At 37.5% G+C, this 72,089-nt stretch overlaps 2 protein-coding genes across 2 annotated transcripts; both read left to right on the plus strand.

Annotated features, from left to right (window-relative positions):
* Positions 1 to 17,856: 17,856 nt before the first annotated feature.
* On the plus strand, positions 17,857 to 49,374 carry LOC132276367 (pentatricopeptide repeat-containing protein At2g13600-like). The gene is made up of 2 exons (XM_059777769.1): positions 17,857 to 20,629; positions 48,936 to 49,374. The coding sequence occupies exons 1-2, from the start codon at positions 18,045 to 18,047 to the stop codon at positions 49,114 to 49,116; spliced, it is 2,766 nt and encodes a 921-aa protein (XP_059633752.1). The 5' UTR covers positions 17,857 to 18,044; the 3' UTR covers positions 49,117 to 49,374.
* A 2,637-nt stretch (positions 49,375 to 52,011) lies between these two features.
* On the plus strand, positions 52,012 to 56,480 carry LOC132276368 (glyceraldehyde-3-phosphate dehydrogenase B, chloroplastic). Its single transcript, XM_059777770.1, has 9 exons — positions 52,012 to 52,184; positions 52,291 to 52,404; positions 53,169 to 53,330; positions 53,445 to 53,612; positions 54,044 to 54,204; positions 54,350 to 54,411; positions 54,723 to 54,772; positions 55,010 to 55,416; positions 56,180 to 56,480. The coding sequence occupies exons 1-9, from the start codon at positions 52,095 to 52,097 to the stop codon at positions 56,313 to 56,315; spliced, it is 1,350 nt and encodes a 449-aa protein (XP_059633753.1). The 5' UTR covers positions 52,012 to 52,094; the 3' UTR covers positions 56,316 to 56,480.
* The last annotated feature ends 15,609 nt before the right edge of the window (positions 56,481 to 72,089 follow it).

The following is a 72,089-nucleotide window of genomic DNA, read 5'->3' on the forward strand; positions in this document are numbered from 1 at the left end:
CTAAGATTGTTAAACCAATACTTTACCTTGTCTTTTAAGGTGAATGGAAAAAGTTTGAGTCTTAAAACCTCTTCCGGCATGTCCGTATATTTTATGGTAGAACATACCTCAAGAAACTCATCCAAATGCTTGTAAGGTTCTTCACTTGGAAGTCCATGATAGTTAGGAAGCATTTGAATGGTTTATGGCTTAATTTCATAATGATGTGCTCTAAATGGAGGCAATTGGATGCATGTAGGTGCATTATACTCATTAGGCACATAATGGTCTCTTAAAGCAAGAGGTGGATTAGCTACTTGAGGTGCAACATGAACACCTTGGTTTTGAATTCCTTGATTGTTGATGGGAGGTTGTGGAGTATACATTGGCCTTGGCATTCCATATGGAACTTGGCCTTGTTGTTGTGGTGGTTGGTGAATGAATGGCCTAGGCATTCCATATGGTACTTGTATGTTCTCATTGTGCACATTGGGATGAAGGATACCTTGTTGGTCTATGTGACCAATGTCCTTAACATGATTATCATTATGGTCATCCATTGAAAGATTGGCTCTATTTGAACATCCTCTTCCCCTAGGATTTCTAACGATAGATTCAAGATGCAAATCAAGAGGGACAAGAGTTGGTCTCAATGAACGACGTCCATGCATGCACAATGCAAAACACAAAGAATGGCAAACACTATGCCTTCACAACAATGCAATTAAACTTCTTCCACAAATATTTAATTCATACTCCCATACTTTAACAACAATGATGCAAGACAATTGAAAATAAGCCTCCACATGGGCCGACGATTTAACTAAGGGATTAAGTAAAGAAATTCTCACAAAGGTCCATTAGCACTTCAACTCCAAATTTTAAAGCTTAGCTTAGCAATTTTAGAATTTTTAGCGTTTTGCTTTCTTTGCTTGCTTGAATTGAAAGCTCAATGGCTCCTTTGCTTGCTTCCTCTCCAACAATGCACCTAGTTAAATAAGAACAACACAATAAGTAACCAAAAAGAAAAATAAAAATAAAGTAAAGACACGATCAAAAGAGTGCTAATCCTAATCAATTCTACAAATCCAACGTTGCCTAATCTAATCAATCAATCCCCGGCAACGGCGCCAAAATTTGACGCGGCCACTTGATATACGCCAAAATGATGAAGTGAATGTGCGGTTCAAGAAAAGCCTTTTGGGTCAAGTTTAAATTTATAAAAACCACTACCAACACTACTACTAAAGTAGCAAGAGTGAGTAGGGATCGTCCCAAGGGACTGTGAGGATCGAGCAATGTCGTGGAATTGTTATTAGGGCTAGTAGGTTGAGTGATCAAACAATTGGTTGGTTGGTTGATTAAAAAGCAACTAAATTAAACTAAGTGATAGCAAAAGAATGCAATTAAGAGTAAGAGAGAGAGATCTTGGGGTTTAGAGATCACCACCAAGCAATGCATTTCTATATCATTGACAAGTGATTAATGAGGGCAAATGGTGTGTTGCAATATTAGTGTGTGTGTGTTTGGTTGATTTAACAAGTAAGGATGACTAGTTAAGCATGTATTGTCTAAACATCATGTGAAAGGCATAATATATCTAAGCAATGAAGCATATATTTTCTAAACAACATATGAAAGACACAATAAATCAAAACAAGTCATTAATCCTTTCATTAAGCTCACAATCCAAATACAACACAAGGATAGAGACATATGCTAGTTGCATTCAAAAGCTTGGATCATCAAACAACAAGCATAGATTGTCCTCCCATTTAACACTACACTACAACTACACTACATCTACTCTACTAGCATGAAAATAAACTAGGGAGAGGCACAATCCATCAAGAGATAAGCATGAACCATCAAGAAAATCACAAAAGCGCTCCTTTAAGCACTATGTTTTGACAATCTCCAAATCTATAGCATCAATGCACATTGCCTGTGTTCTGTGCATCCTTAGACTGTCTCTAGGGTTTTAATTGATCATTAATTAAAGTTTACATACTTTTTATATGTTAAATCAGATATCTGTATGCGTGGAATTGTTCTGTTATAATTCTTGTATCTCTGTGTTCTAGTCTGCGTTAGAAACATGTTAAATCGGTAACGATTTTAACACTGTACTTGATTTTGTGAACAAGTCATGGGGATGATATTGGGTGTAAATACGACTCTTAAACTCAGTATTAAAGATGAACCAAAGGTTGGGAATGGCCGAAGACGAAGCCAATAGTCGAGACGGAGCAACAGAGCAAAAAAATGGACGGAGAAGGCTCTCAGAGAGGGAGAGCCGGCATATGGATTGAACGACAGCCAATTAATAAGGTGTTAATCAATAATGGGTTGGTTATAAATGTCATTCCTGCAACTACTTTGAATAAATTAGGCAAAACCATGGATGACGTAGTTCCAACCAACATGGCCATAAGTGGTTTTAATGGGGGATCTAGTAATACTAAAGGTATTCTGCCTTTGGAAATTACCATTGGTGGGAAAACCTCATTCACGACCTTCTTTATCATTGATTCAACTACGGCCTATAATCTCCTTTTAGGCCAAGATTGGATTCACCCCAGTCCCATCAACACTACATTAAATGTTGATTTTTTGGGATGAAAACATGGTAAAAATTGTAAAGGCCGATAATAAACCCTTTATAGCTAGGGTGTATTGGGCCAAAGCTGCACTTTATGATGAAACATGTGCACCTATAAAGTTTAGAGGGGTTAAAAAAATGGGACGTCCAGCAGCTGCAATAATGAAGAACAATTTGGTTAGCACTTCGGCCGAAAGTTGATATTTTCAGGTTGGCTATTAAAGAAATTGAAAATGGACCACACCAATAAAGATGAAAAAAAGTGGCAAGCTTTTAGGGCCGCTTGTATAAAACTGAAAGCATATCTAGCTGAAAAGCGATTGGCAAGAGAAGAACAACTATATTCAAAGTTATCAGCCAACATGGCTGATATAATTAAAGAAAGGTATGAAAAGTTAGATGCAATCCAACTTGAGGATCTGGAGTCGGCTCCCTTTAGGATTGATGATAGTAAAGCAGAGGTACAAGACCCTTTATTTGAAATCAATGTAGGTACCGAAATGGATCATCGGCCATTATTTGTTAACGCTCTACTTGAGCCTAACTTCCACGCCAATTTGATTAAGTTACTAAAGGAATACAAGGACTGTTTTGCTTAGAGCTATAAAGAAATGTCTGGCTTAGCACGGGAATTGGTAGAGCACAAATTGCCTATAAAAAAAGATTTCCAACCATATAAGCAACTAGCAAGGAGAATGTCATGCTTAAAATCAAAGAAGAAATTGAGAGACTTCTCAAAGTAGGATTTATCCGAATGGCCAGGTATGTAGAATGGTTATCTAATGTAGTTCCAGTAATAAAGAAAAATGAAAAACTCAGGATTTATGTAGACTTTTGCAACCTAAATTCCGCAACTCTAAAAGACGAATATCCATTGTCGATTAACTTATTGATATAGCTGTTAAACATGAGATCATGTCTTTTATGGACTATCATTCAGGTTATAATCAAATCTATATAGCCAAATAAGATATTCCCAAGACGGATTTTAGATCTCCTATGTCAATACGTCAATTAGTACTTTTGAATGGGTTGTGATGCCATTCGGCCAGAAAAATGCTGGAGCAACCTACCAAAGGACAATGAATTCAATTTTCCATGATATGATTGGCCGATTCATGGAGGTCTATATAAACTATGAAGACCGTGTCTTCTTTTTTCTTTTCTGATTTTTAGTCATTCATTTTTTTAATTTATTATTTGATTTATTCTTTTTCCGCATCGCCTTAGGGTTTTGTTCGACCCGAGGTAGGCTTCGGTGTTCAGAACTGATTTTCGGCACCACATGCATTACATTATATTATCTTTTACTATCTGTATATGTCTTAATTTTATTGTAAAGCATACTCGTTTATTTTTAATTTCCAAGGGTATGGATGCATAGTTTATTCAGAAATATTTTTGTTTTTCAAGGTGTTTTACGTAATTATGTTTTTGAGATATTTTGCCTTAGGGACTTTTGTGCAAATATTCTTTAAGATATTTTATGGAGGGACTAAGTTGCAATTTGGGAAAAGAGTGACAAGTGACACTCTCCTATTGGCCCCATAGAGGAAGAGTACGCGAGCTAGCGCGCTACGGTTTACGTAGTTGATCAGAGCAAATAGCCCTTCGAGCACTTGGAAGCCTAGATTGGTGACAAATGTAAGGCTAGGTTGTATTAAGCCTAGTAAGGGGGCCTAAATTGGTGACAAGTGGAGGGTGGATATGTGTGTGTGTGAGAGAGGTAATGTTGGTGTGTATGTGTGTTTGGCTAACAAAGCCTTTGAGTTAGTGGGAAAAGATATGATTACATCTTCCTCACTTGGCCACCATTGTTGGAGCTTGAAAACCCTAACCTCCATTCTTTCTTTTCAAGCCCTTTCCTTGGGGATTTTGGTCTTCCACCTTTAAGACAAAAGTTCCATCGCTTCCTCATCTACAACACCTTTGTCCGGTTTCCCCTTTGAGTTCATTTGCCTCAGATTCTAGAGGAACAATCCTCTAGTGAGGTATGGGTTATATTATGCTTATGCTCTTAGTGTTTTAATTGCTTTTGAGATTTAGTATATATTGTATACATGCTTGATGAATTGTAGGATGCATACAGATGGAAATTATATATATTTGAATTAGGATTTTATTGATTCAAAGCATGTGTAGTATTTATCTTGTTGCAAGTAATTGTTTCATTTTATAGGATACTAAATTCCAAAAATTTCATATTGTTGTGGTATGGAATTCTTGTTGATTATTACTAATGTTTCCTTTGCAAACTTATTACTAAGTTGTTATGGATTTAATATTTAAAACTTACTATGGTGGTATGATTTAGTTGGATAAGTTGATATCATTGTATTGTGTAATGAATTACATATTGAGAACTTGCCATTATATATGCCATTGTAAACTTGAAACCCTAGGACATGGATTGTGTGGTTTCAACCCTACTTGTGCATGGAAGGTGGTTTCATGCATTGCTTACTTATGTATAAATTATGAACTTATTGTAGATTTTGGAAACACTTGGGACATTATTCAATTGATATGGCTAGAGTCCGGCCCTAGTGCGGGAGATACGAGTTCTCCCCAATACAGTGCACACTTGGGTAGTTCCCGGTGGGTTAATAGCCTGGAAATAGTTACTATATCTTGGTTCTATTATGGGATTTGATGTCCAAGACTTTCCACTACTTGATTTTGCATTCAATTCCAAGTTGACAACCAATGCTTAATTGTAACTTGTGGTTTTGGTATTTAAAGTTCTAAAGTTGTTTAGTACATTCTTACATTGTGGATTTCACTTATATAGTTTCAAGTTAGCTTAGGATGATCCCTTAGTGCACCTTGAAATTAGACGTTAGGTTGCATGACCCTAATGTATTTATCTATATTAGACTTAAAAGGATATTTAAATTTTAGGGTATACGTATGCTCATCTTCCTACGGAGTAAATTCGTTTACTCACCCTAGTTGATTTGGGTCTTTTCAGATAAGGAGACATTGTTCTTGGATACTCAACATCCATAGCTTGACTTGGCTATCTTGGACATTTTTGTATAGTTTTGTCATGCACGTGTTAGCATGTTTTAACTAGTTTTGTTGTTATAATTGTATAACTTGTTTAGAAGCATAGCTAGCTTCCTTTTGGGCATGTAATGTAAACTTAAATGTCTTATTTTGATTCTACTTTGACATATGTGTAATGCAGCCAAGGGCCAATTTCTTTTGATGTATTGAATGCATGTGTAATTTCAGCCAGTTTTTGTTTCTAAGACCTATTTAATCTCAGGGGCATTTTGGGCATTTTAGGTTGCATATATATATATATTTTTTGGACCATGGTTGGTTAGAAAACTCATTTTGGGGGGGGGGGGGGGGGGGGGGGAGTTTCTTCACAAAATTTTTCTAAAAGAATTTGTTTTTGCTTCAAAAAATAAACATTTTCAAAAACTTCGCGGTCGCAACCAACCCAATCACGATCAATCGCAAAGTTCTGCGAGCGAGCTGATGGTTGCAATCGATCGTGGGGCACCTTTTTGGCTTCTTTTCATCGTTCATAAACTTTGCAATCAATCTCAAAGGTTGCGATCGATCGCACTGGGCATAATTTTTTTTTGAAAAATTGATTCTGGCTACTGCCCATCGTTCGTGGATTATGCGATCGATCGCACCTGTGCTTGTTTTTATCATTTTTTTTCAAAACTTCAGAAATTCTTAACTTATTCGTTTTAACTCCAAATCAAGTTATTTTTTAGTATAAATTTTTTCGCTGTCTTTCCAATGGTATGCATAGCAACATCCATTTCAGTTTGAAAAGATTACTTCTCTTGGTCCATTTAGTCCGTTTTTAAAATATAGCTTCCGCTTTTGTTTTCTTTTGAGTCTCGTAGCTTCAAGGGAAGTCACTTTGGCGTCTTAGAGATGATGTTCATCTCTAGAGACTGCTTCTCTTTTATTTCGCTTCTACATTTGGGATCCCTTATTGGGTTAGTTTCGGGTCACTCACTGACGCACCGGGTTTTGTAAAACTTGGACCGCCACATAGATGATGTGGTTGTGAAATCATCAGCCAAAAAACAGCACTTAGAACACTTAAAGAAGGCCTTTGAAAGAATGAGAATCCACAAGTTAAAGATGAACCCTTTGAAGTGTTCTTTCGGGGTTGCAGCCTGGAATTTCCTAGGATTTTTGGTACATCAACGGGGCATAGAAGTTGATTAGAGCAAGGCCAGGGGCTATCATGAACGTCATGGCCCCAACCAGCAAAAAACAGGTGCAAAGGTTTCTTAGCCAAGTAGGTTTTCTCAGGAGATTTATTGCTAACCATGCTGGCCGAGTGCATGCTTTTTCTCATTTATTAAAATTGAAATCACATGAAGAATTCCATTGGGATGAGTCTCATCAGAAGGCTTTTGATAAAATAAAATAGTACTTGGCAAACCCCCCAGTAGTAATGCCTCTAAGAAAGAAGTGGCCATTAAAACTTTATTTATCGGCCATAGAAGAATCAATTGGAAGCATCTTGGCTTAGAATAATAAACTTGGGAAGGAACAGGATGTTTATTAGTTAAGCAGAGTATTAACAGATGTTGAATGCAAATATACATCAATTGAAAAACTTTGTTTATCTTTGTATTATTCATCCTTGAAATTGAGAATTTATATGTTGTCGGTTGATGTTTACATTATATGTCAAACTAATGTGATTAAATATATGTTCTCAAGGCCATTAATCACTGGCCGAATTGGTAAGTGGGCACTGGCCTTAATGGAATTCAATTTTATCTTTGTTCCACAAAAATCGGTTAAAAGAAAAGCTCTGGCCAATATCTTGGCCAATTATCCTTCAACCGATATTAATCCACAGGTCGATGATGAACTAGAATCATCACCCATATTCATAACTCCTTAGATACTGATGTTCGATGGGTCAAGCACAGCTGATGGGGCAGGAGCAGGTATAGTTATCATCTTACCAGCTGGAAGGAAGGTTTCATTCTCATTTTTCTTACACTTTAAATGCTTAAATAACAGGCCGAATATAAAGCTCTCATAATCGGTTTGGAGATTTTATTAGAAATGGCCGTCAAAGATGTGAACATTTTGAGAGATTCAAATTTGGTACTTAGCCAAATCACTGAAGATTTTAAGTGTTTAAGTTGGCAGCTAAGGCTGTCCATTCTTTGGCCACTTCATTGATTAATTAATTTGGTAATATTCAACTTAAGTTCTAGCTAAGAGGATAAAACAAGGAGGCTAATAACATGGCACAAGCAACCTCTTGAACCAGAGCACCAACTGGAATGGAAGATCAATTGATAAAAATAACACGAAGGTCATTACCATCAACCAAAAAGAGAAATACTACTTTAGTTGACTCTTTAGTAATTAATATAAATGATTTGGCCGATGATGATCGGAGGATACCATTTATAATGTTTCTCCAAAATCTAAGCATCACAGCTGACAGAAATATCAAAAGAAAAGCAGTGAGTTTTTTACTCCTTGATGGGGATCTATACAGAAAAGGTCTTGAGGATGGACTTTTACTTCAATGCATAATTAAGGAAGAGTCACTCAAGATTATGACCGAAGTGCATGAAATTAGTTATAGAGCTCATTAAGCAGGGATAAAAATGAGATGGCTGATTCGAATGTATAGATACTATTGGTCAAGAATGAGAAAGGATTGCATACATTATACAAGAGGCTATCGAGCCTGTCAAAAACATGGGCCAATTTAGATTGTTCCAACAAAAGAATTACAACCAATAGTCAAATTATGGCCATTTAGAGGATGGGGCCTTGACCCTATTAGTAAAATTAATCCACCATCAAGTAAAGACCATCATTGGGTGATTGTTACCACTGATTATTTTACTAAATGGGTTGAGGCCAGAGCTTATAAATCAGTTGATCAACAAACAATGATTGATTTCTTAGAAAAGCACATTGTCCACATATTTGGAATTCTAGAAACACTTGTTTCAGACAATTGGATAGTTTTTAAAGCAAATGATGTACTTCAGTTAGGCCATAACATGAACATCCATATGTTAGCCTCTACGATATATTATACACAAACAAATAGTCAGGCTGAGTCATCCAACAAAATTTTGATTGAGATCATTGAGAAAATAATAAAAAATAGACCTAGAAAATGGTATGAAACCTTATCTAAGGCCCTGCGGGCCAGCCTATAGAAATTTAAGAAGAACAAGCACGGGAGTCATGCTATACATGTTAACCTATGGGCATGATGTTGTTCTGCCAATGGAAATGAAAATCAAGTCTGCCAGAGTTGCATTTTAGAATAATTTGACTCCGGCTGATTACACTCAAGCTATGCTAACTGAGTTGGAAAACTTGGATGAAGTTAGGCTGGATGCTTTGGATTATATCATGGCTCGTAAGAAAAAGGTAATAAAGGTCTACAACAAAAGGGTAAGGCCCAAATCTTTTGCAGAAGAAGACTTAGTGTGGAAAGTTATTTTGCCAGTAGGTAAAGTTGATTGAAAATATAGGAAATGGTCTCATAAATAGGAAGGGCCATACTTAGTCCATCAAGTTTTAAACGGAGGGGCCTACAGATTGAAGTATCTAAGTGGTCGATTGCATGATTACCACATTAATGGTAAGTACCTTAAGAGGTATGTGCCAACAATCTTTGAAAGGGAAAATTAGAGTTAACCAGTACCTTTGGCTAACCATGTGTACCTTTATGTTGATAAATTAAAAAAATAAAAAATAAAAAATAAAAAAAAATTGGCTTCTTAGTTTAGGCCGATTTAAATAAAACAACCAAGTTTAGTAGTTGTTTTGATTTCAATAAAAGAAAATTCTTGATAAGTATTTGTTGGTATTTGTTTAAGTGAAAAACAAAACAAGCCATTTATTTATTGAAGTATAGAAAGGTTACAACATTGATTACATACACTTAAATGGCTTTGGACAACCATAAAGGTTCCATGAGAAACAAAAGTTCATATGTTTGCAAACTTTGATTTAAAATGGGCCCAAATCAACAAGGACCGATTAAAGGCAACCATGGCATGTCTCTTTGATTCTTTCAATCTAGGTAAGTCTTCACGAAGGATTGCATGCTCGGAAGCAAGGTGTTAAGCCTCAAACTACAATGTGGTAGCTTCGGCAGACAAGATGGCCTTTCTAGCCTACAATTGGTCGATCTCCTTTTGGAGAACTCTTTCTCTTTCTTCTAGGCTGACAAATTCTTTGTTCACACGATCGAAGGAGGAAACCTGAGCCAATAGCTGATTACCATCAACATCTGTAATGACCCGGTCATTTTCTTCATTTCCTTTTTCCTCAAATTTTATGGATAAATTTTTTTCCGTTGTCTTTTCTATTGTGTTTGGTTTCTTGTCACTTAGTGTCATCTCGAGTGCTTGGAAATGGTTTCTGAGACTCTTTCCCCTGGGTTGACAACTTCCTTTGAGGACCGAGTCATTTCCATATTTTTCATTTTTCGACACTATTCACTTTTCGTCCTTTTCCCTATTTTGTCTTTTCCCCGTTTGTCACTTTTTGGCACAACTTCACTTTCCGTGCTCAGAGTTAGTTTTTGACTTCACGTATTTTCATTCTAAGTGGTTTCCACGAAATACGTATCTTTACTTTTGTAGTAAAATACTCTGGTTGTTTCCGGTGTCCATAGGGATATAGATGCATAGTTTTTTAGAATCTTTTTCTTTTCTTGGGGTGTTTTTCATAAATATATTTTGAAGATATTTTATTTTAGGGGTTTTTAAGAAAATATTTTTGGAAGATATTTTCATTCTGGGTCATTAGTGCAGTTTTCACTTTTTGGAGGGGTCGTTGTGCAATTAATGAAAGTTATTACAAAAATGCCTCATTTTGAGTCTGGATCCTCGTACGGGATTCATTTTCACATTTTGTCAAGTTGTGTGCTTTTAAAATTTCCTTTTGGTCATTCTGTTCCAGTTTTAGAGTTTTTGGCCCCGGTTGCCACCGAACTTATTCGGGGTATATCTCTCTGCTCAGAACTCAATTTTTGATGCCATTTCTTTTGTTGTTCATATTTTCTCATTTTGGTTCTTTTTCATTCACGGAGTTTTATCGTTTGAGTGCGTCTGCTCAAATTTCATTTTTTCGGACCCGGCGGGGCCCTTTTGGGGCACTTTTTGAGATTTCTATAAATAGGTTGCCCTAAATTTTAAAATCAGATTTTTCAGACTTTCTTCCTCCTCTTGGCTAGTAGCCATGGGAGCCCAAGGGCCTGCCTTCACTCTTTCTTCTCCTTCCCTTGATTTCCTCGGTAGAAAGTCTTCGGCCTTAACATTTATCGTAAGCCTCGTTGTGCTCTACCTTTCCCCCTTATTAGAACCTGTTTTTGGTCAAATTTTGAGTTTGGGTTTGAAGTCAAGTTGTGATTTTGATGGGGCTTCCTTGGAATTCTTGTTTATCGTGTTACCCCCTACAAAATCCCGAAGTATCGTCGAATTCGGAGCACTTTTCTTTCGGTGGGGATTTGAGATTTTTATCTCAAATTGAGGTAGGGGGTGTCTTAAGTTTATATTAATGTTGTATTGATGATTTTAGAAGGTATACAACTTGTATGCAAGTTTTAGTTCAAGTTCTAGAATTTAATTTAATTATTTTATGTGTTTAAGATTTAATTCACATGATGTTATACAACTTAGAATTAAATTGTGGCATGCTAGAAAATTAAGTATTGATATGATTATTCACATATATTAAATTGGAATTATTTGAATGAGAATTGCAACTTTTAATTAATATTTTTCTTTGGTGAAAGTTTAATTTACATAGATGTAACTTGTATGAAATAAGCTTGTAATGTGATATTACAATAGGCCTTGGCATATTCCCTAACATATGTTAAATTGAGAACATTTGGATGAATTTAAAAATCTAGAGATTTTAATTAAAAGAATTAATTAAAATCTATTTAATGGCTCCATTGGCCTAATTAAGTTTTTAACTTGATATTTATGATGACTAGGACTTGTATACTAGCATATATTAATTTGGAACCATTTGATGTTGTTTTAGAATTTAGGGAATTGATTATTAAGATTTAATTAAATTTCATTTTTTATTGTTCCAATGGCCTAGTTCAGTTTTTGAATTGATATATGTAACGATCAAGTTATATGGTATAACATGTATTAATTATGGATCATTTGGTTGAGAATTGAAACCTAGGGAAATTAATTAGTTTGTTTAATTAATTTCCGTTTCTTTTGTATTAAGGATTTAATCATGTATTTAACGTTGGTTGTATGTTTAAATTATGATTTTGGATTTGCATTAAATTCATGAGTTTATGTTTTCAATATTGAATGATATTGCCATAGTGTGTAATGAATCGCACACTGAAGATTCGACATTTGTCATACCTTAGTAGTTATGGACTTAGAGCATGTATTGTATGTACGTGTTTCCAAATTTGGTTATGCATGGTAGATAGTTGATTATCTTGTATATACATATTGATATATACGTTGTTGCACAACTTGTTGATTTTGGAAACTTGGGAATGTCGTTGTTTAATTACGGCTACGACATGGTTCTAGTACGAGGGATTGTCCATCTACAGTCTAGTACGCACAGAGGGAGGTTTACCATGGGCTAGTAACCTAAAGTACCTACGGTGTCGGTCTGATCTGGCGTGACGTCCAAGTATCCCCTTTGTTTGATTTCGCATTTCATTTCAAGTTGATAACTAGATGATATCGTAACTTGTTATTCCTTAGTTGATTTCCCATTTTAAGTTTCAAGATATTAACTTTGAGAAATCATGCTTATGCATTGTATTGGAAGTTCCAATGTTGATTAAATTACATCAATATTGTGACTTGTGTTTTAACGTTCAAATATAACTTAGGAATGATCCTATAAATTCATTAGAACATAGACGTTAGGTGGCATGACCCACTTTAGTTGTTTTCGTATTTTAAGTTGCAAATTGATACTTTTGAGAACCTATATCTTGTTGCCTTGTATAACATGCTTCTATATTGTTTAAATTGCATGGATGATGTGATTTATGCTAGAAATGATCTAAGGTAGCTTAGGATGCTCCCTGGGTCTCATCTTGACATAAACGTTAGGTGGCATGAGCCCCTTTAACATGTTTCACCTTAAGGTGATATAATTGTAAAATGCTAGGTCGATGCATGCTCATCTCCTACGAGTAGCTTTATGTTACTCACCCACATTGTGGGGACATTTTTCAAGTACAGGGACCTTGATTTGGGATGCATACTAAGCTACGGAAGTTTCGTAGACTTGAAGTTTCATTTTCATGAAAATGTTGGCATGAAATCCCTTTTGTAGCTTTATGTATCAAAACTTGTACCTTTGATTCCATTTATGTAATGTGTACATAAGTACACTCTTTTCAATGTATTTGACATGTATGAGATGAGGCCGGAGGCCAATGACATGTATTTTGTATTCTATGCACTTTCGTTGATAAGGTTCATTATGAAAATATTGAAAATTCACGAGTTATTGCTTCATAACTTTTGTATCGGGTGTAGGAATTCCATTATTTTTCTTTCATAGGGTCTCCATGATCATGCATGAGGTGTGGCCAAAGGCCAAACCATATTTGAAATTCATGTATATTCATAAATGTTGAAAATAACCTTAATGGGAATATTATGAAAACTATGCGATTTAATATGTCATTTATGCACCGGAGTGTGCATTGGATATGAAATTCATTATCTAGCATTCATTTAATATGTATGAGGCGTGGCCAAGGGTCAAATGCCATTTTGTTTTCATTTTTGCACTTTAGTTTCATATTTTACATTTTGAGCTAAAATACTAAAATCTGAGCCTTTAAGGGTTTATTTCAAAATCGGATGATGCAAAGTGTGCATGAGCACATTTATTAGGACCTTATTAATATGCATGAAGTGTTTCCAAGGGTCAAACGGTAATTTAAAATCATTTGTTAATTTTAGTTTTCAAATTTCCCATTTCTAGTTTATTTTTGCCTTTTTGGTCGTACGGGGGTCGAATTTTGTATCGGTGATATTTTTAAGACGTGGACCATTGTAGCACGTCCTAATGGGTAAGTTACGTTTGCATGCATGATCGTTTTCAAGAAAAACCTCATCCTTGGTGATTTGAGCCTTCTATGGACTCATTTTGCATTTTTATTGCACAATCTGATTTTAGGGCATTTTGGGGTCTTCCTTCACGAAATAAATTTTGGTCTTTACATGGCCACTTAGAAAACGTGGTTTTAGGAGGGGTTTCTTCTTCGTGTTTTTCCATAAAATGTCATCTTGGTGCCGGAAATCCCTCGCAAAATTCAGTTTTCAGTTTGTATTTTTGCAGCTTTTTAACCCCCATGACCTGATTTAATGGAGGGGCATTTTGGAAATTTTACAATGAGTTTTTTTCATTTTCTCTCACATTACTGGGTAGAAAATTTGATTTCGGGAGGGGTTTCTTTTTTGTGTTTTTCCATAAAAATTCGTTTGGTAACCCGTTTCTGCTCTTAAATCAGGACAGTCACTGTAGCAACTTATGTCCTCTTGTCCAATTCTGATCTAGGGGTATTTTGGGAATTTTTCAATGTGCGTTTTTTGTTTCCTTTTGCTTGGTTAGTCGGGTAGAAAACTCAATTTTAAGTGAGGTTTCTTCTTTGTGTTTTTCCAGAAAATGTCATTTCAGACCCGAAAGCGTCAAATCTGGTTTCCTATGCGCATCTGCACTATTTGAACAAGTCTATTATAAGGGCATTTTGGGGATTTCACGTCAAAAATAAAATTTTCTTACAACATGGTCAACTTGAAAAAATTATTTTGAGGGGGTTTCTTCTTCGTGTTTTTCCAGAAAAAGTCGTTTAATGCTTCAAAATGGCACACGAATTTCAGCATTTTGCCTAGGTTACTATTCACGGCCGTGGTGACGTCAAAACTTTGTTTTGACTTTTCTCTTTCATCCGGATTCCGAATCAAGTGATTCTTGACTCCAACTTGATTAATTTTTTACTGTCTCCAGTGGTGTACTCGGTAGCACCCGACTTTATATTTTCAGAAATGATCATTTTGCCCTTGGGGCTATTTTTGTTCGGTTTTCTTGTAATTCACTTCCGCTACTTTCTTTTGAGTTTCGTAACCTAACAGGAAGTCATAGATATGTCTCGGGAATAATATACATTCTAGGGACGTCATTTTCATGTAAAATGACCATTTTGCCCCTTGGGGCTTATTTGTCATATTTTCGATCTTTTGCTTCCGCATCAGTTCTCATTGAGTTCTATGACCTCATGGAAGGTCACTTTGACTTCTTAGAGTCTTGTTTTCTGTTTTCGCTTTCGCATTTCGGATCCGTTATTGGATCATCCTTTCAGTTCATCACTGACGCACTGGCCTAAAAACTAGAGCTGTCACAACATCTCTCCTATTTTTACTTTTTTCAAATTGGCTAATCAGTTCATTGGATTGAAAAATATCATCAGCCAGAGTTGACAGTTGACTTTGAAATTTAAGGGGCATTTGTTGGCACTAAAACTTAGCAGCCATCTCAGCGATGACGTGGACCAATGAAAAAGTGACAAGTACTTCGACATGACGTCATAAAAATCAGCCAATTGGAACTATCAGGAGCGAGCAAAGGGGTAACACATGGAAATATGTTTGGCTGCCTAGTTGATACGGCAATTCCTGAAATATAGCACCTATGTATGACTATTTTCAAAATGTGTTGTTAGCATGAAAAGGAAAGACTAGAGTTTAAATAAAATTATACAACTAAATAGGAATTTAGGTTGGAAAAAGAAGGACAACTTTGAAGGATGGCAGCTGTGTAAGTAACAACTTGGACGAGTAAAAAACAACAAGTGGCCTTGATACAATGTCAAAGGTAAGGCCATTTGGGATAATAAGAGACTGTTGCCAGACTTATAGAAGATAGTTGTTAAATTATAGCAACTAATACCTGAGTATTTCAAAATGGGTTACTAGCATAAAAGAGGAGAGCTTGATTGAAAGGCAAACAACGGCATTCCTATTTTATAGGAAGTATAGTTGAGACATAAAAGGGAAGCTCCCATTTGACACGCGGAAGTTCAAGTACACCAAGTATTAACTCAGTTTAAATTGAAAAGGGAAAAAAATTAAGAAATAGATGAATTTGCCGCAAATAATTAGGATAATAAGTTGAGGAAATAATTATATAAATAGAAGAGTTGTAGTTCTTTCCAAATGGTATAGCACCACCCATAAAACATGAATATCAAATTCAATTGACTCTACGTCATTTATTAATCTTTAAGTCTTTTGTCTAATGGCAATTTCCATTTAAAGAATCTAAGTTCCAGCAACTTACTTTTCTCTTGCAATGTTTAATTATGCTATTTCTATTCGAAATACTTGTTTTATTTAATTGAATTCAATGACAATCTTTGATCAAATTTTAGTCATCTAAATTCAGCCAGGGTATTTCATTACACTCTTTACTTTCCATGCAATCTAAATTCAGCCATTTTCCTTTAAGGCTCAATTTGGTAGAGTAGGTTTGAAGGGAAAGGGAAGGGAAGGTGATGGAGGGTTATAAAAAAATTGTGTTTGGGTACGGTGAGTGGAGGGAAAGGGAAGAAGAGGGAAGGGTTTGGAGGGGTTCTTCATAACAATGTACAGTAATTTCTTTAACCTTCAAAAAATGGGAGGATAAGGAAGGAAAGAGAAGGCAATGGCTCATATAATATTTGTCATGCCACTTTTACCCTCAAAATTGCACTTGATATTGGGCATGTATTCAGCGCGGGAAGCTTGCGAACGGCGGACGGCGAACCCGAACTGGAATAGCAATGGAAACTGAAAGATGTGGGTTTTGATTTTTTGAGGCGGACGGGGAACCCGAACTGGAACAGCGATGGAAACTGAAAGATGTGGGTTTTGATTTTTTGAGGCGGATGGCGACGACAAACCCGAACTGGAACAGCGATGGAAACTGAAAGGAAAAAAAAAACACACACACTTGATCTTCATTCCTGTAGCTAAAATTGGTTCCCAGAACAATTTTTCTTGAAAGGAGCTGCCTCCCATTTTTGGGAGCCCGCTCTACTCATATTGGAGCCTCCTCTACTTAAAGTAGGGCCTGCTCCATTCATATTGGAGCCTTCTCCACTTTTACTTGAGCCGGCTCATCTTGGGGCAAAAATGTTGTTGCATATTTAAATCCCAAAATTCATCTTTTAAAATATAAAAGGGCGTAATAGTAAATTTATTATTATCCTTCCCTTTCCTTTCTTTTCCCAAACATGATTATTATCCTTCCCTTTCTTTTCCTTCATTAATCAACCAAACACGATTGAGGATTAAACTTATCCTTCCCTTCCCTTCCCTTTCCCTCATAACTAATGTTATCCTCCCCCTTCAAACCCACCCTACCAAACATAGCCTAAAAGTCTATTTCAATTCAGCCACTTCATTTAAATTTCTTTATTTATTGCATTCCTTTTCTTTTTTAAATACAACTATAAAAAGTCCTGGCATCAAGATAGAAAAAGAATCCAGCCGAGAGTTCTTCCTATTCTCTCTTGCACAATCACCTGAAGGCTGCCACCAAAAGAGATAGTTTAGTGTTCAAATTATTTTTTGAGTATTTACATACTCTGGCACGCCCGTAAAATCCATCGGCCTTGTTAGTCCCAACATAGATCGATTTAATGAGATATCATATTTTGTGCCAAAATATTTTCATTCTTTTATAAACTCACCATTTAAAAAATAAATAAAAATGAATATTCGGTCTCTATTGGGGCTAATTTTTTTTATATGTTATGCTCCATATAAAAATGAATAATTTTGAAATTTTTTTTTGTAATAACCCGAGTATTTTATAAAAAATAAAATAAAATAAGATTATCGTAGTAGATTTTTAGATTGTATATTTCTCTCTAGTTATTAAGTTTTGTTAAACAAATCTTATATTTCTGGAGTTCTTGTTTTATAAGCTTTCCATGTATATATTATTTGCAATATTTTCGGTTTGTGATATATGAATTTTTGAAATTTGAAAAAAATTAAAATTTAAATAAAAGAATATTTTTGTCTAAATATCAACTCTTTTAACAGTTGAAGGGATTCTTTGGTAAAAACAATTCGAAGAGAATTTATTGAAAAGGATAACAAGTCCTGGGTCTTTGGTAAAAAATTAAACTAAGGTTTACCAAAAAGGTTACAAGCTAAGGGCGATTTTCTGTGCTTTGCCTTATTATTATTATTATTATTATTATTATTATATTTTGAGATTCACAAACAGGGTTGGTCGGCTCAATGGCAAGTCTACCGTTTGCAATGCGAACCGGCGGCTTAGGGTTGCAGCTCCTAGGTCTTGGTTTATTTCTAAACAGCCCGCCATTGTTTTGAAGTCAGTCTTCACAATACAAGAGCAGTTGAGTAACGAACCAAATGAGTGATTTCACAACGACAGAGTTATTCTCTCTCTCATGGTCTTCAACCTCACATGGCGTCCTCGGAACCATCTTCCCTCCCTTCTCTCTGCCTTTCTCTTTCGTTTCATCTCCAACCAAAAAAGCCTCTCCAGAAAACTCGTGCGATTCCACAACCCCATTTTGCAGCATCAATCTTATTCCATGGACTTATCTCAGAGGTTTCTCCAAGGCATGAAAGCTTGTTCAACTCTCAGGTCAATACCCATTGCCAGAGAACTCCATGCCCAACTCATTTCCACGGGGTTGGTCTCTTCTGTCTTCCTCCAAAACCACCTCGTGAACATGTATTCCAATTGCGGATCAATTGATGACGCTTACCAAGTTTTTCTTGAAATTGATTTCCGTAATGTTTTCAGTTGGAACACGATGATTAATGGGTTTGCGGATTTGGGGCGGATGGGAAAAGCAGAGCAGTTGTTCGACGAAATGCCTGAGAGAGACTCTGTTTCATGGAATTCCATAATGTCCGGTTATTTCCATAATGGGCAACCGGAGGATGCTATCAAAGTTTTTGTTTTGATGATTCGGGATTGTAATTGTTTCCCAGATTCGTTATCTCTCTCTTGTGTGATGAAGGCTTGTGCCAGTCTTGGGCATTTAAATTTGGCTGTTCAATTGCATGCCCTTGCTGAGAAATTTGGTTTTGGCAGAGATTTCTTTCTGGAATCGTCAATTATTGATATGTATATCAAGTGTGGTGCACTGAATTTTGCTGAACGAGTGTTTTCAAGAACATCAAATCCTAGTTTGTTTTGTTGGAACAGTATGATTTATGGTTATTCAAAATTATGTGGCGTAGGAAGTTCTCTTGATTTGTTCAGTCGAATGCCTGAACACGATGCTGTTTCTTGGAACACAATTATTTCCATCTTGTCTCAACATGGCTATGGTGCCCAATCTCTTGATATGTTCATACAGATGTGGATACAGGGTTTCAGACCCAATTCCATGACGTATGCTAGCGCTCTAAGTGCATGCACAGGTATTTATGATCTGAGATGGGGTCTTCATCTGCATGCTCGTATTATTCGAATGGAATCTAGTCTTGACGTGTATGTGGGCAGTGGTTTGATCGATATGTACGCAAAATGTGGATGCTTGGAATCTGCAAGGAGGGTGTTTGATATGCTACCAGAACACAATGCAGTCTCGTGGACTTCTTTAATTGGAGGATTAGCGCACTTTGGGCATGAAAAAGAAGCTTTGGCATTATTCAAACAAATGAGGGAGGTGCCTGTGGCCTCAGATCAATTTACTCTCGCTACTATTCTTGGAGTTTGTTCTAATTTAAAGGATAGTTCTCTTGGAGGACAGCTTCATGCATATGCAATAAATGTCGGATTAGATTTCTATGTTCCCGTAGGAAATGCTATTGTCACAATGTATTCTAGGTGTGGAAATGTTCAGAGTGCAAGCTATACATTTGAGTTGATGCCAATAAGAGATATTGTCTCATGGACAGCAATGATAACTGCATTTTCTCAGGCTGGAAATGTTGAATATGCTCGCAAATATTTTGATAAAATGCCAGAGAGGAATATTGTATCATGGAATTCAATGTTAGCCACATATATACAACACGGGCTTTGGGAAGATGGTCTCAGATTATATATTCTGATGTTCAGGGAGGAGGTTAAGACAGATTGGATTACTTTTACAACTTCAATCAGTGCCTGTGCTGATTCAGCTGTTTTGGTACTTGGTAAACAAATCATAGCTCAAGCTGAAAAGTTGGGATTTTGTTGTAATGTTTCAGTTGTAAATAGTATTGTCGCCATGTATTCGAAGTGCGGACAAATTAGAGATGCAGAGAAAGTTTTTGATTCTACAGTTATGAAGGATTTGATTTCTTGGAACACAATGATGGCTGGATATTCTCAGAGCGGTCAAGGTAGGAAAGTGATAGAAACTTTCCAGGATATGTTAAAATTGGGCTTTACACCTGACCATATAAGCTATGTATCTGTGCTATCAGGTTGTAGCCATTCAGGTCTTTTACATGAAGGGCAACATTACTTCAGTGTGATGACGAAGGATCATGGTATCTCTCCTACTTGTGAACATTTTGCATGCATGGTAGATCTACTTGGCCGTGCTGGATTGCTAGAACAGGCCAAAGATTTGATCAATGAAATGCCCCTTGAACCGAATGCTGCTGTTTGGGGAGCTCTACTTGGTGCCTGTCGGATTCATGGAGAAAGAAAACTAGCAGAAATTGCATTGAAGAATCTAATTAAGTTGGATGAGGTAGACTCTGGAAGTTATGTCCTTTTAGCCAATATATATTCAGATTCTGGAAAGTTAGAAGGTGTTTCAGATATGCGAAAACTAATGAAAGAGAAAGGAATCCGAAAGAATCCAGGTTGCAGCTGGATCGAGGTCGATAACAGGGTGCACGTGTTCAACGTAGATGACACTAATCACCCACAGATTAAGGATGTTCGTAAAATGTTGGAGGAGATCGCTAAGAAGATAGAAGGTTTGGAAAACGATGTTAATGAGACTGTTTCTGTTCAGCATAGGAGCTACCACAGTAAAAAAACTAGCAGTGGCTTCTGGGATGTAGGACGCCTATCCAGGCAAATGGAAAATCTTTGAATTTGTCATGATTTATGGTTGGTGATAAAGTTGGATTCTTTTGCAACCTCAAGGGAAGTTGTAGTGTAGGACGTGGGCTGCAAACTGTTTCCTTCATTTCAAGGATGAATCTTCTTGTTGCTGCGATTTAATCCGCGGTTTTTGTACTCACCTCACTTCATTTGTTGTACATACGGGTAAGGCACACTATTCGTATTAAGCAATGAATGGGCAAACTGAATTCTCCATTTTTAGACATTGAAATAAATACCTACAACTGCATCAAATCACATATTTAGGAACCTTTATTAAAATATTTAGGATAAAAATGATGGTCCTCTTTTAACGTTGAAGTGAAGAATCATCCGTTTCCCTCATAATGCAATTTTCGATTCTACTCTCTCGTACATGTTTCTCAGTCTAGGCCGTAGATTTATATGCTGCAATTATTGTACTTCAGAATTATGTAGAAGTACCAGGTACAAAGGCTGTCCTTGCTTGGTGAATTTGACGTCTGCATTACTCATTTGTTTGAGCCACATGTCGGCCATACCCATGAGGAAATGCTCCGCAATGGATCTTGGCCCTTTGAGCACGTGCTTTTGTTTTTTCTTCTTGCATCCATAAGCCAAAAGCCATTGCATTGCAATTAAACATTCCACTTTGAGCATGCTATAGAGAGTACAAGGTATATCCCTTTATGGACAATAGTTAGAAATTAAAGCTTTCTTTCCTTATTGCAAAAGATGTATCATTGTAATGAATGATCTTCTCCAGTGGGTTGTAGAATAAATCTCTCTCAACATGAGTGATGTATAACAATAAGCTCAATTCTAGCAAAGATCTCAAGAATGTGCAATAGAGATGTAGGAGATTTTAGGCTACCAAAGAATCTCCCAAGTGAGGTAGGCTTGTGAGATGTGAGCAAAGCAACAATTCCATTTGTAAAGCATTTAGTATTGTAGTTAATAAAAAATTAACTCAACTAAATACTTAATGATCAATTAGATTCGCTGATGTACATTTAAGTGCAAAATCTAAATGCAACAAAATGAAAATTATGTTGAATAGATATTTTCTCAAACACTTGGTGTGCAATAAAATTTGGCTAGTGAATAATCAAATAAATATTCAATTGCTTCAAGCAACAGCCACAACACAATCCCCTTAATCCTAGCATACAATAGAAATATAAAAAGAAGAGAAAGGAGAGAATTGCGTAAAGGCTTGAATGATATGAATTACTCATTCACAGTTCTAGTATTTATAGATAAAATGAGCACATGCTCATATTACAAGAAAGGAAACTAAATCAAATCACAACTTATTCTAAAGCATATTCTATGACATATTCTATAGCATAGTCAAATCTCTGCTATTATGGTAAGTCATTCCATAAATAGTGACTATCATATATGCTAACATATGCAGAGTTAACTCTTTGCTCTTATGGTAAGTCATACCATAAATCGTGTTATCATATATGCTAACACATACATCCCGTCCTCCTTGTAAATGTAAATAAAAATTAGCAATCTCACAGTATTCATAAATAAAGCATTGAGAGTTTAAGGTTAGAGAAATTGCAAACTAAACAACACCACGATATACATGGTTCGGCATCACCTTGGGCTTACATCCATGCCTTGAGAGAACCTCCTAAGGATTCCACTATGACTATGAGGCTTTCCTTGCAGGTGGAAAGCAAATATTTACATGCTCTTGCTTGCGGGTGAAGAACAAGCCTATATAAGAAGCTAACTAGCTTCTCCTTCCTTCTTGCTAATCCACCTTCTCTCAGACTTCATTTTGGGTCACACCAACCCTTAGAATAAATTTATAGGAAGAATTAGTATAATGAATACATCTCTCAAAGATAGATAGCTCAAATCAAAGCTCACATACCTAGAGTTACACCAAAATGATAGCCCTTCTCTAGGATTTTTCCACTATGAATGATATTCAAGGGTTTGGCTCAATAGATGACAAAATGTTTAGGGTGGGATGTACACGTCATTATGTGTGATTTCACCCCACTAGGGGCGATTTGTGAGGCGATCTGTGTTTTGGTTGTTTGGAATGAAATCTTTTCTGGATATCGCAAGGTTACCAAGAATTTCGCTCGGGGGAGATGTGAAGTCGGCGGTTCCTCATCGCGGTCCGTCGTTGTATATCGACGGGGAATCCGTCGGAGGAAGGATATCTGTTCTCTCCTCTTGTTTGGTCGGAAAATTTGACAAGGAAGTGGGGAGTTGTGATCGCGTGAAAGAATGGGCAGCGAGGGCTTGGAATACGACTTGTGGAGTGGGGGTTTCACCGTTATCCGATTCAATGCTTCTTTTCCGGTTTCTTTCTCAGGCAGAGGCCAAACGTGTGTTGAAAGAAGGGCGAAGACAATGGGGTTCTGCAACTTTGAGGATCGACGTGTGGTCCTTTCGTGTTGGTTGCTGTGGCGTTCTCAGTGATCAAGGTCTCAAGCAGATCCGGTTGTTTGGACTTCCATTACATTTATGGTGCCGTGCTCTGTTCGTCGAAGTGGGAGAACTTTGTGGTGGTTATGTCAGATCTGACGCGGATGAGACCAGGGATGCTGAAAGCGTTCGGATAATAGTACGAGTTGGTCGTGATTGTCCGAAGTTTGTGTATATCAACAACGACACTTTCTGCTACAAGGTCGCGATTTGGGAAGAAATTTCGCCGGAGCTTGTTCCTTCAACGGAAAGTCTTGAAGGCAGTGACGGATCTCATCTTATGTCGGAAGAAAAATGGAACAAGCTTCTTAGCAAAGGTGAAGAAGGGATTCTTGAAATTCAACAGTGGCTAAAGGATCGTGAAATTTAGCAAAAGGTGAAGTTTATTGGAGGTAGACGACGAGGTGAGATTCACACGCTGAGCAAACGCGTCGTTGATGAGCAACACCGGTGTACACGTGGTGAACGATGGGCTACCCCTTCAGATTCAGCTTTATCCTTATTTCTTGAAGATAAGGTAGGGAAGGATTATTTTCGGGCTGATAAAGGTTTTACTTTGGGCCATAAGTTATCAAGACAGGTCAGGAAATTTGGGCCTGATAATCATGGGCTCATTCAATCTCAGCCTTATAGAGCGTATTTGGGTTCTGGGCCTGTTAGAAGAAGACTACAGAAAGGGCCACTTAGATTTAGTCAAATTGGGCAACTCCAAACTGGGCCTCTCAAGTCTGGGCCTATTAGAAAGGTACGAAAAGGGCCTAACTCATTATCTATCTCCCTTACAAACATCAAACCTGGTCCTAATGAATCACAAGCCCATACCAAAACTTCTAATATTTTGATGAAATCCGAGAGGAGATTGACGAACGTCGGACGCCATGGATCTCGGTGGATTCGGAATGAAAAGCAGAAATGGGTCGCACGTTCTCGCACTTCTTCTCCAGGTTTGAGTCCTAATCTTTCTCTCAACACTCTTTCTACTTCTTCTCCTTCTTCTTCGGGTGAAGTGGCTAGCGACAGGAATGTTGCTAAAAATGTTTCGGGTCAACAGAGAAGTGTCATTGGGATTTCGACTTCAAAATCAGAGTTGGACGTCTCAAAGGTTACTACCGAGAGTACGGTTTTTCTCAATGGAGTGACAGTTTGTGTTGGAAAAGATTTGCATTTCAAATTGAATAATGATTCAGTCGTAGCTTTGCTTAAAGAGCTTCGGCTATTTACTTCAGTTAAAGGTTTGAGCAATTTTTCATCTGAGCATGAGGAGTTTTCAGTAATCCCATCCAAAGAAGTTAATGCTTCGGAAATAGAGGGGATTTTACAGGAAGGAGTGGTTGATGTTGCTTTTCAGCAGCACCCTTTTAACGCATCTTTTTCCGGGACAGATCCTGTTCACGATGAAGTGGACTTTATGGAACCTTTGGCTGTTGTGCGGCCTGATTGTTTGAAGACTACCACTGATCTGGGCATGGAATGGGTCATTAAGAATATTGGAGCAGTTAGTGAAGCTTTGGGTGTCTCTGCAGAAGGTTATGAGGAACAAACCCTGTGTATTCTCTACGAAATTATTGCAGGAAATGGTAGCAGTGAACCAATTCGTGACACAAAAGAAGTCAAAGTCAGAAATTCACATCGGAAAGGCGAACAGGAAGTGAAGAATTTGATTTCTTGTGTTAACTACGATGGAAAGAATGGGTCAACCAAAGAAAGGGGGAGAACCAGGAGTGGTAAAAGGGGAGGAGGTGAATTGATTGTTTTTGGTTCTTCATGAAGCTACGACTTATAATATGGAATGTTCGTGGTCTTAATGACCCGAAAAGAAGAAGAGTTATCAAGGTCGCTTTGAGGAAGTGGAGTGCTCATGTTGTCTGCTTACAAGAAACTAAATTGGCTGATATTACTGTTGAGATTGTCAGGAGTCGTTGGGGAGGTAGGTTTGTAGACTTTGAAGTTTTAAATGCAACAGGCACTTCAGGTGGTATTCTCCTCATGTGGGATCGTAGATGGTTGTCAAGTTTGAACTGTTGGAAGGGTATTTTCTCGGTGTCATGCATGTTTCAGATGGAAGAAGACAATTTCAAATGGACGTTTTCAGGTGTGTATGGGCCTGTTACTGATAGTGATAAACCAGTCCTGTGGGAAGAGCTTTGCTTTGTTAAGGACTTATGGTCATTGCCTTGGTGCTTAGGTGGGGATTTTAACTCTGTTAGATCCCCATTTGAGAGATCCACAGGAGGTAGGTGGTCTTCAGAAATGACCATGTTTTCAGAATTTGTTGACAATAATTTTCTTATCGATCTTCCGTTGGAAGAAGCGGCTTTTACTTGGTCTAATGGTAGGGAACCGGTTACCTTTTCTCGATTGGATCGTTTCCTGATTTCTGGGGCTTGGGAAGAGCATTTCCCGGATGTCTCTCAGGCTGTGTTGGTTAGAGTCATATCTGATCATGTACCTCGTGTTTTGGATTGTGGTGGTTTGAGGTCTAGACGCACTCCTTTCAGATTCGAAAACATGTGGCTTAGATCTGAAGACTTTCAAGGGAAGGTTCAGTCTTGGTGGCAAAAAGGGTCTTTCACAGGCTCTGCTAGTTATGTGTTAGCTAGAAAGCTTCAGTTTCTTAAAACTGAGCTTAAGAGATGGAATAAAGAAGTTTTTGGGAATCTTGAATGGAAAAAGAATAGAGCCCTTGCTGATATTGCTGAGCTTGATCGTTTAGCTGAGCTGGGACAGAGTAGGGAGTCTTTATGCTCTCAAAGAGCCTCTTGTCAAGCGGTTTTTGCTGAGATTGCTCATATGGAGGAGATTTCGTGGCGTCAAAAGTCTCGGGCTTTGTGGTTAAAAGATGGTGATCGGAATACAAAATTCTTTCATAGACTGGCCAATGCTCACAGAAGGTGTAATCATATCGGACGTATTCGGGTTAATGGTTCTGATTTGTGGAGAGAAGAAGATGTGCGCGGAGGAATTGCTTCTTTTTATCAGCAGCTTTACACTGAAACTTTGGATCGAAGACCTACTCTTGATGGTCTTCCATTCAATACTGTTTCTGCGTTGGATAGGGATAGTATTGAGATTCCATTCACGGAAGAGGAAGTGCTTAAGGCACTTTCTAGTTGCAACGGGGACAAAGCACCAGGGCCAGACGGATTTACTATGCGCTTTTTTAAGGAGAGTTGGGAGGTGGTGCGAGAGGAGGTGATGAGCACTTTTCAGGATTTTTATTCTCATGGCACATTTGAAAAATCTTTGAATGCATCTTTTATTGCTCTCATCCCTAAAAAGGGTGGTGCATCTGATATCAAGGATTTTCGGCCAATTAGCTTAATCGGATGTATGTATAAGCTTATTGCCAAGGTTCTTGTCTCCAGGATGAGTAAAGTGTTGGATGGTCTTATCTCAGAATCGCAGAACGCTTTTGTTGGTGGAAGGCAGATTTTGGATTCTGTTCTTATTGCTGGGGAATGTGTTGACTCTAGATTAAGAAGTGGGGTTCCTGGCGTTTTGTGTAAGCTTGATATCGAGAAAGCTTATGATCATGTTAATTGGAAGTCTGTTTTGTATCTTCTTCGGAGGATGGGATTTGGTGATAGATGGATAAAATGGATTGACACTTGTATCTCATCAGTTATGTTTTCTGTTCTTGTGAATGGCTCTCCTGCAGTTTTTTTGCTAGCTCACGTGGTCTGCGACAAGGTGATCCATTATCTTCTTTTCTTTTTCTCATCGTTATGGAAGGTCTGACTAGATTAATGAGAAAAGCGGAAGATTTGGGTTACATTAGGGGGTTCAGAGTTGGCAGAGATGTTGATCATCAGATCCAGATTTCCCATCTTTTATTTGCTGATGATACTTTGGTATTTTGTGATGCTGATATTTCTCAACTCAGATATCTGAGGTGCACTCTTGCTTGCTTCCAAGCAGTTTCTGGGCTTAAGATTAATGTCGGAAAGAGTGTGCTTGTTCCAGTGGGGGATGTTCCAGATATTTCCTCCTTAGCTGCTGTTTTAGGGTGCGGAGTTGGTTCTTTTCCTCTTCCTTGTTTAGGATTGCCTTTGGGAGTTTCTTCTACTCTGGTTGGGAATTGGGATTCAGTGATTAATAGATATGAGAAAAGATTAGCAGGATGGAAAAAGCAGTATCTATCTAAGGGTGGGAAAGTCACACTTGTAAAGAGTACTCTTTCATCCCTTCCTACCTATTTTTTTATCTTTGTTTCAAATTCCATGTTTTGTTGCTGATAGAATTGAAAAAATTCAGAGGGATTTTCTGTGGGGTGGAAGGGGAGAGGAGTTTAAGTATCATCTTGTTAATTGGGATCAAGTTTGCCAACCATTGAGATTCGGAGGGTTAGGTATTCGAAAAATTGTTCCTTTTAATCGTGCTCTCTTAGGAAAGTGGTTATGGCGATTTGGAAGGGAACGACATCGTCAATGGAGAAGAGTTGTCTCATGTCGTTTTGGTGAGGGGAGTGGGGGTTGGTCATCTCTTCCAGTCACTATTACGGGAGGCGTTGGTTTGTGGAAATTTATTCGGAAGGGATGGGATGTCTTCTCTACTCTTATTAGATTCAAAGTTCGTAATGGCAGGCATGTTCGTTTTTGGGAGGATCTTTGGTATGGCGACCAGTTGCTTTCACACTCATTTCCTAGGCTTTATAGCATTGCAACTAATAAGCATGTTTTCGTGATTGATTGTTATCATCTTGATAACAATGGAGTTACGTGGGATATGCGGTTTAGGCGGTCTTTTCAGGATTGGGAAATGGAGGAAGTCTTCTTTTTTGGATATTTTGTATAGGCAGAAGGATATTAGCAGAGGGTGTGATGATATTTTGTGGGTTCCTTTGGCTCATGGTCGGTATGATGTCCGCTCTATGTTTATTCATTTATCCAATTTCGTTGGTTCCGAGTTTCCTTGGAAGTCCGTGTGGTGCTCTAAAGCCCCTCTTCGAATCGCGTTCTTCGTTTGAACAGCTACATTGGGGAAGATTTTGACTTTGGACAATTTGAGAAAGAGAGGCAACATCATTGTTAATTGGTGTTGTTTATGCAAAGATGATAGTGAATCCGTGGATCACATTCTTTTGCATTATCCGGTGGCGTTTGGTTGTTGGAGTTTTATTTTCAGCGTATTCGGCATTTTTTGGGTAATGCCTAAGCACTCCTCTCAATTGATTAACGCTTGGAAAAGCTGTCCTGTTAAGAAACAAGCTCGTGCTTATTGGAAGATTGTTCCTCATTGTGTCTGGTGGTGTTTGTGGCGTGAGAGAAATAACAGATCCTTTGAAGGAAAAGAATCGTCCTTAGCTAATTTAAAAATTCATATTCTTCGTTCTTTATTCTTTTATGTTAGAGGAAGTACATGCTCCTCGATTAATGATTTCTTTGATCTTTTGGATTCTATTGGTCCTTAGATCTTTTCTGTTGTATTAGGGATGCGTTCCCCTTTTGAACGTTTTTCTAATAAATTTTTACTTATCAAAAAAAAAAATAGTGGTAGCTACCCATGAATAAATGAGATGTAGGTTTAAGCTCCATGGTAGCATCTACCAACAATGATATTTATCTATATGCACAATGGTAGTTCTCTCTTCTCTTATCTACTCACAAATGCCCAAGCCTCATATATATATATAGAGAGAGAAAGCTGAATATAGGTGTTGGAGGGTAGTTGGGTGCATTAAGTGCAGAAACTAGCCGTTTGATTTCAAATTCAGCACAAACCAGTTTGTTGGTTTAGAGTACCAGTTAGCTGAGAGCTGCACCAATAAATTCTCAACTCACTAAAGTTAACAACAACCTCAATTAAGTTCAACCAGTCAGCTGGTTGACTTTAAACATTAAAATAAGACACTTTGAAGGTGTCTTAGGCCTTAGAATTGATTTAGGTCTTTTTATGTGTCAATTGAGTTCAAGATCTATTTCTAAGACATAATATAGTAATAGTATCAATCAAACTTATTCAAGTCCTTGACTTCTAAGTGTAAATATTGATATTTAGAAAGATATTCCAATTTAGAGATTTTCTCAATATTCGACTAAGGCTTCTCAACACTGAAACAACTAAGTTTGAAGCCTTATACAATAATTGTAGAGACCAATTCAAATGGTATGATTGACATACAGGTCTTAGATTTTGTAGCTTAGAGTTCTTTCAAAGCATAAGAAAGGTTGAACTAACTCAAACTTAGCAAAGGCCTTACAAACCAATTTTGTCTTTCATGAAGTTCATAGCCTATTGTTAATGATTTAAGGACTTATAAATGAATGAATGTTATGCATGGTGTTGATACCATTAATCCGGACAAATGGAAAGCTGACATGTGGTGAATTCGAGAAGAACTTGCTACAGTGGAATATTGCCTAATAACTTGGAAAAGCAAGCCATGTTGGAACACTATTATACATGCAACCTATTTAATGTCATTACACCACTCAAGCATTGCCACATGGATCCATAAAATTAGTTAAGAAACAGAAGGAAACCATTTACCACTGGAAATGCAACGTGTGGCGAGTTCCATGGAACTTACCACACCAGATCACTATACCAACAACTTGGAAGGGAAGGCTACACTAGGATGTTACCATACATATGACCTCACTTGGTAATTCAAGTCATCAACCTTCAAATCACTCATATTCTGCCAATTGGAATATATAAATTAAATCAGAAGCAAAAGATGGTGTAAACCCAATAAAAGAATAACACGTGGCGAGTTCAATAGGGCTTGCCATATTATAGTGGTTCCTCGGGGATTGGAAAGGAAAGCCTAGATACCCTATATGCGATTCCATATGATAAATAAAGGAGGAAGCCATTTCGATAATGTCTCATGGCACCAGAAGAACAAGAGCTTATCACAAGGGCCCACGTGGCATATAATTGCCACATGGAAGATACTGAATTACCCACGCTTCCGGTTCAAAGGCAAGTCAACTTGGTCATTGAAGTAAGTAACTGCCCATTCCTACAATATAATCTACTTTGTAGGAGATACTCCAAATACCATATAACTGTTATGGTAAGGTGGAAGACCTATGTCTAGGTTCATTGAAGAGTTATAAGAGGCATGCTAAATTATAGCAAATTTTTCATATGGGTGGTTAGCTAAAATAGTGGAAAACGTGTATACACTTATATATGGATATATTAGTTGTATAGTGGAAAATGTGTATACAACTGTTATGCTTGATAATAGTGGGATTACGTTGGACGTGCACTTTCGACACTCTTTTCAGGATTGGGAGGTGGATGAGGTATGTGTTTTTCTGGATTTGTTGTATCGATAGGAGGCAGTTGGCAGAGGTTATGATGACGTGACATGGATTCCTTCTTCCCATGGTCACTTCGAAGTTCGATCCTTATTCTTATGTCTTTTTGGTTTTGATATCGTTGATTTTCCGTGGAAGACTATCTGGCATTCTATGGCTCCAACTAGGGTGGCATTCTTTATTTGGACCACTGTATGGGGCAACTGTCTTATTAACTGGTGTTGCCTTTGCAAACAAGATGGTGAGTCAGTTGCTCATATTCTCATGCATTGTCCTATGGCGAGGGATTGTTGGAATCTTATCTTTTGTCTGTTTGGTATGCGTTGGGTTATGCCTCGTTATCCTAAGGATTTGATTCGTATTTGGAGAGGATGCTGTGTGAGTAATGCTGTTCGCGATTATTAGAGAGTTGTACCACATTGTGTCTGGTGGTGCATTTGGAAGGAGAGGAATAGTAGAATGTTCGAAGGAAAAGAATCATCCACGGCGATTCTGAAACTTCACATCATACGCTCTCTTTTCAGTTATGTGAAGAGGAAGTCTTGTTCCTCTCCCGAAGATTTAATTATTTTTTGGCTTCTTTGGGGCCTTAAACCCCGGTTCCACTTTTGTATAAGGGATGCATTCCCCTCTTGAATGCCTTTTTATTTCAATTATTACTTATCAAAAAAAATTTAGTTGTATTCGAATACAAATTTCAGAAGAAAATAATTTATGCGTACAAATAGGAGTTATTAGATCATGGGACACATGACGCCTTGGAAACGTGCCAAGTTGAAGCTTCAACCGCAAAGAGGTTACCAACATGATGAAGATGTGCATACATATATGTTAAGGATATACAAGTCTAGAATAAATTGGGTTTGTGCACAATGAAGGAAGATTACCAGGTCATGGAACACATGGCAAAGGATAAGAATGCTAGGTATAAGTGTTCAAGTTATGAGAACAACTGCTATTGCTAGCTGCAAAGAGGTGGCTAAGGGACGTGGGTGACAAGAATGAGGTCTGGTATAATGTATTAATCAAGCTCTGAAGGAAACCCATGTATGAAGGAAAACTGCCAAGTTATGGGACACTTGGCAGCACAAGAGATAGGTCAGGTGGAAGGTTTGACCGCTCCTATAACTACCACCGTGAACTGCTACAAGAAAATTTTATAAGTAGAGCACTTAGGCATAGCAAGCACATCATGCTCAACGCACACAACAAATCAATACAACACTTTGCTTTTATCAATTCATGTATCTTTCATTATAGCAATGAATTTACATTATGTCTACTTTTAGTTCATTATTTTCAGCAATTACTTTCCAGCAAGTAGTTCATAGTCCTTTCAATTATAAGTCCTGTACTTTCAATTCCGTTTTCCTTTTCACTAGCCCTAAAACTCTCCCTAAGTCATTTTTCAAAGCAAAAAGAACTTTTGAAGGTGGTCATTCTAGTCCTTATAATCGCCTGATCCCAAAATCTTCAACTGGAATATTGTTTGGAGCACCCCTTTGGAATGACAACAGTACCTGGCGCACCCGCAACCTTTCCACTCGCCTGGACGGGACACACTTTTTGTGAGCAAAACATATTAGCACGCTCGGCCGGACCTTTTAGAGAGATTGTTCCATGGATGGTGGAAGAAGGCAAGGCAAGTTTGTCCAAGACCCTACCGAATTTGAAGAAATGCAAGCTAGTGAACTTTCAGTAGAAAGTTAATGAGTTGCACCCAAAGAAAAAGAACATATGGTTGAAAAGTTTGCTCAAGCAATGGCAAACGGGCCTATCATGGATAACATGATGGCTTTCCAGCAAGATAGATATGCTCAAGATCAAGCAAAAGCCGCTCACTCTCAAGAGCGGAAGTTAGAAGATTTGGTAGACTGAATCACTCATAGGTTTGAATCTATTTTAGAACGATCTTTTGGAAGTTTGAATCAAAACTTGCCCTCTAGGCCAAATAATTCTGAAGGGAGTATGCAGTCGGCCTTTCATGTGAATAGGCCCACCACATTTATTGAAGGTAGTACATCTCAACAACATGCACATCCTTTCCCTCAAAACCAGCAGGTGCAGTCCGGTCCAATGGCACAGATCCACATTCTAGTAGCACCTGTGGTTCCTCCAGTGGCATAGATATCCGTTCCACAATCAGTGCCCATGCCGGTCACTCAACAAGTTTAGAACTTTCCACATATGGTGTTTACACAACAGACTTGGCATGATCAGCCTGGCCAGTCGTTTTTATACCACATTCCTCAAGGATAGCAGAATGTTCCATTTGTGAATACTCAGCCAGCAGTGGCTATGCCTCCAAGGCCATACATTGCCATCCCTATAGCTGTTATGGGGCAACCTTTTCCAAGGGAGCCACTTCCAGATCAAGGAGGAAGAAACCGTTGGAAGAACAACTTTCTGGATCTTAACCCACTGCCAATGGTAGGTGGGGGGCATCAACGGGTTAATCAACCTTAAGGTTGGCCAGATAATAACCATCCACAGCCCATGATGTTTGATAGAGGCCAATTTGCGGAATTTCTTCAACAAGAGTTTGGCCTAACACGAAAGGGTGGAAGACAAGCTTAAAGAAAGCCCTAGCCGGAGTTTGTTGAAGAAATTAAGTAGCCAAGGAATTTTAAAATCCCAGAGTTTGCCACTTTCAATGGAGAGGGCGAACAATCCACATTAGAACATATCAGCCGTTTCACTGTTCAATGTAGAGAAGCAACAGCCAATTTATGGCTGAAGGTACGTTTGTTTCCAAATACGCTAACTGTCTATGCTTTCAGGTGGTATTCCAACCTTCCAGCCAATTCTATTCAAAGTTGGCAACAATTTGAAGATATATTCGATACTCAATTCTATAGGGCTAAGCCAGAGGTTTCCATGACAAACCTTTCCAGGCTTCACCAACTGACTGGAGAGTCAGTAGAGGGTTTCCTTTCCAGATTCAGGAGAGCCAACTATAAGTGCAATTTGTCCTTGCCACCAGAGGAATATGTGAAAATGGCTGTGAACGGGCTAGACTTAGAACTTTGTAAGAAGTTCGAAAGGGTAAAGTTTCATGACTTGTTTGACTTGGCCAATAGAGTGGCTAAGTATGAAGAGCTCCTTCATGAAGAACAAGATAGGAAAACCTCTTCCAACGGCACTTATTATCGTGATCCCAATTACGATGTGTTCACCACTGATGTTGAAGGAGACTTTGAAGTCAATGTTGTTGAACTCAATATTAAAAAGGCCTACTCCTGTGAGGCCTTGTCAAAACCAAAAGCGGCCACTACCAACTTCCAGGCTGTTTCGAGTTCCAAGTTGAAGGGCATAAACCCTTCCAAGAGCTATTCTTTTGACAACTCTAAAGCCGAGGAAATCTTTGATTTTCTCATGGCTGACAATCAATTGATTTTGACCACGGGCCACAAGATGCCATCCGCTACCGAAATGGCTGGGAAAGAATATTGTAAATTCCACAACTCTTGGAGACATTCTACTAATAATTATATAATTTTCCGTAATATTGTGCAGAAAGCAATAGAAGATGGCAGGTTGAAATTTCCAGAGAAACCAAAAGTGATGGGTTGTAACGACCCAAATCTGGGGTCTGAAATGCTAACCAGGTCCTTACCCGAACCCGAGGACACAAAAGGGTAAGTTGGTCATTTCAAGGTAAGAGCGAAAAGTGGGTTGACTCTAAATGAGTCAAAGTAAGTCTATCTAAGTCATCATGGCCTTATAAACACATTTCGTAAGGTTCTAGGTGTATGTACAATGTTTTCACATAAATGACCCTTCTTGGTTTAGAAGATTTTTGGAACAATCCTCACTAAAATAGTCATAACTTCCTCTACAATTGGAATTTTTGGATGAGGTTGGTACCATTGGAAAGTTAACTCAAAAACCTTGAAATTAGACTCAAATTTGACCAATTTGGAGTTCAAATGAAGGAGATATGACTATTTGAAGTCGGGTAAAAACTGCAGGTGAGCTGAGAGCTTCAGTCAATAGAAAATGAAGGATCAGCCAGTTGACTGTGAGCGTCAGCCGGCCAAAATGATATCTCACCGTAGCAAACTCTCTATTTTGGCCATCAGTTGGCTGGTGGACCTTGCCAGCCGGTTGATAGAACTAGGGAGTGACATAAATGGCCCATTTTGGGTACCTAAGGCCTTGGACACCCCCATGGCTTGTTTGTGAGCCTAAATGCAAAGTAAACTTGTCCCCAAAACATCCATTTAGCTGAAAAACAACCCCAATTTAACATCATGGCATTCATATAATCATCATGGTAGGCTTGATACATAAAATGAAGTCAAAATTTAGATATTATATTCTTAAATAGTTCTAAAGTTTCAAGAAGAAATAGAGGTCACAATGAGAATGTAAATGGTGAAAAATAGAACTTAAACCATTCATAACCAAATATTCTTATATTTATCCATCAAATTACAATTTGTAGCAAAATATTACATCATTGAAATATATGTTGCCATATATATCAAAATATACTCTAGCACATGATCTTTTTTTTTATAAATAAGCAAATTCATTCAAAAAATGTTCAAAAGCGGAACGTGTCCCATAGACAACAAAGGGAGCCTAAGGTCCCAAAGAAGAAATAAAATCAATCATCTCCTCTGGTGAGGAGCAATACCTACCCGAACCCCAAAACATAACGATGAAAAAAACTGACTTAAGAAGAGCAATCGATGATTCCTTTCCTTCAAAGGATCTATTATTCCGCACCCTCCACAAACACCACCATAAACACAAGGGCACCATCATCCAATTCCCATGAGCATGACCTCCCACATAGCACTCTCTCCAAGGCTCCATCAAATCTCTCGTAGATCGAGGCATAACCCACAAAACCCCAAACATTCCTAGCAAAAGACACCACCAATCCAAAGCCACTGGACAATGCAGCAGAAGATGATCCACCGATTCCCCATTGCACTTGCACATACAACACCAATTAACTGTGATTTGTCTTCACCGCCTCAAATTATCAAGCATCAAAATCTTGCCCCATTCCACTGTCCAAGTAAAGAACGCCACTTTAAGCGCCACCGTAGATCTCCACACTAATTTCCACGGAAACATAATCCCTGTATTATCTGATAAGCATCAGAAATATGATCTCACTTCAAACATTCCCTGAGATCCAGGCACCCAAACAAGCGAATCTCTTTCCCTGCCATGGATCTCATGCCGATACAATCGATCTAGCAACCCACAAATGTCATCCAACTCCCAATCCTGAAACGCCCGCACAATCCGCACATCCCAAGTAACCCTCCCGCTATCAAGCTGATAGTAGTCAGCAACCGAAACATGCCTATTAACAGCAATCCTAACCAATCTGGGAAATGCACAAGCAAGAGTACAATCACCACACCAAATATCCTCCCAAAACCGCACATCCCTACCCTCCTGAACTCTGAATTTGATGTGTTTTGAAAACTCATTCCAACCTTTCCTAATGAATTTCCAAACTCCGACACCAGCAGGAATCCTCACCAACCACGAGCACCATCCTCCTGTTTCTTCCCCAAACCAGCACAAAATAACCCTCCTCCACAACCTATGACATTCCACTCTGAATCTCCACAACCACTTGCCAAGAAAAGCCCTATTAAATGGCACCAACCTCCTTATCCCTAAACTTCTGGCCTGAATCGACTTACCAACCTGCTCCCACCGAACAAGATGATATTTAAATTCTCCTTGAAGTCCACCCCATAGAAAATTCCTTTGAAGCCTCTTAATCGAATTAGCAACCCCAACTGGTATCTGGAAGAGGGATAAAAAATAAGTAGGAAGACTTGATAGCGTGCTTTTCAAAAGAGTGACCTTCCCCCCTTTTGATAAATACTGCTTCTTCCACCCTGCAAGTCTCCTTTAAACTCTCTCAATCACCAGATCCCAAACACCCACATTCCTTGATGAAACTCCCAAAGGTAACCCCAAATATGTAATCGGAAAGCTAATGATTCCACATCCAAGCACAGCAGCTAACTCACCAATATTCTGCACCTCCCCTACTAGAATCAAGGCACTCTTCCCTACATTCACTTTCAATCCTGACACCGTCTGAAAGTAACTCAACACCGATCTCAGATACCTCTTCTAGGAAACCTCAGCCTTACAAAACACCAACGTGTCATCCGCAAACAATAAGTGGGATATCTCCATATGATGAACATCACCTCCACCCACCTTGAACCCCTTAATAAAACCCAACTCCACCACCCGCCCCATCAACCTACTAAGAGCCTCCATAATAATAATAAACAAGAAAGGAGATAAAGGATCCCCCTGGCGCAAGCCTCGCTAGCTACCAAAGAACCCGATCGGAGACCCATTAACCACCACCGAAAATCTGGCTGAAGATATACAAGCCTCAATCTAACACCTCCATTTATCTCTAAAACCCATTATATCCATCAAATACAATAAGAACTTCCAATTCACGTGATTATAAGCTTTCTCAATGTCGAGCTTACACAGAACCCTTGGGACATCACTCCTCAACCTCGTGCCCACACATTCACTAGCAATAAGAGCTGAATCAAGAATCTAACGCCCACCTATAAAAGCGTTCTGAGATTTCGAAATGATATCATCCAAAACAACCCTAAACCTTAATGCAAGAACTTTAGCTATTAATTTATACATGCAACCCAGCAAACTAATAGGTCTAAAGTCCTTTACATCTGAAGCTCCCCCCTTCTTAGGAATAAGTGCAATAAACGATGCATTCAAAGAGTTCTCAAACCTCCCTTGAATATGGAAGGTATGAAACGAGCCATCACCTTTCCCCTAACCAGCTCCCAACTCTCCAATAGAAAGCTCATAGTAAAACCATTCGGGCCTAGAGCTTTGTCCCCGTTACAACTCCTTAACGCCTTCAGCAGTTCCTTTTCAGAAAACAGAATCTCCAAACCTTCTCTATTAATTTCAGAAATAGTGTCGAAATGTAGACCATCAAGTCGGGGTCTCCATAAATAAGGCTCCGTAAACAAACCTTGATAAAAAGAGACAATCCCCCTACATACATCCTCCTCCCTAACCAGGACCTCCCCATCAATAGTAATCCTCCCAAAGTGATTGCCTCTCCTATGAGCATTAGCAAGCCGATGAAAAAACTTAGTATTCTTATCACCTTCTTTAAGCCATATAGCTCTAGATTTTTGCCTCCAAGAGATTTCTTCCGCCACTGCAATCTCAGCAATCTCCTTCTGGCACACATCCCTCCTACTTTTTTGACCCTCATCAATACCACCTATTCTTCCTCCACTCCAAATTCCCAAACACCTCCTTATTCCACCTTTTAATCTCATGTTTCAACCCCTTAAGCTTTTTTACAAGAATAAAGCTCGGATTAGCATCCACCCTAATACCCTCCCACCATGTCCTTGCAAATCCCTGAAATTCCTCAGCTTGTAACCACATATTTTCAAAGCGAAAAGGAGTACTCCTCGTTCTCAATCCACCACAATCTAACACCACAAGGATATGATCAGAAGTCGGTTTAGCCAAAGCTGCCTGAACCACATCCGGAAACTTCTCTTCCCAGTCTCCCAAAAGAAGAAAACCAATCTAGTCGGGACAATGTAAGAGGACTCTCTACCACTCCCCCATGCAAACTTAGCTCCCTCTAGCGGTAAATCATGCTAGTGATGACCGTCAATGAACTCAAAAAACTGCTGCAGAGCTAGTGTCCATCTTCCTGCTGTTGACCTCTCTATCGGGGATCTGACAACATTGAAGTCCCCCCCCCCCCCACCCCCCACACACACACCACGGCAAACCCCACTGATCCTTCACTGCCCCTAACTCCTCCCACAAAATGTGTCTCTCTCCATCCTCAACTAGGCTATACACACCAGAAAACATCTAGCAAAACCCATCCTTCTCTATGGAAAAAGCACATGAAATAGAAAACCTCCCTCTCCGTACCTCCGTTTTCAAGACCCATCTTCTATCCAACATCAACAAAATACCCCCAGACGTCCCCAAAGCATCCAACCCCCTCCCACCCCCCCCCCCCCCCCCCAAAAAAAAAAAAAAAAAAAAAAACTCCTCACCACCCTATCTGTCATGGAAGCCATCTTTGTCTCCTGCAAGCAAACCACATGCACACCCCACTTCTTCACATCTATCTTCACCACTTTTCTTTTGTCCGGGTTATTCAGTCCTCGGACATTCCAAGAAATAATTCGGCACTTCATCAATAACAAATAAATAAACCTTCTCCTTTCCTTCTCCCTTTACCCCTTTCATGGCTCCTCTCCCTCCCAGCCCCATCACTCCCCTTATAATTCACACAGGAAAACAAACTGCGTACCTCCATTCCCCCTCTCCATGGAGTCAACCTCTTTTCCCTACTCCCAATTTGTTTCCTGCTACCCCTCTTCTCCCCAGTCTTCCCCTCAACAACTGAATGTAAAACCATACGATCTAAACCTTAAGTCCGACAAATAAGTCCTCCATTACATTAAGGACAGGTTTATGAATCCTCTTCCGCTTCTGTACCATTTTCTAAAAAATATAATAAAGGGGTGAGCACAACGGCTTAGTAGGTAGTGCTATAAATGCACTCTTTAATAATCCCTGTGAGTCACGCGCAAAGAATGAAATATAGGAAAGGTTCATGCTCAATTTAGGGAAAATAAACCAAATGATCATCATCACAAGAACATGGTTGTCAAAAGTGCGCCCGGGCGCAATTACTGCACCTCACAATAGCCCAGGCGCAGCGACCTCCACTAGGCGAGTGCCTGGGCTGCGCCTTGAAGCTTGTATGAGGCGCGCCTAATGTATAATGCGGCAACCACCCAATATATTTTATATATTTTGTGTGTTTGATTGTTTGCTAACTTTCCTTTTATAGTTTATATTATTATATATTAGTAATTTAGTATATACATACAGTTTTGAAAACTAAAAAGGTTTTGGAAACTTAAAAGCAAAAAATGGTAATTTTGTCATCTTGTGAGGCAACCCATCAAATCAATAAAAATCAATTAAGCAAAAGCTGCTGGAGAAGAAACGTGAGAGAGTGGGAAAGTCAAAAGTGGGAAAGAGGAGAGAAAAAAAGAAAAAAAGAAAAGAGGAAAAGAGAAGAGAAGAGAAAGAAAGAAAGAGAAGAATCGGTTGCCTCCTTCCGACGAAGCCACTACTAGGTCAGTAATTTCATTTCAGCTTTTGTAACGACCCAAAACTGAAACCATTTAAAAAAAATAAATTTGGCATGACCTCCGCTAAAAATGGTCCTACAACAACCTGTTCAAATGAAAAAAAATGCAACGGCCTTTCAAGACATATCCAACCTGCCCCAACACACAATACAAAAGAAATATAATACATTTTCTATACCACAACATTAACAACCTCCCCAAGTTAGCCCATCATCGTCATCCCATTTAACTTAAGCATTTACATAGTCTTAGTTTACAACAAAAATAATCAAGGATATTAGTTATGTTACAGGGCATGATTTGTAAAAATGAATACTCTTTTACATAGTTTGAGACTATACCAAAAAAATGGGCTAAGATACAAAAGATAACAAAATACAACTCCTAATCTTCTTCAAGCTTGTGGGGGATTGTCATCCGCCACTTCTTTCCCGTTTCCTGAAAAAATAAAAGGGGTGAGCAAAATTGCTCAGTAGGTGGTGCCTAAGACACACCTCTTGTATCCCCGTGAATCCAACTAAGGAATAGGACAATAGGAATCGGGGTCATACTATGTCGGGAAAGTATAACATTAAATCCAATCTCAGCATACACAATATGATGCTATGAAATGCAATGCATGCCGATGTCGCTCCCTATTTTCAACATTCAAATCCACCACTTTCAAACTGTTAATATAACCCGCCCTTTGGTGACCTCGCAGCGACATGAGAGAAGGATTGGCTAGTGAACCTGACCCTTGGTACCCCCGCGGCGTCATTTTGGGCCTAGCTAGCTCAACCACGCTAGGGCAATCTCCCTAGTTCTCTCTAGGTTATATTAATACACCGGCCCTTTGGTGACCCCGCGGCGACCGGGTTTTCTCAAAACCATTTTAATCAAAACTTCTTCCCAAAATTCCCCTTTTTCATTTCAAATCACATTAATCCCACTTCATGCCCAATGCTAGTGCATAGATGCATCATGCCATGTCCAAGTTCACCATTCCATAACTAACTCAAAACTTAATTAATATAGCATGATTCACAAGAATTTTCAAGTAAAACTATAACATGCTTTCATACAATCGAGATCTAGCATGATAAGTATATAAAAATCAACATTTAGGCATGCTCTTCACGTGGGTCAATTAATACACATAACTACACATCAACATATATACAACAACCAAGTAATTTGTTAGATTTTACACAAATTAGTCATGTTAGACAACAATTCATAAAGGATTATGAACTTTATACATTACAACAGAATTATTCTAGGATAATTATCATCAATTGGACAAATTAACAACAATTTCATGAAATTAACTCACAAAGGAATAAGAAAATGTGGGTTAAAGACTCCTACCTCAATCTAAGCCAAAAGCCCCAATTTTCACCTCAAACCCTCAAAATGGGTCTCAATTTTCAGACTCTCTAGAGGCTAAAAGCTGAAATTGCTAGTATGCATTTGAAGATCTCGTCGTGGGCTTCAATTTGCCGCAAACGGCATCCAAAATTTCCAAGAGATGAGTAAGAAATCAAGAGTTGAAATGGTAGAAAAATAATAAAAGAAGAAAAGCAAGGAGAGACAGAAAGAGTTCAGTCCCGAAGTTGAAGAGAAAATGGCCACAAAATGATACTTAGTGATACAAAATGTGTTTAGTGCTTTATGGGGCCCACTCAAAAAAAAAAAAAATAACAAATATTCCTTTTATACTTTTGCATAAATTAATAAACATTACAGTTTTTTTTTCCTCCTCTCCTCTTCTCCTATTCTCTCTCTCATCTATTTTTTTTTTTTTTGGCTCTTTTTTTTTCTTCTTTCTCATTTTTTGTTTTTCTTTTTTACGGGTCTCTATTTTTCTTCTTTATTTTTTCTTCGTGTAGGGGCTCTATTTTTTTTTTTTCCCCCTCATCTACTCAGAGTCTCAAACTACTCCTCTCTGTCTTCTCTCTGGCCAAACTGGCCTTCAAATTTTTTTTTTTCCCTTCATCTACTCTAGTACTCCTCTGTTTTTTTTTTTCCTCCCTCTTCTCTTCTCCTCTCCTCTCCTCTTCTCTCTCTCATCTGGTTTATTTTATTTTTTTTAATTTTTTTCTAGGTCTTTGTTTTTCTTCGTGTAGGGGCTCTGTAATTTTTTTTTTTTTTACTCCTTTCTGACTCTTCTCTCTGGCCTTCATCTACTCCTCTGTTTTTTCTTTCTTTCTTTATTTTCTTCATCTAATTTATCTCTTTTATTATTATTATTTTTTCAATCTCTGTCTCTCATTTTTTTCTGATCTCTATCTCTCATTTTTTCTCCCTTCTTAGCATCTTCTTTTGAATGCAATTTGTTGAAATTTGCTGCATGCTGTTTGCTGGAATTTGCTAGATTATTTAAATTTTGAATGTTTGTTTCTAAATGCTGTTTGCTGAATTGCCTGAATGCTTGTTTTGCTTCTTTTGAATCTTTCTTATGAATAAATAGCTTTATTAGTTTAATTGTTCTATTTTACTGGTTGCTTTATTGGTTTAATTGTGATATATTTAGACTAATTTAGTGTTTTTATTATTGGATGTTCATTGTTTAATTATGTTATTTTTGCTAAGAATTATTGTTTTAAAAGTTTACTTGTGCGCCCCACATCACTCAGGCTCACGCCTCGCCGTGTGCCTCGCGCCTAGGCTCCAAGGGACCTCTAGCGCCTCGGTGCGCCTTGGGCTTTAAATAACTATGCACACAAATCCAAGTATAATGGATGAAATGAAATGCAAAGCCAAGGTCCGACCCCATTTCCAAACCTTTACACAACACAACACCGTCAAATCGTTAATGTAACCTGGCACGGGGCGACTCCCCGTTGTCACGAGAGAAGGATTGGCTAACTATCCCTGACCTAAGGCAACTCTTTAGAGTCATTTGGGGCCTTGGTAACTCAACCACGCATAGGGCAGTCTCCCTGTGTTCTCTCTAGGTTCCATTAACCTCACGGACACAAGGCGACTCCTTATCGTCTGGTGTTCGCAAATTTTCATTGAAATACCCCATTTTTAAAAATCAAATTTCCTCATTTCAAAACCAACTTTCCCATTACTCACCCAATGTCAATGTATGAATGTCCCAATGTTTTCATCATCATGCCAACATAAAAATTCATACATTAAACTGTAATCATGCTCACATGCTTTAGCAATAATTGTTATAATAATCCACACACAATCAACTTCACAACCAAGACATTTTAGACATGTAAATCATGTAGCAATTATCACCATAACATAACCTCTTGACAATCCATATAAACATGTAATTTAACACATTATAGGCACATAGAACATGTATATCATCACTCACAATGACAAACCCTAACTATCATGTTTCATATTCATAAATCATATATGTCATAGCATCTTATAGAAGAATTAACTCACTAAAACCAAAGGGTGTGAGGTTTAGAGACCCCCACCTCAATAAGAAGAGCAAACCCTAGTTTTCAACTAAAACCAAAGGGTGTGAGGTTTAGAGACCCCCACCTCAATAAGAAGAGCAAACCCTAGTTTTCACCAAGTGTGAATCTCCAACAATCCGAAATCTATCTACACCAATGAAGAGAGGAGGACAAGAGGAACAAACTTTCCTCTTGAAGCTTCAACAAAAACACTACAGCAAGAGGAACTCAAAATTTTGAAGTGGTCAAATGGGGCTGTTTTTTGTATCAATGGAAAGATCTCAACAAATGGTGAGTTTTTCCCTTCTATGCCATGGTCTAAATCCCGTAAGAAGGTACCCAAAAATAAGCTCCAAGGTAGCTTCAATGGTGACCAATGATGGAAGAAGAAAAGGAAGAAAAAGAAGAAGAGCTGATCAGGTGGGGGAAGAAGCAATCTGCAGAAAATGATGGGGTCCCCCATGTAGGATTGGCTAACTATCCTTGACCTAAGGCAACTCCTTAAAGATTAATCTTTCCTTATCCTTCAACCTTGGCAATAGAAGAGTCCCCAATGTAGAGTTGTTCTCCATGATTTATAGCCTCATAGGTAGTGAATATCTTCTTATCTGAGCAAACATGACAAGTAGCCCCTGTGTCCACCCACCATTCTCTATTCTTACTCACAAGGTTGATTTCAGAAACCACAGTTGAAAGGTTTAGTTCTGACACATCATTTGTCAATTTATCTTGCTCGGTGATACGCACCTAAGTGGTCTTCTTCTTGAAGTTATCTTGTGCTATACGGTTACAACAGTCTTTAGCTCGGTGTCCTTGCTTATCGCATATGTAGCACTTCCCGCTGAACCTCTTGTAGTTTCCTTGGCTGGGACCTTGTCCAGAGTGCTTCCTCTTCTTATTTTTCTGCTCAGCTTCCATTACGTTTGCCTTTGACACCATTGAAGAATTTCTGGATTTCTTTGCAGATATGCCGTTATCTTCTTCAATTGCTAGCCTGACAATCAAGTCTTCGAGCCCCATTTCTTTGCACTTATGCTTCAAGTAATTCTTGAAATCTTTCCAAGTAGGCGGCACTTTTTCAATGATTGAAGCTACTTAAAAAGATTCCCTCAAAGCCATCTTTTCAGTATGTATTTCATGTAGGATCAGCTGGAGCTCCTGCACTTGGCTCGTAATAGTCTTGGAGTCCACCATTTTTGTTGTAAAACTTAGACGTAACCACTCGCAAGCGCACGAATCTTTGCAAATAGGGCTTCCTTGTAAGGGTGTTGTACCCAAGGGACTTGTATTAATGAAGTTGTTAACAGATTTCTCAAATTCTAAATTAACTTGAAAATAGGATAACCAAAATTTGATGATTTATTCTGATGAACTAGGTAGAAAAATAAAAGCGATAATTAAACGAGATGTAGAAAATAAGAGAGAAGGAACTAGAGACATGATTTCACCACTAACGTCGCACCACCAGTCAATTGCATCAATTTATTGGAGATATATATAAAACATGCATAAGGAATTAATCATGGCTACAAGCACATATTAATTCAGCTAGAAGATAATATAAATTAAAGCTAAGCATGGATTATCTTTGATTAGCATAAACCATCTACTTAACTACTTTACTCTAGGGTGTAGTATGGTCTATCTTCTCTCGGCTTAATCCATCAAATCTCTAATATTATATTCAGTGAAAAACCATTGCATAACCATCTCATTCACAACTACAAGAAGTGAATGAGTTGTGTTCAATCACAAGATTCAAATATCTAAGACAAGATAGAAAAATGCTTTGTAATTGAATTAAAACTTTAAAACCGATTTTTATTGAAAAGTCAAGTAAAAATCCTATAGGTTACACAATCATGCATAAATAATAATTGTCCTCCAATAAATAAATACAATCAAACCAGTGGTGCTAAGCTAGGGCTACATTACAGCCCTAGCAAAGCTTTTAGCCGAGCATGACTGGAATAGACTTCTTCATGGTTGAGGAAGACATCTTCACCACCGTGGATTGATCCCTTTTTTTTTCTAAATGCTTCTCCTCTAATCTCAGCCTCAAGCTCCTCTGTATGATGATCACAATGATAAAAATAACTCCCTTTAAATAAGAAAAGATCAGGCCCAAAGTTCCCTTTTTTGTATAGAAGACATATATGGAAAATTCTACCAAATAGGGACTCCAAAATTTGTACAGACTTCCAGCCTAGTTTTGATAAGGTAAACAGCTGTTTTATGAAATCCTCGTGAAATACAAAATTGTAGATCTTCGAATTTCCTTTTAACCCTCAAGAGAATTGAGTTGTTTTAACACTCGAGGAGAGAGATACTGACAGATTACCAAAACAGGTTCAAGTTACCAATTTTGGAGAAAGTTTCCTAGTTCATTTTCTTCTTGTTTCCCTTCTCATCAACTTGTGACTTCTCTTGGACTCTTTTCTAAGTCTAATTAGACTAGGATCTTCATCGTTGCTCGGTCCAATGGATGTGATCTTCTACCCTCTTGGATATCATCTTTTAAAGCCCGATTTTACTGATCTTGACTGATTTTTTCATTAAAGCCCTACAATAAATATAAAAAAAAAATGTAAAATCACAAATAAAACTATTACTAAGAGAATAAAACATGCAAGTTAAGGGGCTAAAATGTATAACATTCAGCGCCTAACAATTTTGAAGTCCAGAAATCGTCCGACCACGAATTTCTTCAGACCAGCGTCCTCAGTTTTATATTTCTTATCTAGTGACTCCCATAGCTCTTTAGCAGTACTGATCAGACTGTACACATTATATAACATGTTGTCTAATTGATTGATGATGTAGTTCTTGCATAGGAAATCTCCTTGCTTGTAAGGTAGAACATTATTTTCTGTTGCCACCTTTTGAACTCTGCCCCATTAAACTTTTCGGGCTTCTCCCCATGACTGACGGGAATATTAGGCATAGTTGTACTCATACTTGCCATTCGTCTGTTATATATGAAATATACAGACCACAATTCAATATAATATAACAACAGTATTTAAATAATAATACTATAGTAAAACGAAATTTGTCTTAAGATTGTAGTCCAAAATGGTGTATAAGTACCATATTTTATAGTATTACTATTTAAATATTATGAAAAAATATTATATATATATATATATATATATATATATATATATAATTCTCTAATGATGTATATTATACTAAATAAAATATACTTATATATTAGTATAATAAAACCGAACTTTAAAAAAAAAAAAAAAAAAAAAAAAAAAAAAAAAAAAAAAAAACCCCTTGTTAATAGGCTGAGTCTAGAATTGGATTCTATTTCCTTAAGACAGATTCGCTCTGCTATGTTGCTGACGGGCTCTGTAGCGTCAGTCTCCCAAGATACAACGACCTTTCTTTCTTCGGTAGCAACGCTGGAAACTGGAGAAATGGGCGAACCGGCTTGGTGTAGTACTCTCTCTCTGAACCAGACTCAAACTCACACATTAACACTATGTGTATGCAAAGAAGTGAGAAAAAGAAAGGAGAAGATGAGAACTCAGAAACAGAAAGAAGAATTATGAGTTGGTGTGATTTGCAAATGACCCCCAATGGGGTATTTATAGGCAACGTGGTGTCCCTTCGTTAACACACGTAGCCACTTCCAATGGGTTGCAATGGTTGGTTGGTGTCTCTTCGTCAACATACACAACCACTCCCAATGGGTTACAATGGTTGGTTTGACTAAAACTCACACCTATTCAGATTATAGGCATCTCATCATTTTAACCAACCGCACATGTTAAGCACTGCAGACTATTTTGTATGTAACGTAATACCACCATATCATTGTTGACATTCACGTTACTGCAACTTTTTAACTTACGTTGCAGACAATGTTCATTCACATATTCCAACAGTTGGAGATGGCAGTTCTAGCAACAATTGGGGATGCTTCCAAGTGGAACGTTTGGATTGTGCCACGTGTCCTATGTCTTCCCCAGCTTTCTCATAGTGTTGACATGTGTCAAATCATATTCTCCCATGATCTACAATAAATAATGGTTTTGGTGGTTGAGGCATGTTTGCAAGCCTTTATTCACATTCTGGAACTGCCAAGTGGAAAGGACAGTTTAGGCAGCAGTTGGAAACTTCAAACTAAAAGGTTTAGATCATGCCACGTTTCCCATGTTTTCTTCAGCTTCCTTTGGTAAATGCTCCATGTTCTCAGCCCACTTGCTAATTTTCAGTAACTTCCTAGTAGTTGGAGATGGCAATTCCATCAGTAGTTAGAAACTTCCATCTGGCACGTATGTGCAATGCCTGGTGTCCCATGATTTAACAATTCTTCTTCGTGTGTATGAATCCTCTCTCCTTTGAAATTATATATATATATATATACACCACGTTATATTCACGTTCTCCATTAATTTAACTAACCACCAAAGCTTCAATTTAGGTAGTTTGCTATAATCTAACAAACTTCTAAAATTTCTCAATGAATCTGGACACAAGTCCACTTTTGGCATTCCTTACATGCCATAACCATTGCATGATATATGGAACATTTCCTATAAAGTAGGAGATATTGTAGGAGTGGGGAGTTATAATCCTTAGTGACTAGATCAAAGATAAATATGCATGATCTGATGCTTGCCATGATTCTAATGGTGGGCTTGTGTCTCACCGAATCCTTTTTGCCTTTGATTCAATCTTTAGTGCCACTAAACAGCTCCATGCTTTAGACCTAGGTGGCTAGGTGGAACTGCCTACAAGGTAGCATTCATTTCCAATTGTTGGAATAGTAATCTGGTGTGGCAAGTTCCCATATGTCCAGATTTTAGGTATTAACAATAGGTAGTTGCGTTCCCTCGGGAGGAATAGATTTCACTTTGAACTTGTTTATGTCTGTTACGAAAAATATAGCAAACCAAGGACACAACCAAGAATCACGACAGAAAGTAAACACGCCCACACACAAAGAATACAAAGATTTACATAGTTCGGCGTAAGCCTACATCCATGGTGAAAGATTTCACTATGCGAAAATCAAGATATTACAAGTTTCAGCCCCCAAAACCTAGCTCTTGCTCCCACTCCCACTCCCACTTCCTTCTCTGTGATTTTCAGTGCTCTCTCTAATCCCACTCTAAATCCTAAACGGCCTTATATACCGGGCTACAAGATAGTACTAAATAGGGTCCACAACCCGCAAGTGGAAAACGGGCCAAAAGGCTTGGGCCCACACAACGCTCGATCATTGGGTTGAAACCGGGTCACAACGCCACCCAAAACCAAATTCGGGCCACAACATCACATTTTCTTTGTAACCAAAAGGAGTGTAATCTAATGGCTACTTTAGGCATTGCTTCCCTTCCATGTCAACATTAAGGACCAAAGGAGTTTGTATTTAGGTTATGAGCATTCTTAAGAGTTGAGAAGGCAAATTGCCGAGTTAGTTTGACGAGTTCTATCTTAGGTGATTGGTAGCTTGAATTAACAGTGGAGTTATAAGTATTAAAACTGATTTTGCTCCAACAACACTTAAGTGGATTTCATACAATGTTCTTAAATATTATGGTTCCCATGTTGTAAAACAAGAATTATTGTTTGATGAAGATGCCTTTTATTTATTGTGGCAATGTTTGCGAAAGTCATAAAAGTCATACCTCGGGTTTGAGTCCCGGTGTTTCTTCATTTCCATGTACTAAACTTGTTAACCACTAATCTATAACCTTCTTCTCAGTTCTCCCATGCTACTTAAGAAAAAATATGAAGAAAGAAGATGAGAGGAAAAAAAAAAAAAAAATGGTTGCCCTTCTGTTGGCTGGATCTGTTGAAATTACTTAGTAGTTCATATTAACTTATTTTCCACTCAATATATTGTTTTCATAACAAGTCTTGGCACATTATGAATGCCTCCTCTATTTGATCATTGCGTTTGTTTTTTTGATTCTTTTAATCTATTTGTTCTCATGAATGCTAGGCTTTCCTCTGAAGTCAGTGGACCAATCTCTGGGAAGTGTGGTCCCCATGATTCCACGAACATATCCTTCAGTCCCGGTCGAGTGGGGAGGCTGCAATGCTCCACCTCTCAGAACACTTTTACTGTTCAAGTTCAAGCAGGGTACATGTATCATCTTTGTCCCTCAATGGTATTAATATAGATATAGAATTCCTATGATCAGTCTACTGCTTCTTGTGTCACTGAGGTGGTGGCAGAACAAATCCTTGAACCTTTTCTTGACTGGTATTATATGGTTATATCTTGTCAATATAGTTTGCTAATAATTCTCCAAATTCTGTTACAACTTTTTGGATATTTGTCATTACTGAACACTTCAAATCACTTAATACATCTTTTCTAGTTCATGAATGGGGGGAACTTTCTCCTTGATTTCTATTTAAATGGCAGTGTGATCAAAGATTGAAGACTCTTGGCTGTCAAGTTTTAGTATCTCCTTATTTTGGTTTGTTATTTTGCCGAAGTTATTGTAATTTCTGTTTTTTATACTAAAACTCATAGATTCGAGCATCTCTTAGTTGTTTTAACTTTTTAACTTGCAATATATCCTTACATTAGTTTCATCGGCTAAAACTGTCCTTGACAATGAAACGGGATTGATTGATTTTTTAAATTTTCACCCACTTCAACAAAAAATTTATGTGAAATCCTGTCTACAGAAAGCCCCCAAGATACTGACACAGAAGATTGAAGAACTGAACTCAGCTATTAATGATGTTTCTGGTCAGCTCCGATCAGAAGATTTTCCGAATGGTGTGGCTGTTAACTGAGATGAATTTGAAACTTTTGCCATATAGGAATGCTCTTCTTCTTCTTCTTCTTCTTCTTGCTCTCTCTCTCTCTCTCTCTCTCTCTCTCTCTCTCTCTCTCTGTCTGGTATCATCAAGTGCTCAAATTTTGGGCTGATTTATAATAGGGAGTGCTGTTTGTTATAACCATTGTTGCTACAATGGAATTCTAGTTTGACTTCCAGAAATTCACTCAAAAGAAAATGATATAATTGGTTTGGAAGTAGATGGAGAGTGTTTGTCGAGAGGCAGGCAGCAGAGGAGTAGTGACTGATTCCGGATCAATTGGTTGCAGTTTGCATAGATTGAGACAGGTTGTGAGTTATCTCTGCTTGGCTGTGAGAATTGGGCTTCAAAGTTGCAATACCAGTAGTTCAGAAGAGTTAGGTGCTTGATGTTTTCAGCCCTCCAGGTAAGGAACTCTTGTTTGGCTTACCCAAGTACTTGCCGCTGCAGAAAATCAAGGGGAGAGATGTCATTATCTGCTGTTGTGTATAAAGGTTCATAAATATTCCAGCTTAATTGTTTCTAACCCATGCTATTCTTTCCATTTATGTAAATTATGTTTAGGGTAAATTACACTGAGGTTTGGGCAAATTACACATAATTTTTTTCTTTTTTTTTTTTTTTTTTTCCTAGTTGGGTACTCATACACACTGCCTCCACTGAGGTTCGAACCTCTGACCTCCCTTTGGAAAGTAGGGGTCTTGTATCACTAGGCCACAGCCCTGTTGGTAATTACACATAATTAGACCATTTAGCGTTTATTACTTTGACCTTCCTTGAGATTTGGCACATGTGTCAGCGATACTCCTAGTGTTTTCTTTTTGACATACCTGTTTTGTCCTTCATGAAAATCTTGCCATTCCCTTTTATGAAAATGAGGGCGTCACTAACTTTTTATACTCAAAGTCACCTTCCGGCCACTGGCGAACGGGTTTGGGAGAGGTCAAAGTAATAAACACTGAATGGTCTACTTGTATGTAATTTGCCTAAATATCAGCAAAGATTAGTGTAATTTACCCTTATATTTATGTTGTTAGGAAAAAAATTCTATGTTTTCTTTTCCTTTGCAGTTGCAGCGAGGTAAAGTTCACTTGTATATTTGGCCAAGCAAACGGAAAAGAAAAGGAAATGTAGAAATTACAAGTTCTTCAAAAATAGTTGGGAATCATGATTAAAAAACATAATAATAAACAAATGAAAAGGTCTCTTTCTTGCTTTCCTCATCGCTTCTTGTGTCCCTGTTTTTCCATTTAAATCAAACAAGGGAAAATGTGTTACTTTGAATTGTTTATTTATTTCCTTTGTTTGATTGCACCAATTCTGCTCTAAGAGATATAGGGAACCACCACAGAAGTGGATTTTTATTTATTTATTTATTTATTTATTAGTAAGAAATATCACCGCTCATGCATCCACTTTGCCCCTTTGTTTTATTGAAGTGTTTGTAAACTGCCTATTGCACCATGTCATAGTTTCAACGATTGTAATGAATAATTTCTCGTCACAAGCCCTTGGTTATATAAGTGAATAACACTTTGAAAATGGTACCTTCGGAATTCAGTTTCTTTATGAGTCTACTCAATTTAGTAATGACAAAATATATACGGTTTTGTTACCTTTGAGAGCACCAAATGGGCAAACTAAATATCCTCCAATTCTAATTCTTAGGTGTTCATTTGGTGCTCGCAATCATAACAACTGAAAAATAAAATCTATTCTTCATGATAGCAGAACAAATCCTCGTAGTGGTTAATTCCACCGGTACTCTAGATTTTCACCTGCTAACAAACTTTCAATAATAATAATTAGTGGCCCTCCTACTATATTTCCTTTCAACAGATATATATATATATATAGTCTAAATTGAGATTGAAACAATGGAGATATTTTTTCTCAAAATTTGTCCACCATGCATCAAGATATGATTTCAGCCAGAAGAATGCCAAGGTGCCTTTTGATGGAAGTTATGGGACATATGTGTATGTTCCAAATAATTGTGGTAATTAAGTTCCAAGTAATTTGAAAAATACCCAAGGGCATACAAGGAACAATGAATGGGCAGACAATCTGTGGCTTAGGCAGAAGAAAACACCATCTTATCTCATATCCGCCCATTCTCACCACCCGTTCCTCTTCCTCTGTTGCAACCACAATTTATTTGAAATTTTGACAATGGAAACATTACATATACTATATATATATATATATATATATATATATATATATAATAACTGAATAAACGAATATAACAGTATATATATATTATATTCAAGAAGTTGTATATATATATGTTGAGGAAGTTGTACTCCTAGTATTAGTTGCAGCCATGGCCACCCATGCAGCTTTGGCTTCTACAAGACTCCCAACCACCACAAGGCTTCCTTCCAAGACCTCCCACTCTCAATGTTTCTCCAAGGTCTTTCTCTCTCACTACTTTTTGTTCCCCTCCTAATCTCTGTGGCTCTCAATTAATTGTCTTCTTTGGCCAAAAAATAAAAAATAATTATCTTGTGGGTGTGTAGAGGCTGGAGGTAGCAGAATTCTCGGGGCTTCGATCCGGTGCATGCGTGACCTTAGCCAAGAATGCTAGGGAGGCATCCTTCTCTGAAGTAGTGGCATCCCAACTTACCCCCAAGGTTATCTTCTACTTCTTTCTTATCAATGGTTATTGATTAGTTGTATATTTGTTTTTCTTCACTAAACCATTGAAATTGTAAGAGGGTTTGTTCATATAACTAACTTAGCATATATAGCTGCATAAGCATAGTTTCAATAAGAAGCATAAATTGAGTATCCTTAATATAAGGCTTTAAGCAGTTCTTCGCCCAATTAGGACACTTGAGAAACATAAATTTTAGAATCATATATTATCATGATTTTCTGAATCATTGCAAAGTAACAAAAGTCTGATTAGATTAACTGGGAAAAACACACACACACGCACACACGAATGAATTTTTAGTCTGCTGATGTGGGTAAGCGTTACCGCCAACCAAATTGGAAACTAAGGGGAACTGGAGTTCTGATATTGTTTGGGAGCAGGAAGAAAAAAATCAGCAGAAAGTTTCTATTCAGATGTATTTTGTGTAGTGTGATGAATTTGATATAGATAAATTGCAGTGGAGAATTTTTAAGCAGTTTGAGATTTTATTTTATTTTTAAATAAATTTTTTTAAAAAAACACAAAAAATCCTAGTAGAAGTTGTAGAATTTAATATGGACCATGTATTCTGATTAGAGGTAAGAGTTTAAGCTTCAAGAGTTCAAGTATAAGATTATATCACATGGTGCAATGTGTAAAAACATAAATACTTATTTGATTCAGTACCTAGTTTTCCTTGCAGAAACCTGGCAGTAATAAGTTGATTTAAATTTTTCCTTTTTTTTCTTTTCTTAATAGATTGCAGGATCAACCCCTGTTAAGGGAGAAACGGTTGCGAAATTGAAGGTGGCAATTAACGGTTTTGGTCGCATCGGCAGGAACTTCCTACGGTGCTGGCATGGCCGCAAGGACTCACCGCTTGAAGTTATTGTTGTTAACGACAGTGGTGGTGTCAAGAATGTGAGTGAATTTACCACATTTATGATTATTATGATTTGTGGAACATAAACCAGTAGTTGAATTGATTTGTTATTATTATTATTTTTCTACTAATAACTTTTGTTGCAAATATAGGCATCTCACTTGCTGAAATACGACTCGATGCTTGGTATTTTCAAGGCAGATGTGAAAATAGTGGACAATGAAACCATTAGCGTTGATGGTAAGCCCATCAAAGTTGTCTCTAACAGGGACCCTCTGAAGCTCCCTTGGGCTGAACTTGGCATTGACATTGTTATTGAGGTATACTACTTCCTAGTTGGTTCTCGCGTTCAAAGTTCCATTGGTACTCTCTCTAGTTCATTCCTATACATAAGTTTTAACAATATGTATAGATTGATTTGAGAGGGTTATATATATATATATATACACACACAAGGTGCAAGGAGTAATTTGCAACAGATTATATCTTTCCCTCTATTCTAACACCCTCTTGGGATTTCAAGTCCAAGATTACTAGTCAAATCTCTTACGAAACTCAAACCTTGATTTCAAAACCGTTCATTTATTTAACTGTACCATAAATTTCTTTCTTTCTTTCTTTCACATACTATCAAGTTGAATTTCATGTCTTCTTGAAATCCATCCTGACCCAAGAGGAGAGCTGATTTTTCATTTGACTTACCCTCTTCCAAAAATGTCCTTTTGAGCTCATTGAGTCGTGTGAATTACAGGGAACAGGCGTGTTTGTGGATGGCCCAGGTGCTGGGAAGCACATCCAAGCTGGAGCCAAGAAAGTTATCATCACTGCTCCAGCAAAAGGGGCTGACATTCCAACCTATGTTGTCGGGGTAAATGAAGGAGACTATGACCATGAGGTTGCTAACATTGTAAGGTCAGTATCTCGTATATTTTTCTGCTAACAAAACATTAATATATATATCATCATTGAGGTTCTTGTAGCACTGAAATTTCTTTGGTATGTTCTAGCTAATTAATTAGAAGAGTAACATCATCTATTGCAATGTTGGCTTTTGTAGCAATGCTTCTTGCACCACAAATTGTTTGGCTCCTTTCGTGAAGGTCTTGGATGAAGAACTCGGTAAGCATCCATTTTGTTGGAACTTATTAACAATAGGGCCCTTCTTCAAATTTCACATTCCACACGGGCCTACAGGACCAATAGTTTAGATTGCATCGAATCCTGCTTTTAGCATCCGCTTCCTAGCTGTCCTACCCAGCTGAACCTAGGACTAGTCAAAAAACCATTGTGGAAGGTGGCGAAGGCATTTTAAGAACTAAATCAAGACATTTATCAGCAACCTGATCCACAATTGTTAATTTGGCCGGCGTTATAATTTTTCTATGTTTTGGAACACTGTCCCAGTTACATATCTCTGATTCAACTTGCAGGCATTGTCAAGGGAACTATGACCACCACTCATTCCTATACCGGTGACCAGGTAATCACACACATTATTATTCATAAATTTTTATTTTCTAGAAGTAACACTGATGGTGTACTCTTGCTTGTTAAAAATGAATGCCCTTCATATTTGAACAACAAAACTGTCAGGTTGATCAAGAGCATCCAGCAACGCATTGTACTGAATTTAATGGAATTTATTTTTTCTTTTTTTGGAGAAATATGGCTGCATCAGCTGAAATAGAAAATATATTATTGCTCATGTTCTGTGCAGAGGTTGTTAGATGCTTCACACCGGGACTTGAGGCGAGCTAGAGCTGCAGCACTGAACATCGTCCCAACAAGCACGGGTGCAGCAAAGGCTGTGTCTCTAGTGCTACCTCAACTAAAGGGAAAGCTCAATGGTATCGCACTCCGTGTGCCCACACCAAACGTATCTGTTGTTGACCTTGTTGTAAATGTTGCGAAGAAAGGAATTTCAGCCGAAGATGTCAATGCAGCCTTTAGAAAGGCAGCAGAAGGTCCACTGAAAGGCATATTGGCAGTATGTGATGTCCCTCTTGTGTCAGTAGACTTCCGGTGCTCTGATGTCTCATCCACCATTGATTCATCTTTGACAATGGTCATGGGAGATGATATGGTAAAGGTGGTGGCCTGGTATGACAACGAATGGGGATACAGGTATGTGTTCTACTGCTAAATGAATCTGATGGTATAAATAATTTAGGTGTCTAAAACACTGAACTAGCTGGTTTCTTCCCCGGCAATTCATTGGCTTTGGAATTGCTGTAGTTCAGGATTTGGAATAGGAAAATACGCATAACTTGTATAAACTCTGCTTATGTGCATTTCAAACCATTGAGGGCTAAACATGTTAGTAAGGACCTGTTTGGCAACCGTTATTGTTTTGTGTTTTTTGTTGCCAAAATGGTGAAAAATATAAACAAGTGGCAAAAACATGTTTGATAACATTTGTTACGTTTTGCATAGTAGTGCATTTACTTCAGAAAATGACCTAATTCTGGAAGCTAGAAAAGGATGCTTTCACTTGTTTAACTATATCAAGATATATTTAACAACAGTAACAAGATATATTTTTTTTTCTTTCTATTTTTAAAAAGGCCAGTATAATGTAGATACCATTTTTTTTTTTTTACTAGTGGATAGTAGATACCATATTTTTATAATTATTCAGTATATTTTTTTCTTTTTAACTTTGAAACATCGCGCAACAAATTTAGTTACCAAACATGTTTGCGTTTAAAGAAAAATTTCCAATACAAACAAAAACATTACTTTTACAATTCATGTGAAACTCAAAATGCAAAAACAAAAACGGTTGCATAACGAGCCCTAAAAGAAAAGTGAAGTTAAAACATAGAGTAATTCCTTTTTCAGATTTAACTATATCTCACTTGTTTTGTGTTTATATATCTTTTTATAGCCAACGGGTTGTCGATTTGGCACATCTGGTGGCAAGCAAATGGCCGGGCATGCCTGCAGTAGGAAGCGGTGACCCACTGGAAGATTTCTGCAAAACAAACCCTGCTGATGAGGAGTGCAAAGTTTATGAAGCGTAGATGGTTTGCTTTATTTTTCTTCCTTTTTGGCTTGTCGAAAACTATTTAATTTCCTCAGGGGCCAAGGATTTTCATTATTCTTTGTCACTAAAATGCCCATTTTGCAATGATAATTGAGAATACTACTAGTAGAATTCTAATAAATTAAAATGGTGCTTCAGCTCAGATAGGCTTTTGTGTCCATTGTACTTGAATCTCAATTGCAAAAAGGAGGTAAGAAATGTCATGCAAAACCAATTAGTTGAACTTGAATAGCATCTGCTTCAGCTCAGATATGCTTGTCCATTGTACTCAATCTTCTTTCTTTCTTTTTAATTTATTTTAATATTATTACTTTTTTATAACTTTTAAATTTTAGTCAATTATCCTACTAATATTAATTTTTTTAGAATAATTCAGGAAAAATCTGTTTTTTAGGATACCAAACATGCATGTTTTATGTTCCTGCTCTTGGTGTGCTGTGAAGGCCTTGTTGCTCACAGTGACAAGTGCTTTCACCAAGCCATTGCCTTGTCCGAACTTGGTGAAATGCCTTAGATCAGGCTGTTAATTGCCACACTATGAGGATGAACTCACCACACAATGCCAAGCAACGAAACCGATCCGATATGGCCCGAAAGAACAGCCAAGGATCGATATGAGCAGAAACCCAAAAAGGGTTATGCTTGAAATTTGAAGTGGTGGTTCGAATCGATGCCATGTCTATCATCAGCTTCACTGCTGTTGCCCCTAGTACTGTCGGCAAGGCCGGTTCAGTGAAGGCAAAACGGAAGCTATTTAAAAATATTTCAGGATTTTAACCACATTTTTTTTTTATCAAATCATACCCGATTAATTTATCGTCAAATATGAGAAACACTCTTTTTCCTTTGGCACTGTGAAGGCACTCACTAATGAAACTTCACTTCTATGACCCCAGCGTACACAGATGTGTGAAATCTCTATCGATAAGGATCAAAAATGATTATTATCTTAGCTCCAATTAGATAAGGATCGAGTTTAGGAAAACTAGTCCTAAATAACAAAGACTGATTTTTCAAATTGGTTGGATTAAGCAAAAAAATTACATATGCATTTGGAATTGTTCAGGTCCAAAACTATTATTGCAAAATATCAGACATCCATATATATATATATATATATATTGAAAACTTTACTGTACACGTAACTTTAACCACATCTCCCTGCTCTATACTCGTACAAACCTACAAATGTGAAGAAAATTATGTGCACATGTGATGCTTTAAATTCGAAGATTCAATGCATTAACCAAAAAGATCCAACCCGACCCGTAACCCGAGTCAAGAATGCAGAAGCTAAGAACCACATTAGCCCGTGAATGAAACACCAAAGGTCAAAATATGCCACGCTAAACATATTGGAACATTCCATGAGGTTTTAGGCTATATGGGAATGATTTTGACACAAATCGGCATTTTCAGCATATAGAAAACATGACCAATCCTTACTAAAATAAGCATAACTCTTTTTATATTTGGAATTTTGGAGTGGGACTGGTATCATTGGAAAGCTCGTTTCAAAGCAGTCAGTTTAGACATAAGAATGACCCAATTTGGAATTAAAACGAATGACATATGACTGTCTAAAGTTAGCTCAACGATGCTGTAAATATGGGGTGCAACCGGTCGCAGTTTTGGGCTACCGGTTGCCCAAAACTGAACTTGCTGCCCAAAAAACATAATAATAAAGCACCAAGATGACCTCAGAAGATCCCGAAATGGTCGGTTTGGTTACAGGAAGGCAAGCTAAGGAACTCATCATAAGGATTCAACCATGCACCAAAACTTTCTCCAAACCTCATATAAATACAAATCATGGCATTGACAAATGTAATCCAAATAAATAAGTGCAACATACACTGAAGTGTGCATTAAAGATGAAACTCACACATTGGAAATAAAATGGTCTTATGGCCTCAAATACATCATCTTTAATTCACTTACTCTTGCATATTCTAAAATTAGTACATGAGATTACAACCACAAAAGAAAGAAGTGTGTTGGTCCCACTTTTGAATTAAGGTTTTCCCTTTTAAATGTCAAAAAGTCTGCCACAGGTTCACTACATTAAGTTCTAAGTGATTCTGGCATGCACAGTGCATATTATTGATCTTTAGGGGCGGCTTGGTCATTCGACATTGTTAAGAAGACTATTCAAATGGTCTTAGGAATGTACATTCTATTGAAGACTCACTCTGCAGGGCATTTAGGATTACAAGCCTTAGCACAGAAGTTGATATTTGGCTACAGAGCATTTTAGGGGAAATTAAGTCTTTTAATAGATGTATTATACTCCCTCTGTCCCAAAATAAATGTCCCTTTTGGGAAACTGTGACTCACATTCTCAAGTTAATCAAGTGTTCACAATCACAGCTGCAGAAGACAATGTATATTGACAAATGTCACTATAAGGGCATTTTGGTCAAAGCATATTACTAAGCATTCTTGTGACACGTGTCCTGTGGTCTTAGTGTGGGAATATACAGGCTGTTATTCATTGCTTAGTGATTAAGCTTGTTATTTATTCATATACATATACAAATACAACCTGTCACAATCACATATGCATATCCATAAATAGCCCTAAGAAAAATTACATATTGTTCGTAAGGCATACTGACTTCTTATATTCCTTAAGTAACCAATTTAAACCTTATGATCACTTAATTAAATTCTTTTATCAAAGAATTTTTAAAATAAATATTTTTCTAACTAAATAAATAGAAAATTAATTTTATTAAACATTTTACTAGAATGCCCTTAACATGTTCGAGTGATCAAACTTATTAAATTGCATCAAGGTGATATTCTAACTCTTATAAAGAATGTGAATTCCATGTTGAGCATTTGTATTTCCACAGCTCCAACATTAGCCACCTAAGTGTAACGACCCAAAATGATACCGGTCGACGGTACCAAAAAAAAATATTCGGCATGACCTCTGCAAAAAAGGGTCCTACTACAACCTGCTGAAATACATGTAAAATGTAATGGCCTCACTTGGCCTCAAAACTAATTTATCATGTCCCAACACACAATACAAATAATAAACAACATTCCCAAAATCAACAACATACATATAAAAAGTCGCGTTCCTCTAATTCTTTCAAAACATGGAAATATCGGTCCACTACCTAGTCCCATAATCCTTTACAAGGAACGCACTTTAGTTACATTTAGTTACAGTCCATGAAATATAGTTGAATTTAAAAGTCCTTAGTTTACAACATTATACAAATTATGCTAAAGTTTTACAAAATAGTCAAGATTACATTTACAAAATATTAAAGTTCTAATACAAAAAATAGCAAAATATAGATCTCCAATCTCGTCTAAACTTGTGGTGGATCATCGTCCACCACCTCTTTCCCGTGTCCCAAAAATATTAAAGTAATGGGGTGAGTCAACCGCTCAGTAGGAAGTATCTAAGACACACCTCTTATGACCCCGTGAATCCTTGCAAAGAATAGAGTACAAGTAAACGTGATCCTGCCTCGGGAAAGTAAGCAAAGCAACAATACAACAACAAGAATGTATATAAGTCATCCGACCACCAAATATAAAATATATGCCGATGAAGTGCAATGTCATGCAATGTCGCTCCCTGTTTTCGAAACAACATTGTTTCACCTTTCCAAACCGTTAGTGCAATCCGATCCACGGCAACTCCATGGTTTCACGAGTGGAGGGTTAACTAACTATCCCCGACCACATGGCAACTCCAAGGCGTCGTTAAAGGGCCTAGGTAGCTCAACCACACTAAAGTCTCTTCCTAGTCCCCTCTAGATCACACTAATGCCACAGACCACTAGGTGACTCCTAGGCATTCGGGTTTTCGCAAACACTTTTAAAAAATGTTTTCCCCAAAACAAATTCTTTTGTTTTTCAAAACACTTTTCTATTTTTCATCCCAATGAATGCATGAATGTTTCATGCTTCTAAATACCAATTCAATAATAAAATTCCACACATTCCATCTACATCATCATCACATTTCGATAGAGAGTTCTAAACATTTATTTTCACAACTACAATATCAATTTTCATAGCAATTGAAAATCATAGGCATATAGTATGTCAACACTAAGCATGCATACTCCACCACAAAGATTATAATCATATTCACGGGCTCAATTTACATATAAATTACATTTATCAACTTAAACACAAGCAACCATAACAAACATAATCAAAATAACTAAAATTAAACATGCTTGGAGTCAAATTAAAGGGAAAAATTCACAAGAAATCTAAAAGGAGTAGGTCCCATGCCTTATAAATATCTTTATATATATGTTGGTGACTAAAGATATTTATAAGGCATGGGACCTACTCCTTTTATATATATATGGTGGTGACCAACATATATATATATAACAAATACAACACCACCACACATTTAATCATACAATTAGTTAATTATGCACTAAATTAACAATGCATGAAATGCAATGGACCAGAAACACAACCCTCGTACACAACGACCCTAGTAGCGGGTCCCACCTACGACCTCCCGGCCCAAAAATAGAAAAATTTAAAAATGACAATCAATGCATTTCCAAGAGTCTTGGACTCAAGAAAATGTTCCAATTAACACTCTGACACACCTAGCACAGTCCGGCACGCAAAATAAGAAAAGACGAAAATACCCTCGAAAAAATTAGAAATTCCAGAAAATAGAAAAAATCAGAAACATTACACCAAGATACTGTGGTATTAACCTTAAAGATCTCACACATTGGCAAGTCAAAGTGACCAACATTGAAACTTGAGTCCACTAGAGCTCTTAGGATTTAAAGCCTAATGAATTCAGGTGATAAGAAACACACCAAAATAATGACAGTTTAGCCTACTCCAAGCACATTAACACACTGACTTAACGTCAACAACCCTAATGGTCGAGACAAACCATCATATCTAATAGAGATCAAGTTTGTTACAATCTTAAAGATAAAAGTGCCTAACTTTTATTACCAACTGCGAACAATGTTAAGGTGCAAAAAACTAGTGAGCACAAATCTCCTTTGTAAATCTTATTGACACACTTAAGTCACCTATAATGCAACAGGATTATGATCCATTTCAGGTAATATTGTGTCTCTGATTTTTTCCTATTTTCTATTTTCGGGGATTTTTTTATTTTTTTTATTTTTTCGGGATTTTTCTTTTCGTACCTTATTTTGCGTGCCGGACATCGTGGGGTGTGCTGGGTGAGTTTCGAGAGTTGGTTTGGGCATTTCTTCGAGTTCAGGACTCTTAGAAATGCATTGTTGGCTATTTTGGCATTTTACAGTTTTTCTGGCCGGGAGGTCCCGGGCGGGACCCGTAACCGATGTTATTGTGCACGGGAATTATTTTTCAGGGCTGTTAATCTTTGTGCATTATTATTTGATGCGTATTTAGGTGACTATATGTTTAGACATGTCCTGTGGTGTGGTTAGCATACGTACGTGTGTATATGTTTATATATAAAAAGGGTAAAAAGAGATATTTTTCTTTGGTAGACCCCATATGGTATCAAGTTCAATTTATATATATCACATGGTTATTTTATGGCCACAATTAGTTTCTCTCTCTCGCAGCTCTCCCTTCCTCTCATTTTCCTTTTTCTTTGAGCTTTATTATTTCTCTTTCATTTTCTGGCCAATCGGTCGGGTTCCCTGACTGAAAATGTTCCTCTCATCGTTCTCTATCACATAGTCAAAGGATTTAATTTTTAGAGCAACGGTGATTATTTTACGAATTTTTAAAATTTTTAGATCTAAGACTTTGGAGGGGGTTTTGGGCCACTTCGAGTTGGATTCCAAAGTCGTGCCTTTGGAGCAGTATACTCTCCTCATCGTCAGCTATGTTTTCACCGAACAGTTTTCCTTTCTGCCGCCGTTGACCAGCGTTGACTTTTTTGGCCGGAGATGCATTTTGGCTACTTTTGAGGTAGGTATGTTTAATTGTCATGTTTTGACTATAGTTGAATTTGTTATTTGATTTCTTGATAAGCATGATTTGGAAAAATAAAATTTCTTCGGAATTTGAATGTTGACTATGTGTTTACATGTTTATATGACAAAATATGATCTAAATGATATTAATTATGTATATATATATGTGCTTGGTTGCAAAGTTGTTTAATGAGCATACCTTGTGTTGAATTGTTTTCTTAAGGTTACATATATATACATGATGACGATGATGAGTATGCATGATTAAATTGATAAAATGCAAGCATGTGTATGTCAATTTTATTCATGCATGATTCCATTCATGGCATGGGCATGGTTTGGGAAAAATGAGGTTGAAATGATTCTTTTAAACAAATATGTTTGGAAAGGAATTGTGAGAAAAGATTTTGTAAATGGAACTGGGTTTCGCGAGCCCGGGGCTAATTTGACCTAGAGGGAGCGCGGCCCAGTGTAGGGTGTGAAAAAGTTGATACTGTGATTCGTACGCAATGGAATGTACTTAAAAAGTTTTGTTTATTTTAAAAAAAAGATCTTGTGTTTTTCTAACTTACTTTATTTTAGTAATTAATAAATTAATATCATGCAAGCTAAAATAAAGTAAAGTAAAGTTAGAGATGACACCAGGATTTTAGCGAGGAAACCCCAGTTGATAAAATACGTCAACTGTTTGCGTGGGAAAAACCTCATGGACTGTGCAGTCCAAAGTAAACCGATCCACTATGCTTGAAACAATGCACACTGAACTTTGACTCTGGCTCACACCCTATCGTTCTACTAAACATCAACTGCTGACAATCCTCTGGCTTTGCTACTCCCCGTCCAATAGCAACTTGACCTCAGGCTTATGCTTGATCTTTGTAGAAGAGTAGCAGGTAAATCAGGCAGCACTCCTCGAATGCTCCAACCCTTTCAAAGTGTAATCATTTTTACTTCTATTCAACTTCTGGATTTGATCATTTATCTTTCTAGAACATATACACATAAAATCTTCCTAAGGCTTTTTGAGAATAACAAACTGATAATGCAAAAGTCGTAAATAAACCAATGTACATGACATGGTTTATATAGAGTATAGAATGACTTAATCCCTCTGAAAATAAGGAAAAATTCGTACATAGGATTTGGTACAATTCTAGACCAACTGGGAAATAATTTAGGATAAGGAAATTGAAGTTGTATAGTGAACAAGACACCTTGAACTGGTTCAGAGGGGCTAAACCAGTTCAAGTTTAGCAGAAACTTTTCGAAGCCAAACTTGAGCATCTTGAACCGGTTCAGAAGAGCTGAACCAGTTCAAGTTTGGCAGACTTGAAATTTTGGTTTCTTCAGCCTAAAATCATTCTACGGTAAGTTCTGAACAAAATGGAAAGTGTAGAATGTGTCAAACCCTGTTTAGAATCTTTCCTAAAGTGTTGTTCTTACCTTTTTCTTCAAAAGATCTTTAAGCAAGGTAAGTTTGAACAACCTCCCAGTTCTGTAGTTGCTGTCGAACTTGATAACTCACACAACAAGTAATTTAAATTACAACTTGACTTAAACTTTTTTTGTCTATGATAATTACCAAAAATAAAATAATATCTCACAATCTCCCCATTTTCGTGACAAAATGTAATACCCCTAGTTTCCAAAAGGATAGAATGGGAATTTAATTTTGATAATTTTGATTTTTATTGCATTTTTAATATGTGAGCTATGTGTTTTGGTTTGTTTAATTGATTAAGTGTGTATTTATTTTTAAATTAATGATTTACTTAAATTTGTTTTAATTAATTACTTAAATAATTTAATTGAGTTAATTGTTTTATTTGAATTAATTGGCTTATTTTGGTTTAGTTGCATCTTCGTTTTAATTGACTTAAGTTATTTGATGTAGTTATTTAATTATGGAAATTAAGTGAATGAATGGTTTTAAAATAATACGTTAGTTAAACAGTAGGGTTAAGAAGGTTTGTATAGTATGTCGTCGTATTTTACAACTTAAAGGGTTTCATGGGCCGACTAGGATTGGAGTTAGGGCTTAGTCTCTAACTACACGTGAATTAGGGTTATTGCTTTCACCTATAAGTATAAGTAAATCGGTGGTTTAGGGTTTAGGAAAAAATAAACGTACGTTCTGTAAACCACAAACAGAGCTCTAATCTTGTAGTGAAAACCAGAGAGATACAGAGAGAACCGGAGTGGGAATTTGGATGCTTCACAAAACTGAGTTAAGGAGGGAAGTTTGGTGTGTGTTACTGGACTGCAATAGGAGTAGCAAGGGTGGTTTAACATAACCCACATTGCCGGAGAAGATAGAGACAACAAGTGGAGTTTTTATCCAAAGTTTCTAAGGCAAGTTTCTGATCTTCTCTTTCCTAGGAATTTGTGTTCTGTGCATGCTTAGTTACACTCCAGGAATTAAAGTAAGACTTAATTACATAGTTTATACATGTTGAAACAGTTTCTAACATCATTGAATTTAATCTGTTTAGCAGTAGTTTGCAAGTTCAGTTTGAAACTCTGATTATTGTTGTTCTATAAACTGATGTTTATTTCCATTCTTGTTCATATAACTCTATCTTGTGATTAATCTGGGATGAGGATAGGACTTTAAAATCTGTAATAAAACTATTTTTAAAGACTGAAACCGCCGGAGTCGAAGATGATAGATGCAGAACAAGTCAGGGCTCTTAGGGGTGAGAGCAGGCTCCAAAAATGGAGGGAGCCTGCACCCAAAACACTAGAGCCGGCTCTCTAGGGGTGAGAGCCGGCTCCCACCATCTAGAGCCAGCTCCCAAGGAAGGGGAGCCGGCTCTCCTAGTTTGGAGAAGGCTCTGTGAAACTTAGAGCCTTCTCTTTCTCTTAATGATGCGTAAAACTGAAATTTTATGTTCTGTTTGGCTGAGTCTGAGTTTTTGGAATGGTTTAAAGGCTGTTAAGTGATGTAATACACTGCTTAAGATGTATGAAATAATTAAGAAGCAAGCTTACATTCAGAATCTAGGACAGAATTAACATCAGTTTGATCGAAGGTCTGTATGTGGTTAAGGGAGCAACTGACTTGTGTTGTAGACTGATTTGCAATTTGATTTCTTTGCATGATCTTAAGTTTTGAATCATGATCTATAGTTGAGTTATGAACATTATGTTATTTAAATACATGTATGCTTGGCTAGGATTGACTGATAGCTTAAATCTGTTATTTATCTCATTTGCTACAACATTGTCTGGAGGAGATTTGATTTCTTTACATGTTCTTAGGTTTTGAAGCATGTTTGGCAGCTCTATTATAAGCATATTGTTATTCAATTATGTGTATGAGTGTTTGGAATAGTCTGATGCTTAATTCAGTACATAAATGCACAATTATAGTACTGTTTGGAGAAGGAATTTGCATAAACCTGTTATATCAATTTAATGGACTGAAACTTGGGTTCTAAATCTTTCAATGGATGCATGACTTAGTTACACCCATGTTTAACTATACTTATGTTGGACCAAATTTATATACACCTTGCTTCGGAACTGCATCGATTTATGGACAAGTTGAAGAATGTAAATGCTTAGATTATTTTAGCAGTTTATATTATTGGAATGTTATTGTTAGGCCTTATAATGAATGCTTAATATTGATATATATGTATTAGATTATAGTGATGCATATTTTGGAGAATGGTTGTTGAATACATAGTGTTATTTGTAAACTATGCTATTTGGAGGGTTGTATGCATCGGTATGGGATGGTGGCATACTAGGGACGGATTAGTTAAAATACTAACTCCTACCTATTTTGGAATAAGTTGGATTAACTATAAAAGTTAAGTTCTACTTATATGGATGTGTATGCACCGGTATGGGACAGTGACATATTAGGGATGGCTTAGTTTAAAAACACTAAGACCTACCTATTCTGAAATAAGATGGATTAACTACAAAAGTTAAGTCCTACTTATAACTTTGTGTCAGGTCAATAAACTTTTTAAATGACACACCTTAAGCGGACTTTATATTTATGTTATGGTGCCATGGTATGAGCTTGAGTCTCAGGACTATGGTTAGGGTGCGTATATCGCCTAGGATGGATAACTGGACAGTGGTTTTGTTCCCTGGTAGGGCTAGATACACATGACCACGTTACGTGCGATTTGCATGGTATCTCTACTCAGGCTGAGACATACCTATTGGACTAGTGAGCGTCCTATAGTGTGTAATATATACATATATGGACTACTGTAGATATTGTTGAGTCTATCTAAGATGTATCTGCGTATCGGATTCTTGTTTGGATCGTAGTAGATCAGGACTTGCATGTGGGACTGACCCACTCTATTATTTTTCAGGTGTTCGACAGTACCAAGCTTAAAGCTTGATCGTGTTGATGCAGATACAGACGCTCACTCTTCCGGTTATATAGGATTTCCTTTCTACTTTAATTTTGGATTTTAATTCTGTAAATTTATTCAAGGATTTGGGATTAAGGGTCCACTAGGTGTATTCCCGAGTTGTACGGTTTTAAGTTATATTAATTTATTATTTCAAGTTTGAGGATTCTTATTTTAGATTTCTTTTAACGTATTATTAGTTTATTCTTAATTCAGTTTTTATTTTCTGCTTGTTTACATATTAATTGTTTGGTATCCCTCGGATCTATGCTTAGACTTAATCACCCGTGGCTTTAGAATCGAGGGGTATCACACAAAACCCTAAAATAATTTTCGCAATCTACCCAAAGTAGAAAAGTAAATTGCATTCATTGTTAAAAGGCAAAAACATGAAATATGACCACTATTCTTCTTGAATATAAGGCTTGACTTGATTCCTACACACTACCAAGTAAGAACTACCAGTGAAGTTTAATAAATAAAAATTCCCCCTTAAGTATATATCCAGAGAGAAAAAAAAAAAAAAAATCTATATATCTGTCTCCCCCCCCCCCCCCCCCCCTAATATCTATTTTTGTGATCTCCCCCTTTTTGTAACAAATTGCCAAAGAAGATAACAGATAAAACATATTCCAATCCAAAGAAGTCATTTAAAGCATATTCCAAGGATATCTAAATAATGACAATGTGATCAATAATTAAACAAAACATGATGTCATGATGCATGAAAAAATATCATTAAAAGCAGCATCATTGTCTCCTCAACCACTCAGAGAAAATAAATATCATCTTTAGTCCCCACCACTCTCCTCCTCATCCTCATCCTTATCTGAATACTCATCCTCGTCCTTATTCTCTTCCTCATCTTCAGCTCTCAGAGATAGATCTGGAGGTGCAGGCATGTAGACATCTTCATCCGGAACTCTTGACGGTTGTTCTCTCAACTAAGTCATCTATAGTTTGAGATCTCGAATCTCAACCATCATTCTATCAAACAACGAATTCTGATGCTGAAGTAGATGAGAATAGATGACGTTGGCATCTGCTCGTGTGAAAGTTCTTTTTGGAGGAAATAGCTGAGTAATCTCTGGAGCTTGTGACGACCCCTCATCAACAGTTCTCCTGGCTTTCCTAGCATTCTCCTGAGCAGTCTTTGATTTATTCAAGGTATGAGAATCCAATTCATTCATAATAGGCTTATAAAAAGCCCTTTAAGGAATTTGCACATTCTTCTTCTTAAGGATTTCCATAATGATCATTGGAAATGGAGAAGAATACTTGCACGAGTTTTTCTTGTAATGAGCTATCATAAGCTGCACAATAAAATATGCAAGCAGGATAGTCTCATTATTAGCAAGAAAATAAAGCATTTGTGCTCGCTCAAGAGTTAGTTCATCTTTCTTTCTGAAGTAGCCCAGATTAGCCATAGCAAACAAGTTGAAGAAGGCCGCTTCATCTGTCAGGAATCGAGCTGGAATACTATCTTGATTCAAAGAGGAGTTCGGCACACATATCTTTGGAACAATCTGGGAAAAATCAAGACCCGTGACTGTCAAAGGCACAGTATGTCCAGTCAACTGCCGACTGTCTTGAAGACCAAGGATAACTTTAATATCCTTCTCATCGACCATGTAATCAATGCCAAATAGAGATACGATGAAGTATGAGTCATGTACCTCACAGATATTAACATAGAAATAGCTAATCATATCCAGACAATAAAAGCTTTTGCCAAGCTTAGTGAAGAAAATCCAATCATGCAACTTGATATAGTTCACGAGCTTATGTCCTGCTATGTCTTGAAGTTTCTGAAGATTGACATTCCCTTTATTAGAAATAAAATCTAAATCACCAATCATTAAAATCATCCAGTCAACACATGATTCAAAATCCTTTCAGAGAATTTCAAGAATATCTTAGAGAACAAATATTTGACTGTACAGATGTGATACCCCTCAGATCCGAGACACGGGTTGATCAGGCCCAGGCCCAAACTTGAGGGAACATCAAACAATTAAAGTATTTTAAAGTGAACACAAAATATAAAGATTTAAGAATTTAAATTACAAAGCTGAAAGAATTAAGAAATATAAAATCCTCTAAATCAAACCAAAAAAAGAAAACTCTAATTCTCCCAAAACCTCCAAAAGTACAACTTGCGAATCCATCTCATGGACCCCTAAATAAAATCCCAACTGAACTGAATAACTGAAAATAAACTAAACTAGAACATCAAGAGAAGTCATACGTAAACAGATGAATAAGAGACTGTCCTCGATAAGCACGATCAAGCTCTAAGGCTGGAACCATCCTGTACCTGAAAAGAATAAAATAGTGGGTCAGGCCCACGAACAAGTTCTAATCTAATTGCAATCCATACAGTGACCCGATACACAGATACACCATAGAAACCTCACAATAGCTATCTAATCCTAAGTATATATCCACACTAAGGGACATTCACTGGACTACAATAGGGGTCTCAACCTGAATAGAAGGCAACATGAGAAAATGCACCCAAAGGTGGGCATGAGTACCTAGACCTAACAGGGTACACCTCATGTAATGACCGGTCATTTTCATTCATTTCCCTTTTCTCAGATTTTCACGGATATTTTTTTTCGTTGATCTTTTCCTTTCTGAGTTCAGTTTCTCATCACTTAGTGTCATCTTGAGTGCTCGGGGATGGTTTTCAAGACTCTTTTCTTTGGATTGACAACTTCCTTTGAGGACTGGGTCATTTCCATAGTTTCATTTTTCGGACACTATTCACTTTTTCGTCCTTTTCCCTATTTTGTCTTTTCCTCGTTTGTCACTTTGTTGGCATAACCTCACTTCTTGTCTTTGGAGTTGGTTTTTGACTTCATGTAACTCCATTCTAAGTGGTTTCCACGAAATACGTATCTTTACTTTTGCGAAAAAGTACTCTGGTTGCTCCTAATATCCATAGGGGTATGGATGCATAGTTTTTCAGAAACATTTTCATTTCTTAGGGTGTTTTTTGTAAATATCTTTTGAAGATATTTTATTTTAGGGGGTTTTAAGAAAATATTTTTGGAAGATATTTTCATTCTGGGCCAATTATGCAGTTTTCACTTTTTGGAGGGCCATTGTGTAATTAATGAAAGTTATTGCTAAATGTCTTGTTTACCTTAGTTCAATTTGCATCTAGTGTAATCCAACCAATCAACCACTATTTTGATCACTCGACCTACTAACCCTAATTTTGATTCCTCAACCTAGTACGACCCTCAATCCCTTGGGACGATCCCTACTTGCACTAGCTATATTTTTAATGAAAGATAGTAGTGGCAATTTCTAAATGTAAAACTTAGCCACATTGCATAAACTTTGGGTTTAAATTGATGACGCACCAGAGAGCATTGCACTATTAGCGTCACTTGTAGTGTCACCTTTAGATTCGAAGATGGATTGTCAGAGTCTTACCATTGTGGTAAGGGCTCACATTTGTTTTGAGACAAGTTGTTGTCGCGTTGGTTTTTGGAGTCAGTTTATGGCTAGGACTGGTCTTTCCTTTTACCTAGACACTCTAGGACACGATGTCCATAGGGTTCATTGTTGCATCATTTTTATCTTCTGCAGTTTCGTTTAGTATCATGTTAGCAGTATGATTTATGATATTGTGATGTATGAGTAGGTGGAAGTATGTCCACATTTGCTTTTTTGTTGTGTGGCATTAGCATGCCTTCTTTATATGCTTAGAGATGCCATGTTGTTACTGTGTTTTTATGACATGATTTTGTGCTTACGTGGAGAAATGCTACATGTATCCTTGGTTTTTATTTATGTGAGTAGATTTAATTATTTGGTAGTTGCATTCCTTATCATATACATGACTTCCATATTTGGTTTTCCCTTTTGTTTCATTCGGTTGCACGTTGTTTGTGTGCCGGTTCCTACAATGGTTTAGTTATGAAATTCCTTGTAGAGGAATTCTCCTCTCTTCTTAATTTGAGTAAGGGACTTCACAAGGAGTGAGTCTCTTCTCTTCGTTGCGTTATGCATAACTTTGGGGTTGGCTGGTCCGTGAGGATCACCATTGTTGTTTTGAGTCCTTGGTGAGGATTTGATGGATTTTGGTCGACTCACTTCCATGTAGGGGGCGAAGTCTTTGACCATGCTGTCTTTCATTTCAGAGGTGGAGTCGTGGTGTTGTCCTTAAAACTAGTGGTTCCTTTCCTTCGTGTCTTCCCTTGGGGAGTTTTGCTGTGGTTGTTGACGGAGTTGTGGTACTCAGAGTGAGTGAATTGGTGTGAAATCATTTCCCGGGGACCTGTGTCCATATCATTGAGGATTTGTTTAATTCGTGAGGTGAGCTCGATGCTCTTTTGAGGATGTCTTTTGGAGACTTGTATCAGTTTTGGAGACCTGGGCGTAGCTGATTCTTAGGAGAGTTTTGGAGGATCGCTGTTGGATATGGCTTGATTGTGGAGTTTTCTCATCCTAGTTATGACTAGGCATAGTTTTGAGGAATCGTAGTTCCAGTGATTGTTTATGGATAGAAATTGAGGAATTTTGACTTGGTGTTGCCAAGCACGGTTTTGAGAGGCTTATTTTGTAATTTTGATTGTCAAGATATTGATGTGTGTGCCACGTAGTGGACTTGTATTTTAAGGATTTAGTTATCTATGATAGGGATGTAGATCCGATATTTGATTTCGGTGTAGTCTTGTAGTTGATATGTTTCAAGGAGATGTACACGACTTTCAATGAAATGTCTTGTAGTGAGGTTCGTTTTGATTTTTGGAGGTTTTGATTCGCTTGTCGGGCTTTGCATTCTTGATTGATGTTGTTAGTAGGAGTATTTTGAAACATTGGAGCTGTCAGTTTTGTTGTATTGAGGATTTAAGGCTTAAGCATAGCAGTACCTATGGCATTGTTGTCAGAGTTTGGGATTGGCCAGGATGGTCCAGCCGGACGTCCTTGTACCATATCTCAACTCTCACAAAATGTTTGGCCTCCGTGGTACTTTTGGTAATGATCATTTTTGACATTGATGTCATTTGTATCGAGAGGTTTCATGGGTAGACCAAGTGGGGGGCAGGTTATGAACTAGTGCCTTATACTGTCATGCTACCATACAAAGTTGTGTGTTGTGGGCGAGTGCTAGTTGCCGTCGATGCTACCTTACTGATGAGTAAGTGTGGGCGGGCACTAGGCACTGTCATTACTACCTTACATTTGAGTACGTCGTGGGCGGGTTCTGGTCGTTATTCGTACTGCCACGTTGTCTTTGTTCAGTACCTTGATTTGATACGTGGATATCTTGGAGTTCTTTTGGTGGTTGTTTTCAAATCCGTTTGATGGTTCATCAGGAGGGACGTTTACGGTTGTTGTCTTCCGTTCCTTTGTCTTACCTTCGATTCTGTGTGTGAGTTTTGACTTGTTCTATGGCCGCGTGGTCATTTTTCT

The sequence above is a fragment of the Cornus florida genome, unplaced genomic scaffold, assembly GCF_030987335.1.
Source record: "Cornus florida cultivar Cherokee Brave unplaced genomic scaffold, ASM3098733v1 CherokeeBrave_3.0.0_Hap2_Chr10, whole genome shotgun sequence".
NCBI lineage: Eukaryota > Viridiplantae > Streptophyta > Magnoliopsida > Cornales > Cornaceae > Cornus > Cornus florida.

What these genes read in the sequence shown, in the direction of transcription:
- LOC132276367 (XM_059777769.1), top strand. Translation starts at nt 18,045, where the DNA reads ATGGTCTTCAACCTCACATGGCGTCCTCGGAACCATCTTCCCTCCCTT. An exon ending in GATGTAGGACGCCTATCCAG is followed by an intron (nt 20,630 to 48,935) that starts GCAAATGGAAAA and finishes CATGAATGCTAG; the next exon opens with GCTTTCCTCTGAAGTCAGTG.
- LOC132276368 (XM_059777770.1), top strand. Translation starts at nt 52,095, where the DNA reads ATGGCCACCCATGCAGCTTTGGCTTCTACAAGACTCCCAACCACCACA. An exon ending in ACAGTGGTGGTGTCAAGAAT is followed by an intron (nt 53,331 to 53,444) that starts GTGAGTGAATTT and finishes TTGCAAATATAG; the next exon opens with GCATCTCACTTGCTGAAATA. An exon ending in GCATTGACATTGTTATTGAG is followed by an intron (nt 53,613 to 54,043) that starts GTATACTACTTC and finishes TGTGAATTACAG; the next exon opens with GGAACAGGCGTGTTTGTGGA.